The sequence below is a fragment of the Camelus ferus genome, chromosome 1 (assembly GCF_009834535.1).
Source record: "Camelus ferus isolate YT-003-E chromosome 1, BCGSAC_Cfer_1.0, whole genome shotgun sequence".
Taxonomy (NCBI): domain Eukaryota; kingdom Metazoa; phylum Chordata; class Mammalia; order Artiodactyla; family Camelidae; genus Camelus; species Camelus ferus.
Window position 1 is genome coordinate 100,292,318 of NC_045696.1, and position 72,089 is coordinate 100,364,406.

At 36.8% G+C, this 72,089-nt stretch overlaps 1 long non-coding RNA gene across 2 annotated transcripts; it reads left to right on the forward strand.

The window, feature by feature from the left end:
• Positions 1-8,327: 8,327 nt before the first annotated feature.
• Positions 8,328-34,022, forward strand: LOC116665848. 2 transcript variants are annotated; one of them, XR_004322584.1, is made up of 4 exons: positions 8,328-8,713; positions 11,034-11,099; positions 12,360-12,480; positions 33,156-34,022. It is a non-coding gene; the product is annotated as an uncharacterized LOC116665848 (long non-coding RNA). The 2 variants fall into 2 exon arrangements; XR_004322583.1 differs by lacking the exon at positions 11,034-11,099 and having other exon boundaries at positions 8,334-8,713.
• Positions 34,023-72,089: the final 38,067 nt, after the last annotated feature.

A 72,089-nucleotide genomic window follows, 5' to 3' on the forward strand; every position in this document is an offset into this window, starting at 1 on the left:
TCTCTCAATTTGTGTGTAAATGCAATTTTTTATTTGGCTATAACATATCAGACTTTTGCTCTGTTCCAGTTCAATTATCTCTGATAATAGGAGTCCCAGAATTTCCAAATGCAGTTTTGTGAGGTCAGTCCTCAACAATCTTCAACAAAGCTAGAACATTAAAATTACTAAAATGTCCATAAAATGTTTAGAAAAGTTTGGAAACGAATTTTAAAAAGTATAAAGATTCATTTCAATTTAATATTTCTTATATTATTGGGCTTATGCATAATATAATTTGTACTGTATGTACTGTATGTATGTAAAAGCATTCTATGATCATACTGTGAATAAACTTGGATGATCATTGTTAGCAGGTGACATAGCCCAGTAAGTATGGGACACAAGAAAGGTTTTCCAAATTCAAGGTCCTTCGAAATAAAACAAGCATTAATCCTAGGCTAGTTAGCTGTTTTTCCTTATTATTATGAAAACCCTGGTTTTTAAGGTATATCCAAATTAAACTACTTTTTATTCCTTTAACTTTTGATATCTTTCAGCTGTTAAAATGAGTGTTGTCATAGAAAGTTTGGCAGCAGAAATCTTTGAGTCTGGCACATCTGAAATTAATCAGTGTTGAGGAAGCGTTAAGAGGAAAAACTGCAGTTGTTTAAATTTGCATCTTTGGGTCATTTGGATTTCTTCCCCCAAAGTCGTTAAAATTGCCTGAGTATTGCAGTATAGTGGATTAGAATTCCATAAAAATCAATGTTTATTGGCCCTCGATTCAAAAGGCCACGAGCAGCCCTCATGCTGCACCCCCTTTATTCTTGGTGTATTGAGTACATTGTTGGTAAGGATTATGCTGCGGTTTTGAAGGCACCTGTTCATAAGCCAAGGCATTGTGCATTGATGCTCATAATCTTTCATATCCACTTGAAGTGAATTAGGGATTATCCAGGGAATAATGTTAATATAATTAAAATGAAGATACGTGAGGTCAGAAAATATTTAGAGGAAGTGGTGAGTTTATTGTAACTGCACACAAAACGTATTCTGCTCTTTCGTTAGCCAAGTCAAAGGAAGAAACACAATGGGTTATCTATACCAAGGTCTCTTTATATTGCCACAAAGGCATTTCTCACTTCCTGGCTACTCATCTTTTTTTTTTTTTTTCCTATTCCTCTGTTAGACCTCCACTTAGTGATTCAGTCTTACTTGCTTTCAACTCAGCTCTAATCCTGTCTGTGCTCAAGGGCCCCAAGTAGGTCAAGTAACAAGTTAACAACAATGCTTGTTTTGCTTTGACTTTTTCCTTTCAGATTTGTTAACCAAGTTTTATTCTGAGCCTATGGGGAAACCATACACTTCATTATTTAGAACTGATTTGTCTTGTTCTTTTTGTCTGAACGTCTTCCTAGGTATCTTGATTCTCATTGCTGTTACTCTGAGACTGGGGACTAGAGGTCAGTATGTGCTTCACAAATATACCAATTAGCTTTTGCCACACAAAAAACTACATAACAAACCACACCCAAAGCATAGTGCCTCAAAATTACAATAATTGAATTTCATGGATCTATGAGTTGCCCGGGCTCAGCTTAATGGGGTTTTCTCTGCTACAAATCTCTCGTTTCCCTCCCAGTGGGCTAACCCCAGCAGGCTTCCCTCATGGCAATGATGGAGATAAGGACCAGTGGAGACACAGAAGACCTCTTGGGACTGGCACATCACCACTTCCACATTATTCTTTTGCTAAAGCAAGTCATGTTGCTGAAAGTAACCTGAAGAATAAATACACCTGGAACCTTTAGGAAGAGAACATGGCAGAGAATGTTGAAGCAGGAAGGGTTGTTGAAAGGAATAAACTGTTATTTAAATATATTAAAATGTATTATCACAATTTCAAAAATTAATTAATGTACAATTGACCCTTGAACAATGCAGGAGTTAGGGGCCTTGACCCCTATGCAGTTGAAAATCTTAGTAAGACTTTATAGTCAGCCCTCTGTATCCCCTGCTCCACATCCAAGGATTATAATATGCATACTTAAGTTTTCACACTCTACTTAGAATTAATATTTCACCATATCTAGTCAAATGTAAAAACCTTACCACCATATCTTTCTTTTCCTTTAGTTGTAATATTTATTAACTCTCTGTTCACTGAACAACCCATCAATGTTATAATTTTTACTTTCAACCATTTAAAAAACTTGAAGAACCATTTAAAGTAACTTAAATGAAAAGTAGTCTGTTTATTTATGTAATATTTACCATTCGTGTTGCTCTTCCTTTATTCCCAAGTTCCATGTTTCCGTCTGGTATCATTTCCCTTTCACCTGAAAATCTTCCTTTTGAAATTCTTTTATAGCAAATTTTCTGGAAACAAATTCTCTTAGTTTTCATTAATTTGAGAATGTCTTTATTTCACCTTAATTTGTGAATGAAAGTTATTTTTACTGGATAGAGAATTATAGGTTGACAGTTTTTTCCTTATAGTACAATATTTTTTTGCTCCACTACCTTCTTTATGATGACAAATCTAATCATTTGAATATTTATTCTCCTAGATATAATGAATTATTTTGTCTCTAATTGCTTTCAAGATTTTTTATCTCTAATTTTCATCAGTTTGATTATGATATGTATAGGCATGGAATTCTTTGAGTTTATCCTATTAGGGGTTTGCTGAACTTCTTGAATCTGCAAATTTATGTTTATACCCAAATTTGAAAAGTTTTCAGGTATTATTTCTTCAATGATATTTTTCTGTACAATAGTCTTTTTTCTTTCTGTAACTTCAATAACACAAATGTTAGACCTGACATTTTCCTCAGGTTCTTGACACCCTGTTCATTTTTTCTTTCATTTTTTTCTTTTTATTGTTCAAACTGGATAATTTCTACTGATCTACCTCCAAATTCATTAACTCTTTCTTCTATTGTCTTCATTCTGCTATTGAGCTCATCTAGTAATTTCTTTTTAATTTTGGTGATTGTATTTTTCAGTTCTAAAATTTCCATGTTTCTCCTTTATAACTTCTATTTCTTTAATGACATTTTCTATCCCTCCATTTGTTCCAAGATGTTTGTTGTTACTTCTTTAAGCATAATAGCTTCTTTAAAATCTTTGATAATTAAGCTTCTGGTTCATATTAGGTTGATGTTTGTGGATTTCCTTTCCCTCGGTAATTTGTCAGATCTTTCTGATTCTTTTACATGTTGAATAATTTGGAGTAGGATGCTGGACATTGTGAATATGGTTATGAGGTTTGCGGTCTTGATTAGACCCTATGGAGAATGCTTTGTTGTTGTTTTGTTTTGTTTTAGTAAGCAATTGACTCAGTTAGGTGCTGGCTGCAATTTCTGACATGACTTATGTGGACTGTGGTTCAATTGTCAGTATACTTTTCAAAGTCTTTGCAATGTTATTCAGCTCTCTCATGCATGTGTGCCACTTGGGGGCCAGTCTGTGGCCTGACTGTAGTCTACCTCATATTTCAGTTTTCAGAGTTACTGGTATACTGTTCAGGGGCACATCTACTGCTCAGCTCACGGCTGAGTCAAAGGGTTCATATAAAATATTTTGAGGTCCTTTTCTTGAGCTCTTCTCTATACTGTCTCCCCTAGACTGTCTGGCTGCCACGGTCCCTCCTTCCTGTTCCTCTGCTAGTCTTTTTACCCTGTCTGCATGTCCTGAGTTTGCCTCTGCTTAGATACAAGTGGCAGAAGGATAGAAAGAAAAAAATGGAGATTTTCTTTCATGGCCTTTGGATCATATGGTCTCTCTGGTTGGAGAGCAGGGTTCTCCTGCCTTCAGGTACCCACCTAGATGCCACTGCCGCCACTACCACAGGGTTGTAGCTTCTTGAGTGGGGCTTGCTGGAAGCAAAGCTGAGAGAGAAAGAAGAGGTTAGAGAACTTCCCTCCACTCTCTCTCTGTCTTCTAGAGGCCACACTTCCAATCCTAAGAACAAAAAAAGAGCAATTTCTCTTGGAGCTCTTTTTGTCCATGCCTAGTACACTATTCTGGGATTTGTGCTAACTCAAAGCTAAGGAGCTTTGTATGGAAAAAGAATAAAACAAGGAAACTTCCCACTGATTGCTCGTACTTTGAGCACTGGTTTTCTTCTCAAGCCACCTGCTACCATTTTACTTAGAGTTCTTTATGGCCACTCCATGCCTTCTGCCAATGGCTTTTGGTTCCAGAGTGGAGTTGCTTTACTTCATCTTCACTGGAACATGAGCCCTCACTTAAGTTTTGTAAACTTCAGTTACTTCATCTTCAAAGTGAGTGTGACTAATACCTACCCTTTCTAATTCCTAAGATATTTATAGGAATAAAATGAAATGGCATCTAAAGAAGTGTTTTGTAAATGTAAACTATGTTACGACTGTGAACATGGTGATATATTGCTCTTTGAATACTTATATATAACTGGAAGACAACTGTTTCCACTTCAACTTTATTATTTTTGGCAATTCCCCAAATATACACTGTCACATTAATAAAAAGTTGGGCCCCCATGTTAAACAAAGCCAAACAGATTTCCACACTGTAGGACTTCTTGAAAGCTCTGATAGGTTAATGTACATTTTGAACTTCCAAGAGATAAATGAATAGATTTAGGTACTTGTCCATGAGCTATTTTCTTTGCTATGGGTCTTCTAAACATAAATAAATGCAGAACTATATATTATAAGCACATTCTAGAAAACTCTTCCCTATGGCATCTTTAACATGAATAAGAGTGTTATAAGCTTTGGCAAAACCTTTGTTCCCCCTTTTAATCATCTGTCAAGCTGAGAGCCTTGCTCGCAGACATATGGCTGTAGAAGGAAAAATATCTTGGGGGAATATGAGGCTTTAAAGAAACACACAGATGCAAAACAAAATAATGTACATTTGGATATCTTTTCGAAGTTTCACTCCAGTAAAAGTGTTTTGTGGCCTCATTTTCAAACCACAGTCTATCAGTGTGAGAGTAGTTGGAAGATACTCTTTGAATCTGGTATTACCATGAAAATCTGGGCTGTGTATTTGTACTATTTCTTATACTAGTCTTCAGAAAAGTGTTATTGAATCCTGACGTATTTATACCTCCTGGTTCTTTCAGTTAAAATTTTTAGAATTTAGGAACATAACATAATAATAAGTCTTATGTATGTAACCTCATTGTCCTTGTGGACTCCTATTTTCTTCCTATCTGTAATGGTCGAAGTCGGACATAATTCAAAATTATTTTTACATCTTTGTGTAAATAAGTTTATATAAACAAAAAGTGCCAGCAGAATCTATATTCATTAAAAGAGAAAATGAAGACAATATAACTTTCAACAATGAGGAGTTTGACATCTTGAAGGTAATGTATGGATGTTAACTTATAAATCAGTTCAGAACTCAAATTCACTACTAAGAAAAATAATTCTAGGAAAGGGTCACTGAATTCTCAATCTATTTTTCTGTATGTATACTTTAAAAGGTCAAAAGTAGAGTGATTTACATTCACAAATGTCCTGAACTTTGATCAAGAATCAACTTCTTAAAAGATAATCATAATCTGCCTTTTATCACCTTATAATCCAATTCTAATTATGGCCCTAGTTCACCACTACTTCTCCCTGGGGAAATTTATGAGCCCCATATGCTTGTCTTCTGTGCCACGCGGACAGTCTTGGGGTCTTGCATCCATGCAGTTTGAGAGCACAGACTACTATTACTTACAAGCTTACAAGCCTAGGTTAAATAAAGTATAGAGAGCAGTAATTCGAGCTTACCCACAGAAACAGCAAAGTCACATTTGGGGTCAAGTCTGGATATATCTAACATCCGACCAACATCTGGCTTATGTTATTGAGAGATCAACTGTACTCACTAAAAAATAACATTTTATGGACACTATCTTACAGCAGTCTCCAAACACTCCTCTGGTTTATTTTTATTTAAACAATTTACATAGTTCATCTGGTTTTTTTTAGCAGGGGCTAAAACTTGTGTGAAAAGCTGCAGTACAAAAGGCCAATATACTCCATGTCCATGCAGAAGAATTTCATTTCTAGATAGTAAGTTTGGATGTCTTATTTGTTTCACCATCAGGTCATCTGGAATGTCAGTTCATGGGCAGATGTGAACTTTGGCTGCCTACAAGCCATTCAAACTTCTCATCTCCTTCCACTGTCTTGGTTGGAAAGTGGAAATATTCAATTTTTCAACCTTCCCTGGGTGGAACACCATATCATCCCTAGACTATGGGCCCCTGGATTAAAAAATAAAATCTATGTTTTGGAAAAATGGAATTTTAAAAGTTTGTGGAGGTGCCTTGGATTCCTGGTAAATTGTACCTCCATGCATTGTGGAACAAAATACATGGAGTTTTAGACTCTCAGGATTAAAGTCAGCAAGAAAAGTTTGTATCTTCTTTGGATAGTCAATATAGCATTTTTTTTTTTTTTACAGAATCTCTGTATATCTGTTCTTAACAATATCATTTAGTTTTAATTTGGAACTGTTTTTCAAAAGCTAACCATGTATGATAAAAGACACAAGCGGTTTTAGAAAGCACCTGCATCGGAGAGCGAGCTGAATCTGCTGGCATCCTGATCTTGGACTTCCAGTCTCCAGAACTGTGAGAAATACATTTTCATTGTTTATAAGCCACCTGGTGAACAGTATTTTGTTATAGCAGCCCTTTGTGAGTTTTTTTTTTGTTTTTTTGTTTTTTTGTTTTTTTTTTTGCATAGAGTATCTCTGAGTGATTCTATCTTCTGTCAACTTCTGAAGGAAGGAAGGGAAGGGTAGGGGATGAGGAACAGACATACAAAGGGAAGTGGAACTTTGGATGTTTAGCACTAGCATGTGTATCACTTGCTCCTAGAGGCCTCTGTTGCTGAAGAAGGAACTGTGCTGGGTTCTTCTGAAGCCATGTGTAGCTGCAGTCAGAGTACAGCAAAGATGTATATATACAGCATAAGCTCATTAAAACAACAAAATAGTTTAATCAAAATTCACTAAGGTTTATTAGTTGAAATAAATTGGTAACTGAGGCAGTGATAATAAATGAAAAAAGCAACTAAATTGTTTTCTTTAAAATTTGCTAACTAGGTGTTCATGTTTAATTCGGTGCTTGGTAGTGATGACTTCAGTTAGTTAATTTAATAGCATTTTTGGCAACAAAGAAGAAAAACATTTAGTGAGGTATAATTAATATACAGTGAAATGCGTAGCTTTTAAATGTAAAATTTGTAGAGTCTGGATATTTGCATACACCTATATAATCTGCACCCGATCAAGATATAAAGTGTTTTCATCACCCTAAAAACTCTTCCTAGTTGACTGCTGAATACTGCAAGTAACTGAATCCTATTGCAGTGTATATACACCACAACTTGTTTATCTAGTCACGGCTGATGGACATTTAATTCTGTTCAGTTTCTGGCTACTATGAATAAAGCTGCTATAAATATTCTTGAAAATACACTGTTTTGTGGACATATATATTTCATGTTTCTTGGGTAAATATCTGGGGATGTAATTTCTGGATCATAAAACAGGTATATGTTCAATTTATGAGAAACTGACCAATTTTCAAGTTAATTTTACCAATTTATACTCCAGCAGTGTATGAGAGTGCCAGGTGTTCCACATCCTTGTCAGCGTTTGGTGATGTCAGTCTTTTTGATTTTAGCCATTTTAGTGGGTGTGTAATATAACTCGTTGTGACTTTAATCTGCATTTCCCCAGTGACTAAAGTTGTTGAACCATTTCATGTGTTCACTGGCCATCTGTATTTCTTCCTTTTGTAGTGCCTGCACAATTCTTTTGCCTATTTTATAATTACGTTATTTTTCTTTATTGAACCGCTAGAGTTGATTGTATATATAATAAATATGTTCTCAGTCCATGACTTTCCTATTCAATTTCTCAGTAGTTTCTTTTAATGAGCAGAAATTTAAAATGTTAATGAAGTCCACTATATCAATTTTACTACTTTAATAGTTGACAGATAAAAGTGGTTCATTTCTAATAGCTTAGAATAGTTTATTCTAGATCCTGCTAGGGAATCTTTACCTAGCCCAAGTTTCTGAAGATATTCTCTTATGCTTTCTTCTAGAAACTCTATAACCATAGTTTTTATGTTTAGGTCTATTATTCATCTCAAGCTGATTTTCTGTATGATATGAGGTATGAATTGAGGCTCTTTTTTCTTCCCCCTGGACAATACTGATTCTCTTTTTAACAACCAATTTTTTTAAAAAGAGAATTTCTGGGTTGTCTATGACCTTTGCCTACTGTAATGCTAATGGGATTACTCACTGAAGGTGGGTCACGGGGGAGTGCACAGCCATCCTGGAGGCTCCGCGGCCACTCAGCACCAGCCAGTTAATGCACTGCCCAAAGGCTGGCCCAGTATTGTTCAATATTATCATCTCTTTTGTTATTTTTAAAGAAGCAGAAATCCAAATATAAGTACAATTTTTTTATTATTAATTTGTTGGCAATTAATTTTCTCACTCTATAGGCCAACATTGAATGAACTTAGATGTAGATTGTGAAGGCAGTTGCCATACTCCTGCCTAGACCTTGCAATGACTGTTGACTGGAGGAGATTGTCTCGACTTCACGATGGTTGCAAAGAAGAAATGACTCAGCAATCATAAGGTGGACTTTGCAAACAAAACTCATTTAGTATCTCTTGGATACAAGGCCACAGACACACAGGCCCTGACTAGAGGTAATCTGTCAAGTAAACAGTCCTCCAACTGATTTGTCTAGTGCAAGAGAATTGTTTGTCTTGTTGGTTTTGTTTCAGAGGGCACTTTGCCAGAGTGAATAGTTTCTCATTCCCTATTTACATTGTTTCTTCTTAAATAAATGAAATCATAGAATCATTGGTGGTGGCTCAGAAATCACCAAAAATACCTGAAGCCCTCTTTAAATCATGAAACTAGAAATTAATTTATATATTTAGTAATCAAATATCAATTACTAATTGAATACCTCATCTGTACCAGGTACGTGCTAAGCCTAGGAATTTAGCAGCTAAAAACCAAAACCAAACAATAAAACAGGACCCTATGTTCACAGAGTTTAAATTCAGGTGTCATTAAGCCAGGAGAACTATAGCTACTTTGATTAAGATAACCAAGTGGTACTCCACATCTCCACTTAGATCTCCTGTGGGCATCTCAAACCTATCACATCCAAAACTGAGTTCTTGATTTCCTGCTAAATCGGGCCCTGCTCTAGTCTTCCGCATCTCAATATAATGATAATTTTACTCTGCTGTTTCCTCAGACAAAATCTATTGTGTGATCCTTGACTTCTCTCTCTCTCACATCCTGTTGTCCAACACATCTGCAAATACTTTTGACTTTACCTTCAAAATATGTTCCCAAAACATTCACTTACTACAATACAACATAGGTAGTCTAAGCTGCTGTCATCTCTTGCCGAGATTACTGACTGTAGTAGTCTTCCAAATGGTCTCTCATGTGACCATCGTTGTCTCTTACAGTCTTTTCACCAAATAGCAGTTAGAGTGCTCCTTCTAAGTCAGGTCATATCACTCCTCTGTTCAAAAGTCTTCATGGCTTCCATTGCAGATACAATAAAACCGGAAGTCTGCAAGAGGCCATCAATGCCCTACATGACTATGACATTGCTCCTCACTCCCACTACTCTGCTCACATCCTACTGCTCTCCACCTTGCTTTGTGAGATCTGTCTGCTGGTCCTTTCCTTGTCCTGGGTTATGCCCAGCTCACTCTATTCTGACTGTCTTCCAGTGTACTGTTCTGCTGCCTGGAATTCGCTTCCTCAGAAATTTACATGGCTTGTTCCTTCATTTTCAAGTCCTTGCTACCCTGTTGGTTTGTCAGATAAGCCTTCCCTGATTACCATGAACTAGTAATCACTCTCTGACATGGATTTACTTGTTAATTTCCTAGCCTTCATTGAAATACAACCCATGAAAGTATGAACTTGTTTGTTTTGTTTACTGATAGACTTAGAGCATTTAGAATAGCCCTTGGCATATAATGGACACTCCATAAATTTCTATTGAATAAAAAAAATAGATGATCATATTACAGTACTTCAGATAGGGGAAGCTCGGTACACTGGTGAACACATAGGAAATGTCAAGAGAAGCTTTCAAGAGAAGTGGTGTCTAAGCTGAGCTCTGAAGAATGATGAATTAAACAATTAAGGTCAGCAGGAAGGGGGTAAATGAAGCGGAATGAAGAAAAATAGTTCAAGGGAAGCTTAAGGCTTGATAAGGGCAGTCACTTTGACCATATAAGCCATGTAGGTTTTGGCCTTTACCTTAAGAGAATGGGAAACGACTGAAGTATTTTAGTAAATGACAATGGTCAGCATTACAATTTTTAAAGATCAACAGGCCTACAGAAATGAATTAGTTGAAGGGGGTTTTAAAAAATGGAGAAGCACAGCCCAGTAAGAAGACATGACAGTGATCTAGGAAACATATCATGGTATCCTTCATTGTGAGTATGAAAAGAAATTCAGCAGATTACAGACACATGAGCAAGCTGAATAAAACATAAATGCATAATTGATTGGACACAGGGAGAAGAATGAGAGAGGAGCCAACACCTGCAACCAGATTTCTGTCCTGGGCAATTCAGTGAATAGTAGTTCTAGCTACTACTGTCAAGAGATAAAAGCAAGTTTGTGTTCAGAGGAAGATGATGAGCTCATTTGGATATGTTGAACTTGTAGTTTTAGGGCAGTTAGATGTATAAACCTAAGTTCAGGAGAGGGGCTTTGCCTAGAAAGTGGTGAGTGTGGGAATCTTCAGTATAAAGATGGTATTTACCACCACTGGGGTTAGGTGAGACCTCCCCTGCCACCCTGCTTCCCACCCCCAGGAAGACTGTTAGAGCATAAGATAAAGCAGTCATCATGGGTTCAGAGCTAATAACAGACGCCAAGGAATTGTGGGATGGGGGTCAAGTTTGTCAATGACGGACCAGCTCAGGGGAGGGCCCCATGTTTGTAGTTATTTTAGGAGGTTCTGCCCTTCCCATGCAGGTTGGCCTTGGAACCTCAGCTGGAAAGTAAGAGAGAAGGAAGAGTTTGCTAGAGGTGTGATAAAAGGTATCCTGAATTTTGAAATATATTTGTGTATTAGTTCTTTTATAGTAATGACATTTTTGGAAATTAATTTGATTATTGGAAAGTTGTGTTTTTACTTAAACTGAAAGAGGAAAATGATTCAAACTCAAAATGCTTTTATTTTCCTCTTCCTCAATTTTAATAGTAAATGCTACACATATGTCTTCCTCCATCCATGATGTTTATCTTGTTGACTAAAGCTGTCAATAACAGCAGACAGCTCTGAAGATTGGTTAAAAAAAACACAGAACACATGAACCATGTTTAATTAAATTCTGTTGGTTGAAAGGACATGAATTTTTCATTTATGCATAGCTCTGAATTGCTTTTATCAAAATCACCAGTTTTTTAAAATCAAAATCACTGCCGATGACAATAACCACATCCACTCCCAAGAGGAAAACAGTGCTCTGGGCTTCCAGGGATCACCGTGTCTTTTCTACTGTTATAAAACAGAGCCCTTCCAAGCTCTCTCATGCTTTTAAATAGTAAACATCTTTGGTATAAAAGCAGACATAATATAAATATTTATAATTCACAATAGTCATGATTCTTAAAAATAATCATGATTGTGTGAGAATCTAGAAACTTACTAAACTGCATGCTGTGTAGGAGCCAACTTTAGAGTAAAAAACAGACACACGGTGCTGGGTGATTATGACACTGAAGGGGCCACAAATTGTGGACATTTTCCCACTTGTTTTACAAGATTACTTTTCAAATACTGCCTTAAAACTTCTTTCTCCTGTCTATGACTGAAGTATATTAAGTGATCTCTTCCCTAAAAATACCTTTTGAGCCATGTTTATAGCTTAATACAATAATATCACGCCTTAATTGTGTTAAATTCCTATTTATTCTGGGCATATGACTTTTCCGTCTCATCTTGTATCACCTTTCTGTCCCCTTGACCTTCTATAATCTTCATTTTATGCAGCATCTTTATGCTTCTGACTGCTTAGAACTTTGCTTCTTTCAAGGGAAGCTTTGACTCCAAGTTTCCAGCACAAGTTAAGTCAGAGTACTTTTAAAAAAACCTAAGATCTTTGTTAAATGTTATTCCTGGAGCAGCTTTTACATTCAGTTCAGCACCAGCACTTTGGAAATAGTGCTGAAAGAAAAGACAGAGATTCCAAAATATTAGGCCCGGCACGGAGGGAGGATATCAGTTGTATTGACTCCGACTCTTAGAACCTCCATAAAACATCAGAGTTTAACCTTCTCTTCCAACTCCCCTCCCAGATTGAGAGAAGATCTACTTGATGGACCAGAGTAACATTTGCTGTGGAGCTGGAGTTTGTTTGGAGACTTTTCAACCAAGCTGCTAAGGAGAGGAAAGCATACAAGCAAGGCCACTGCCACGGTAAGAATTTCAGGGTGACTTTGTGAAAATATCTGACTGCACAAACCAGAGCACTGAGGTGGGATAAAGGAAACCTGTATCCTAACATGATCTCTGCTCAACCAATAACTAACTGCATGATCTCTGCCAAGCCCTTCCCTTCTCCTGGCCAAGCTTCTTATCTCTGACATGCTGAATGGAATTAGAACTCTGGTAGCCTACAGATGTTGTTTATTTGATTCGCATGGCCCCACCCTCCTTCTTTCCTTCTTTCTTTTTCCTCTTCCTCCTTCCCTCCCTCTCTCCCCACTCTCTTCCTTCCTTTTTTCTTTTCTTTCTTGTCTTAATTAAATTAAGGCAGAGGTTTAAGCAATCTAAACATTTTTGGTCTTTTAACCAAAGAGTATTGAGCATTTAAAAACTCCGTAAAACAACAACGAGATACTGCTACACACCTAGGCCAAAATCTGGAATACTGACAACACCAAATACTGGCAAAGAAATAGAGCAACAGGAACTCTCATTCACTTCTGATAGGAATGCAAAATGGTACAGCCACTTCAGAAGACAGTTTGGCTGTTTCTTACAAAGCTAAACACACAATTAATATATGATCCAGCAATTGTGCTGTTTGATTGTTACACAAATGAACTGAAAACTTACATCTATACAAAAAACTGCACGTGGATGTTTATAGTAGCTTTATTCATAACTGCCAAAGCCTGGAAGCAACCAAGATGTCCTTCAGTGGGTGAATTGATAAATAAACTGTGGTACATCCAGACAAAGGAATGTTATTCAGTGTTAAATAAGAAATGAGCTATCAAGCCATGAAAAGACACAGAGGAAGCTTAAATGCTTGTTACTAGTGAAAGAAGTCAATCTGAAGACGGGCTGTGTGATTCTAACCATATGACATTCTGGAAAAGGTAAAACTATGAGAGGTGAGACAGTAAAAAGACTGATGGCTGTCAGGGGTTGTGGGGAGGGAGGGCTGAACAGGTGAAGCACAGAGGACTTTTAGGGCAGTTATAATACTGTGTCTATAATGATATGTCATACACTAGTCCAAACCCATAGACTGCACACCACCAAGGGTGGACCTTAATATAAACCATGGACCCTAGGGGATAATGACGGATTAATGTAGGTTTATCAGTTATAACCGTACCACCCTGGTGGGCACCATGTTGATGGGAGGAGGCTATGCAGGTGTGGGGACAGGAAGTTTACAGAGAATCTCTGTACTTTCTACTCAGTTTCTGCTCAGTTTTGCTGTGAATCTAAAATTACTCTAAAAAAATTGAGTTGATTAATTTTTTAAAAAATTGTTGATGAATATTTGGAATGGAGAAGCCATCTGACACATTGTACATAACAGGGCCTTTGGAATCAGACATTTGCCTCTTTACATGTGTAGGGGCAGGAGGTTTATGGGAACTCTCAGGACCTTTTGTTCAGTTTTTCTGTGAACCTAAAACTGCTCTAAAAATTGTCTATTAAAAATAAATAAAAATAAATAAAACCAAAATAAACTAGATTATTTTATATATAAATCTCTGTCTCTAGCTTCTCATGAGAAGTTAGAAAAGCTGGTAATATAGAGCCTGGGTCCTCACATGGCAAACCAGCTGGAACTTGGTGGTGCTGCCCTTTTCCATGGGGTGCACACGCCCCTGGTGGCCACAGTCCCCACTGGGTCCCTTTATGCACTCATGCCCCTGACCTCAGCAAGTACTTTGGTTTGTGACCTAAGGAATTTTAGGTTTGTGATCTCTGTGACGCTTTCCTTTCATCTCTAGAAGTCTGTAATTCTCACTGGGAACACCAGTAATTACACCTCACTTATATTGCCATTTCAGCAGCCTGGCAAATAAGCTGGAAAACCTTAGTACAAGACCAGACTTAATTAACATAACCAGACATTTTTTCTTCTCCAGGTTTTCCTTGTGGGTGGCAGATCTTCTGTACCATGTATGTTTCACATCTTCCTTTGAAGACACTGACTTTCCCTTTAACTATCAGATCCTCATAACCAGAGGAAAAAAAAAATTGGCCTCCTAGCCTCTTTTAGAATGGATTCTTATTCTGAACTTTTATAGTCTGCAACTTTAAAACTCACAATACCATAGCTTGAAAATTTAACCAACTCCAGCTCTGATAACTTTTAAAATGATCTCCGAATCATTTAGGGAAATAGTAAAGATCAATAGGCTTTTTCTCTATTCTTATTCCTATTTCCTATCTATTTTTGAAGGTGGGGAGTTTTTCTGTGAACATTTTTCAAATACATCTTAAGGACGAAGTCTGCATGGCCATGATGTCAAGTTGGTCTCTTGTGGTAGGATTAGCACTTAGGGCCATGAATCTTGTGTGAATTTCTAGTTCAGTAAATATGTCTGAGGTGCACACCCTCTAAATAGCCTATTTTGGCTTGTTTCTGAGAGGTAATACTTTGAAGCTCTGTAAAAATTGTCCATTTGCCCTTCTTTCAGTGTTTCTCTTTATAAATTGCGTACTTACTTTGTGCTATCTGCCTACAATCAATTCTCTCTCACCTTTACCATTCAGTCCTTTGATGATCTTTGAAATAGATGTGTCTTCTTCAAAGCTAACAGGACCTGAATTTTGCTATTATTTCTAATTTGTTGCCTTGTTTCCATCCCTGCCAATGTATACTCTTCCTGAATAAGATTCTTGATTACTGTTGCTAAATCCTCATTATTGTTCTGACATCAGTAATTGTCTTAGGTAACAAATTTACATTAAAGTTGATTAATTTTATGATAGAGTTTGGAGTTTATTCATAACAGCCATATCTTCCAAGACTTTGTCATTTTCTACTGCTTACTCATTTTGTGGGGAAAAGACTTGATTCTCATTTTATTCTCATTTATGTATGCTATAACTGACTTTAATTTTTTAGTTATGGGAAGTCAGTTCTAAAATGAACTACTCTGACCCCTGACATGCCCCACTCTGCTCAAGTTCTCTAGTATTTCATTAGAAAGACTGTTTAAGGGGCTGTTCCAGAACACCTTCCAGATCAGCTTGACAAGTTTTCCAGCAGCTCATCTAAATGGTTCCATATCCAAAGAAATGAATCAACTAAATTAATGACTTTTACATCAAGCACTTACTAATGGAAAAGAGGCCCACTTACTTGGATGTTATAAACAAAGAGGGAAGTGCCATTAACTATGATCTTCTCATTGTCATAAATTTATTACAGCATAGCTTAATTTTAGGGTGCAGGCATTCTTTCCCTTGGGACAAGTGTTGATTTCTTTAGCTGCTGGTAGTGGCTCCCCCTCAGTGTGGCTCAGGAACACAGGGTTACCTTTTCATGTCTCAAAGAGATAGCAGAGTAGGTTTGGGTCTCTGAGCAACATCTAATCAGGGACAATGTAATACCATCTATAGCAAAGCAGCCCTGGTCCATATTGCTCTCACAAGAAGTCTACCCATCAAAAGAAAATCAACTTTTCACCAGTCTCTCACCCCTAACAGAAAAATACATGTTTTTTCATTGCCTTATTTCTTGATAAGGTACAAATCTAATTATATTGGCTCATAGCTTTACCTTGTAGAGGGAGCCATGTTTAATAAATCTTAACCAAATCTCCTAACCAGTACAAAGATATCTTTGATTTGTGGTGTATTTTAAGAGAAAAATATGCTCAAATAATTTTAATAACTTTGAAAGGCAGTATCATGGAGTGGTAAGAGCTCAGACTCTGGAACTAGACACTTCTGATTTGAATATTGGCTTCATCTTTGGTTTTAAGATGAGTGCAATCACCACATGCGTAATCTTGAGTAAGGAACCTATCCTTTGTGTTCCTCAGCTTCCAAGCTTGTAAAACATGGATAAATAATACATTCATATTTCATAGTTTTGCTGCAATGATTAAATGTGTCAATTCATGTGAAACGATTTAGAAGAGTGCCTTAGAATTAATTTTAAAAAATGAATTCTCTATTTCAAATCACTTCATGGTTTGGCTTACATTCCTTTCTGTTTTCTTGGATTGTGCCCTTTTATATAGTTAATAACACCCAATAATATTTTGAATTTATCTATAGGTGATATTCTCTGTTGCCTCAGAAGACTTGCTTGGCTCCTTTCTTGGACTGGAACATAATTAAATAATTAGAATCTTTACTTTCCCATCTTTGCTTGCAGCTAGTTTTTGACTTACTAAAACCTGCTGGATGTTGAAGAGGACACATATAGCATACATGGTATCTTTAGGGCCAAGAGTGAGTGGAGCTTGTTAAGCCCAAGGAAGGCTATATAGAGTGACTGGCTGGAGCTACATTTCCTGCCACTTCAAGAACCCACAGGAAAAAGATACAATTTCCAGAATAGGCTCTCAAGGACAAACACTTAGACCTAGAAATGAAGGTCTTAGATTCATTTCTCTGCCTTTTCTTGCAAATGGCTCCCACCATGTTTTATTTTGGAAGGCAGATTTTTTTATGGTGAATAGAAGGGACTGAAGTGGGAGGCAGTTGAAATTATGTTCAGTTATGGATGTGGATTTTTATAATAAACCCTCAGTGAAATTTATGCTCCTGTAAGTTGGTCTTCAGAAGATGAATTTGTTGCTTTTTTAAAAATTGAAGTATACTCAGTTACAATGTGTCAATCTCTGGTGTACAGCATAATGTCCCAGTCATACATATACTTATATATATTTGTTTTCATTTTATTTTTCATTAAAGGTTATTACAAGATACTGAATATAGTTCCCTGGGCTATACAGAATAATTTTTAATCTATTTTTATATACAGTAGTTAATATTTGCAAATCTCAACCCCCTAAACTTATCCCTTCCCACCCCTTTTCCCCCTGGTAACCATAAGATTGTTTACTATGTCTGCCAGTCTGTTTCCATTTTGTAGATGAGTTTATTAGTGTCATCTTTTCTTTTTTTAGATTCCACATGAGTGATATCGTATGGTATTTTTCTTTCTCTTTCTGGCTTACTTCACTCAGAATGGTGATCTCTAGGTCCATCCACGTTGGTCATGGCAAATGGCATTATTTTATTCTTTTTTTATGGCTGAATAGTATAAATTCATTGTATAAATATACCACAGCTTCTTTATCTAGTTATCTGTCAATGGGCATTTAGGTTGTTTCCATGAACTGGCTATTGTATACAGTGGTGCTATGAACATTGGGGTGCATGTGTCTTTTTGAATTACATTCTTCTCCAGATATATGCCCAGGAGTGGGATTGTTAGATCATATGGTAAGTCTATTTTTAGTTTTTTGAGGAATCTCCATACTGTTTTCCAAAATGGTTGCACCAAACTATATTTCCAACAGTATAGGAGAGTCCCCTTTTCTCCACATCCTCTCCAGCATTTATCATTTGTGGACTTTTCACTGATGGCCATTTTCACTGATGTAAAGTGATACCTCATTGTAATTTTGATTTTTATTTCTCTAATAATTAGTGATAATGAATTTCTTGAGTTTCTTAAAATTTCCCAAGCTAGTCTGGACTCCTTGTTTTCTACTCTGAAGACTCTAGGAAAGTCATACCACTGAGCAGTGATCCTAATAATGGGCTGTATTTTATAAAACTTAAAAATCCATGTGAAAGGGCGTGACAAATTCTAATATCTATGGTGATAATTATGGTTACTGTTTATGAATCAACCACCATTTCTAAAGCTTCCACTCTACCAAAATAGGTGCTAGGTAAGGAAATTTGCCTAGATTATTTCTCATCTATACTCTCAAACTTGCAAAACAGGAATGATAATACTATTTTACAGGTGAGGAAATTGAGGCTGATAGAGACGAAAACAACTTAACCCCAATTTACTTGTAATTATTTTAAAATGATTAAAGAATATTATTTGTATGCACATTGCATGAAGGTGATCACTGTTGGGCCACTTACTCATTCTGATCATCATCTGAACACACACAAAACATTGTCTTAATATTGTCATTTTAAAAAAGATAGTGAAATTCTTCAATGGCTTTTGTTTTTTAAAAAATCATCTTCCCAAGATCCTCCCATTTTCTTTTTACCTAATCCAGCTTGATCCCATCCTATGACTCAGCAGTTATTTCTATCCTGCCCAACTGTTTGACTTACACAAGCTCAGCCCAGAGGTCCACTTGAATTCCTAGCAGAGCCAGGGTTATTTCTCTCTGGAAGCTTTGACTATAAAACTCACAAGCGCTTTTTATTCTTCTCTTAATTCATGGAAAGTTTCCGGTATTCTTTAGCTCATCATAATCTCCCAGAGACCTAATGGGTTTTGTAAATTTTTAAAAAAATTTTTACAAAATCATCTTGAAATGTCCCTGTAAGTATTGACCAGGCTCAGTGAAATAACTAACTGACTTGTCATGATGTTGCTCATGTTTCTATAATGGTTGCCTCCCCCACAAGACTGCAGTGTAGTCTAAAGTTGGGAACTCTTTTCAAGGCAGCACTGATTCATGGGAGGAGGCGTTCAAGTATGATGTGGTCATGTTAGGGAGGCTGGGGCAGTTGTGCGTGCTGCTTTTCAGAATTCTAAGAGCTCAGTGTGTATTTTAAAACCTGTGCCATAGGAGTATAATTTTCTGATTTCTTTTATAAACATCCAAGACACTATATTATGGCTTTTAGTCCATAGGAGGGCAATGTTGAGCTGCAGGAAAATCCTTGCAGTTTTTTGCAAAAGAATATATAGAACTGATTAATTTAAAAATTAATGAATTGAAACAAATTAACTAATTTAAACATACTACAAGATGACAGTTATTTAATAATATCCCCACGTTGAATACTGCCTGGTTTCATGTTTGTCATACTGGTATTTAATTTATAAACTGATGTAAATTATTCTTGTCACTCAAAGCCAAACTACTGCTGTCCCTTTGGAAAAGGCTGTCTTCTGCTTTGTGCAGGTTTTCTTTATTTTAGATGATGGAAATGATTACATTCTTTACAAATAGAATGATTTTTTTATTTTTATTTTTATGCATGGTCTGCTGCTGATGGCTCTGCTTAAAAAGATGTAAATTCTTATGGTTCAAATTGCTTTGATACATTTCCCTGGGTCAGAATTTGAGGTTACCTTTAAATGCCACCATACAGCTCTCACAGCAAAGAGTTAACCAAATGTAATGTATAAAGTGAGTTATAAGAAAAGGACAAGATAAAATTAAATTTCAGCCAAATTTTAAGCTATGAAATTTGGTCATATATCAGAGTTATTTTCATGAAAAGAGTCATGGACCAATACAGTACTCTGTCATTTCAACCTATATTGAAAGCAAGTCTATTTTGAATTTTTGAAGCAAGCACTGTAAACAGAATTTAAATATAATTATGTGTTTGTGGAAGAAAGTGACAAATTTTGTGTTGCTGTGAAGCCTTATCAGACTCTCCTAGATTGGAAAAGCAATTTCTGTCTCCTCTGAATGCCTCCGTGTCCCATATGTCAGAGCAGAGTGATACGGGTCTGGTTGTTGCTGACCTAAAGTACCATTTTGGTGCGGAAGGATGGTGCATCTTGTCTGTGGTTTAGCTCCTGAGTCCAAGGAAGCAATTAATAGAAGCAACAAACTACTGGGCAGTAACAATAAAAGCCAACATTTATTAATTGCTTACTATATGCCAAACACTTACCCAAATACTGTTACGAATTTATTTAACCCTCACTACAATGCTATAAGCTCTATTATTGACATCATTTACAGGATAAGGAAACTGAGCTGTAGAGTGACTACACAAAGTACTCAAGGTCACAAGCTTCCCAAGAGACAAGAGTCAAGCACCCTCCAGGGCCCTTGCCCCTTGTTACCACTTTGGGGTTAAAAGTAGAGTGGATCAGAGATTAGAAGAGATGTTTCAGAGTAAAGCGAGAGAGTATATAAGAACACTAGGAAATATTCTAGATATTTCCTCAATATCTTTCACTTAGTACCGTGCCTCTGGTAGATGTGAGTGGATGGGGATAGGCAAGGGTGCCAATGAGGAACATCATTGTGAGAATTACTCCTTCAATCTACCTGCATGTCTTAACATTCATGAAGGCAGACTTTTGTTCTTTTTATATTATAATAATATGATAAATGGATTATAATCTCCTAGAGGGTGGAAATTGCATCTTATTTTCTGTGTCTTTCATTACACCTAATTCAATAGCATGGATATGTGGAAATGATACGTTTGGAAAAATAAATAATTGATAACCAAAAAATAGTTATTTAGGGTTAAAAGGCAGATATCTGTAAAGTCAAATGCAAAAATCACTGCACACAACTTTGGTCCATATTTTAGGTATGAGTAGTATCTTTGGGGGTTGTATTTTGTTTATTTACAACCAGGAAGAATAGTTTGGGTCTGAACTACTGTTTGGACGATTCACTTCAACCTTCTCAGAGAAGGTGGATTTTAGATAATGGTCAGTAGGTGTGATTTTCTTTCTAGTTATTTACTTTATAAAAGATCTCTGATTTTCCATTCTGAACTTTACAATGATATAATTTGAACCCCATGCATTTTACTAAATAGACTTTGTTGGCATATATGTAGAGAGCCCTATTTGACTAAGTGTTTTTAATTTAACAGTTCTTAACTAGAAGTAAGAAGCAATGTATAATTCCTGTGAAATTCTAGTCAAACACTGAATGCTCAGCTTAGATAGGGCATATATCTACTCATCTTATGAGATTTAGACCTCTATATAAACCAGCATTTTTCAAGAAATTACACACAGAGAATAGTTTAGCATAGCAAAGAAACCGTTCAGGGAGGGGAACATTGGTGCACTCCTGGTGTGTGTGTGTGTGTGTGTGTGTGTGTGTGTGTGTGTGTGTGTTTGTGTGTGTGTGCACATGCACACGATAGTTGAAAGGAAAATAAATGTAGAATAAAATGCAAAGTAAGGAATATAGATTTTATAGAAAGAGGATAAGTGAAGAGAAAAATTCTGAGACTTATCAGTGAAGGCAAAGGGAAGGAGAACAGGATGGATTGAAGCAATTTGCACAGTAATCTCCCCATTTCCTTGCTCATCCTCGGCCCATTAATGCAGAGTTCTAATTGAAAAAGTGCAGCAATAGAGCCTATAGGTCATTTCAATGACTCTGCAGCTGTGTGAACATACAGTGGGGGTAATGCTGTCACAGGGCTGTAGGGTTGTGTTTCTACATCCCATCCCATCCCACCCATCACTGGGCACCCACACTTCCCTAGAAACCTCCCATCTCCAGTTTCCTGCTGGGACATGGAGAAATTTGGGGGAAAAGGACCAACATTCAAGAGAGGGAGAGAGAGAAAGAAAAAGAAGGCAGAGGGAAAAATAAAGGAAAGGTGGTGAGAACATCATTTTAAGGTTACTAGGTTGAAATTTGAATTTGGTTACATGAGAACAACTAGGGATTAAAAAGTATGAATAAAATCTTAACTTCACAATATTAAATAATTTCCACTTCTGGCCTCCACACTGCTTATATGTTTATGCAAATCAGTTAATAATAACTGGAGTCATAATAATAAATGGAGTCATTTCCATCATCTAACTTGTTCCGAGAGGCATGGACTGAAGCTCATTCCTGTAGGTGGAAATCAGTAAATTTCTTGTTCAAATTTTTGTCCTTTTTTTCTTTTTTCTTTTAGGAATCATTTTCAAAATTGAAGTATAGTTAGTTTCAGGTGTACAGCAAAGTGATTCAGTTATATATATATATATGTGTATATACATTTACATACACACATATATTTATTTTCAGATTATTTTCCATTATAGGTTACTACAAGATATTGAATATAGTTTCCTATGCTATATAGCATATTCTTTTGTTTATCTATTTTATATACAGTAGTGTATCTGTAAATCCCAAACTCCTAACTTATCCCTCTGTCCCCACCTCTCCTTTGGTAACCATAAGTTCGTTTTCTATGTCTGTCTATTTCTGTTTTGTAAATACATTCATTTTCAATCCAAGACCACTCAAAGCTGAAAGGATGGGCTCAACTGAAGGCGTGAGAGTAACAGACATAATTTTATCTATTGTAGTTTTACTAATTTTAGTCTAACTTCTGATAGCTCAGGATTTCAGAGTTTTCAAGGCTATCTGAAACAACTACCAGTGTCATTGTGAACACCAAAAAATATCACCAGAGTGAAGGCTCATACCCTGTCTTCCCGAGGGAAGCCTTCCTTGGTTGACACAGTGGCCCTCTAAGGTAGCAGGTCAGGAAAAATTCCTAGAAGCTAATTCAGGGAGTGAAAGACCAAATCTAGGCTCAGCTATCTCACAATTAAAAGATAGGAATATTTTAAAAGTGGCTATAATCTTTCTTTCCATCTAAATAAAATATTTATTTTAGAATGGTTTTTAAGTTAATGAAAAGTTTCTACATCCCATCCCATCCCATCCCACCCAGCACTGGGCACCCACGCTTCCCTAGAAACCTCTCATCCTCCAGTTCTCACATACACGGTACCCAGTTTTCCCTACTGTTAGTGTATTATTATTGCAGATGAACCAATATGGATATATTATTATAAACTGAACTCCATGGCTTTATTTGGATTTTATTAATTTTCCTCTAATGTTCTTTTTCTGTCCCCAGATCTCATCCAGAAGAGCAGATGACATTTAGTCTTTGTGTCTTGTTAGCTTCCCTGGGGCTGTGGAAGTTTCTCAGACTTTCCTGGCTTTTTTATGACTTACTTTGACAGTTTTGAGGGATACTGGTCAGGCATTCTGTAGAACATTTGGGTTTGTCTGGTGTTTTTCTCAGGTTAGGTGGGTTATGTTTTGGGAGGAAGACAACAGACGTGAAGTACCATTCTCAACATTGTGTATTAGGGTACATTCTATCAGAACGACCTATCCTCCATGATGTTGATCTTGACCACCCAGAAGAGGTAGTATTTGCCAGGCTTCTCCACTGTGAAGTGACTTGTTCCCCCTGCTCTGCTTCCCATACTGCACTATCTGGAAACAAATCACTAGGCATAGCCAGTAATTAAAGGGTGAGATGTTAAGCTTTACTCCTTGAGGGGGGAATACCTACATAATTACGAATTTTTCTGTAGAAATTTGTCTTGTATCCCCCATTTATTTATGTACTCAATCATTTATCTCACTATGGACTCATGAAAATTTATTTTATACTTTGAGTGATGATGAAATATTATGGGTTTTTTTGGTGCTCCAATTGTCCCAACTTTGACCATTTAGAGCTCTTTCAATTGTGTCCTATGTCCTTTGGCCATATTGCCACCATTGTTTTGTCTTTTGTGCACGTTCTTTTTTTTTTTTTTTAAACACCTACTATGGTATAATTCATTTGGTTGTTTCTATGTCTTGACTATTGTAAATAGTGCTGCTGTAAACACTGGGGTGCATGTGCCTTTTGAGTTATATTTTTCTCTCGATATATGCCCAGGAGTAGGATTGCTGGATTATATGGTAAGTTTATTTTTAGTTTTTTAAGGAACCTCCATACTGTCTTTCATAGTGGCTGCACCAATTTACATTCCCACCAACAGTGTAGGGAGGTTCCTTTTTCTCTACATCCTGTCCAGCATTTACTGTTTATCGACTTTTTAATGATGGCCGTTCTGACTGCTGTAAGGTGATATCTCACTGTAGTTTTGATTTGGATTTCTCTAACAATTAGTGATGTTGAGCATCTTTTCATGTATTTGTTGGCTATTTGGAGGTCTTCTTTGCAGAGATGTCTATTTAGGTCTTTGCCCATTTTTTGATTGGGTTGCTTTTGTTTTGATATTAAGCTGTATGAGCTGTTTATATATTTTGGAAATTAGTCCCTTGTTGGTTGCATCATTTGCAAATATTTTCACTCATTCTGCAGGGTGTCTTTTCATTTTGTTGATGGTATCCTTAGCTGTGCAAACCTTTAAAGTTTAATTAGGTCCCATTTGTTTATCTTTAGTTTTATTCTAGGAGCTGGTTCAAAAAATATTGCTGTGATTTATGTCAAAGAGTGTTCTGCCTATGTTTTCCTCTAAGAGTTTTATACTATCTGGTCTTAACATTTAGGTCTTTAATCCATTTTCAGTTTATTTTTGTATATGGTGTTAGAGAATGTTCTAATTTTAGTCTTTTACAGGAAGCTGTCCAGTTTTCTCAGCTCAATTTATTGAAGAGACTGTTTCTTCTCCATTGTATAGTCTTGCCCCCTTTGTTGTAGATTAATTGGCCATAAGTGTGTGGGTTTATCTCTGGACTTTTTATCCTGTTCCATTGATCTATGTGTCTGTTTTTGTGGCAGTACTGTATTGTTTTGATTACCGTAGCTTTGTAGTATAGTCTGAAGTCAAGAAGCATGATTCCCCCAGCTCCGTTCTCCTTATTCAGGACTGTTTTGGCTATTTGGGTTTTTTTGTGTTTCTGTACACATTTTTACTTTTTTTTGTTCCAGCTCTGTGAAAAATGTCATTGGTAATTTGATAGGGAGTGCACTGAATCTGTATATTGCCTTGGGTGATATGGCCATTTTAACAATATTGATTCTTCCAATCCAAGAGCATGGTATATCTTCCTATGTGTTTATGTCATCTTCAGTTTCTTTCATCAGTGTCTTATAATTTTTGGAGTACAGGTCCCTTGCCTCCTTGGGTAGGTTTATTCCTAGGTATTTTATTCTTTTCTGTGCAATGGTAAATGAGATTTTTCCTTAATTTCTTTTTCTGCTATTTTGTTTTTAGTGTATAGAAATTCAACTGATTTCTGTATATTAATTTTGTATCCTGCACCTTTACCAAATTCATTGATGAGTTCTAGTAGTTGTCTGGTCGCTTCTTTAGGGTTTTCTCTATGTCATGTATCATGTCATCTGCAAACAGTGACATTTCACTTCTTCTTTTCCAATTCAGATTCCTTTTATTTCTTTTTCTTTTCTGGTTGCTGTGTCTAAGACTTCTAAAACTGTTGAATAAAAGTGGTGAGAGTGGGCATCCTTTTCTTGTTCCTGATCTTAGAGAAAATGCCTTTTCACCATTGAGTATGATGTTAGCTGTGGGTTTGTCACATATGGCCTTTATTATGTTGAGGTATGTTCCATCTATGCCCACTTTCTGGAGAGTTTTTATCATTAATGGATGTTGAATTTTATCAGAAGTTTTTTCTGCGTCTATTGAGATGATCATATGGTTTTTATTCTTCAGTTTGTTAATGTGGTGTATCACACTGATTGATTTGTGGATACTGAAAAATCCTTGCATCCCTGTGATAAATCCCACTTGTACGATCCTTTAATGCGTTGTTGGAGTCAATCTGCTAGTATTTTGTTGAGGAGTTTCAGTTTCACTATATTCAAAAGTGATATTGGCCTGTAGTTTTCTTTTTTGTGTGTGATATCTTTGGTTTAGGTATCAGGGTGATGGTGGCCTCATAGAATGAGTTCAGAAGTGTTCCTTCCTCTGCAATTTTTTGGAATAGTTTCAGAAGGACAGGTGTTAACTCTTCTCTAAATGGTAGAATTCACCTGTGAAGCCGTCTGGTCCTGGACTTTTGTTTGTTGGGAGTTTTTTAATTACTGATTCAATTTCAGTCCTGGTAATTGGTCTGTTCAGATTTTCTATTTCTTCCTGGTTCAGTCTAACAAATTGTACCTTTCTAAGAAATTGTCCATTTCTTCTAGGTTGTCCTTTTTGTTGGTGTATGGTGCTAATAGTAGCCTCTTATGATCCCTTTATTTCTGTGGTGTCAGTTGTAACTTCTCCTTGTTCACTTATGATTTTTATTAATTTGGGCCCTCTTCCTTTCTTTCTTGATGAGTATGACTAAAGGTTTATCAGTTTTTTTTGTCTTTTCAAAGAACAGCTTTTAGTTTCATTGACATTTTATCTTTTCTTTTCTTTTCTTTTTTTTTTTTTAGTCTCTATTTCATTTACTTCTGCTCTAACCTGTATGATTTCTTTTCTTCTACTAACTTTGGGTTTTGTTTGTTTTTCTTTCTCTAGTTGCTTTAGCTGTAGGTTAGGTTATTTATTTGAGATTTTTCTTGTTTCCTGAGATAAGCTTGTATCTATAAACTTCCCTCTTGGAACTGCTTTTGCTGCATCCCATAGGTTTTGGATCATTGTGTTTTCATTTGTTTTAAAGTATTTTTTTAATTTCCTCTTTGCTTTCTTCAACGAGCCACTGGTTGTTTAGTAGCATATCGCTTAGCCTCCACATGTTGCGACCCTGGAACATGCCCTGCCAAGTGTGGGTCCTTGGCTTTGCTCAGGAAAGAATTCAAGAGTGAGCTACAGTTGAGTAAAGGTAGATTTATTTAGAGAGCCACACAGTGCATAGAGTGTAGGCTGTTTCAGAAGGCAAGAGAAAGGGCACGAGGTGTGGGGGATGGGTGCTCAGGTTAGAGTAAAAGTAGATACACACTTCACAGACAGGGTGTGGGCCATCTCCAAAGATGAGGGAGCAAAAAGCTTGGCCAGGAGGTGCAATGCTGCCAGTTTTTAATGGGCTCCATAGCTTCATATGCTAACAAGTGGGAGGACCATTTTAACTACCATGGGGAAGGGGCTGGGATTCTCAGGAATTTGGTCATTGCCCACTCTTTGACCTTTTATAGTTAGTTTTGGAATTGTCATGGCACCTGTGGGAGTGTCATTTATCATGCTAATATATTACAATGAGCATATAATGAAGCTCAAGGTCTACTAGAAGTCAAATCTCCCACTATCTTGAGCCTCAAGGCCCACTGGGATTAAATCTTCCACCATTTTGATGTTAATTGCTGTGACATTCCTTGAATGGCTGTGCCCTGCCCTCTTCCCTCCTGTCTCATTACCATCCCGCTGTAGTTCCCTCTTTATGTTTCCAGTTGAAGAAGATCTTTTTTTTTTTTTGCTAGGATCCAGTCTTTTTTTTTTTTTCCCCCAATGGTTGTTTAGCAGTCAGTTGTGGTTCTATTGTAGTCATGAGGAGAGGTGAGCTTGTGGTCCTACTACTCCACCATCTTGACTGGAAATCTCCATGTTCTTATTTCTGGCACTTCAAGATGCTGCAGACTTACTTTGCCCTAGTCCTACAATCAGCCATTTCCTCATGAAGAAATTGGAAGACTATTAGAAATAAGATTTGAGCACAGGGTGTGCAATCATTTTTTCAAAAGTCACTTTTTATTTGTACATGGTGGATTATTTTCCATTGGAAATTGGTGGAGAAAATGGCTCCTTATTCTGCCCCTAAATGAAGGACTGTGAGACACCTGCATATTGAATGATTATATATTTTCACATTAGTCAGTTATAAACAGTGGGTATTCTCAAAGATCTTTGTTCCCATTTTCCATCTTGAAGACAGCTAGAAAGTATGCCATTATCCCTTGTGGACATTAAGAATAGCTCCTATGGATTTCAGGTTAATTTTTATTAAAAATTACTCTGGCACAAGTTAATTGGTTTTATTATTTAATAAATAAATAAATTCTAGAGTTCGTCAGAGACCATCTAATCAGAATTCTTTTTATAAGCCAAGTTATAAATTGTGTGACATGTTTTATTAGAATACAATTTAACCTCTGTGTTTTCTAATGGGTAGGCAAAGGAAAGCGATAAGTAGAAAATGTCATTGTATTGATTTAGACAGTACCTGAGATAGAAGAGAGTAAGCAAAAGTAAATTGTAATAAAGTAAAACCTGTTTAATCCATGATCTTAATTATTTCTCATGACATAGATGTACGGATACTCATCTCATCAGTTATATTTGGGTAAGCAATAATGTTGGAATCATTATCAACAATTATGTAGGAGTTCTTTAAACTATGACTCAACCCCACGTTTCAAAGCACTCTTTTCTTTCTTCCTTCCCTCCCCTCCCCTCCCCTCCCCTTCCCTTCCCTTCCTTTCCTTTCCTTTCCTTTCCTTTTTTCCTATTCATAGCACCTACCATTCAGGATTGGCTAGGCCAGTGGTTTTCAAAATGTGGACACCAGACTGGTAGCATCAGCATCATCTGGGAACTCACTGGACATGTGGTCTGTGTTTTAACAAAACCTCCAGGTGATTCTGATGTATAGTGAAGACTGGGAAATACGGGACTCCAAGTTACGCTGCAACTCTGAACTTCCATGGCTTAAAACATTAAAAGTTTTTATCTGACTCAAAGTACATGCCTACAACAGGGCAGCCAGGAAGAAGGAAGACTTTTTACAGCATCTGTTTCTGTGGTTGCTACAGCTGGGAAGTGAAATACACACCGACTCTTAAAACCTCTTCTGGGAAGTGACACTTTCTTCTCCTCATAATTCTTCAGTTAAAGGAAGTCTCTTGGCCACTCTTAACTTGAGGTAGTACCATCCTACCAGACACCAAAATGGATGGAAAGAATGATTTATTTAGGAAACATCATGAATATCTACTACAGCAGTAGGTATCACATTTTTTCTAATAAAAATATAATGGGATTTACATATGTAATTTAAAGTTATCTAGTATCCACATTAAAAAGTATGAAGTTAAATTAATATTATTAAAACATTTTATTTAATTCAGTATATCCAAAATATAATCACTTTGACATAGAAAAAGTATAAACTTATTAATGAAATATTTTGCTTCCATTTTTTCCATCCTAAGTCTCAGAGATCTGGTATGTATTTTGCACTCAGAGAATATCTTTGGTTTGAAGTAACCCCATTTTAAGTGCTTAACAAATATATGTGATTAGAAATGCCCATTTGAACAACATTTTGAACACATAAGGATAATATCTACCATGTACTAGGCATTCCACAAATATATGTAAAATGTTGACTGATTATAAATCATAATTATTTTTTAAAATAGTTTTGCTTCTTTATCATATTAATGTGCTTGGGTCTTGGGTTTTCTTCTCAAATTCTTTCCTTCTGTGAATTTCTCTCACTTTTTTAGGCATATCTTAAATTTTAGGGATATCTGGGAAAATTAGATTTCAAAGCTTTCATCGGAAAATCATTACAAGTGTTTAACATTTTCATATCTTTATCTGTTTGCCGTAGGCATATAGTTTTATATCTGTATCTACGATTTCTTGCTATCTTTCCTATATAATATTTTTGTGTGTTTAGGGACCACAGGGCTTTTCAGAACTATGCCAAATTTAAGCTGAGCTTATGAAGTTTAAACATATGGCCTCCATGCAAACTGATGTTAAAATGTGAGGATTAAATGCAGAGGTAATTTTCAGGAGAGAAGGAAATGCTAAGTTCTAGCTCTAAGGCCCAGATTTATGCCTATAACTGCTCAATAAAACGGTATAATATAAAATTGTTCTTTATTGACATGATACCCTCTTTTTTATCTTACATTTTCCAAAATGTAAACAGTCTGCCTACTCTTTGTTTATTTGAGAAAGTTTGACACAACATTAAAAAAAAAAAACCACAAACATACTAAATAAAAAATCCAAGTTCTAAAATGCTATGGTCCACATTTAAGAATTATACTTCCCCAAAAAAGTGTTCATTTACTATGTTCAGCATTGTCTCATAATACCAGTCCAGTGCCAGTGATATGATAACTAAAAACTACTCATGCAGTAACAACTCTTCTTCAGAAAGTCCCTAAAAGACATACTCGCAAAAATCTTCTTTATATTAAAAAAGGTTTAACTTATGAGGTGTGAGACAGGAGGGAAGGGGGCAGGGCACAACTATTAAAAGAATGACACAGCAACTAGCACCAAGATGGTGGAAATTCATCTCCCATTAGACTTTAAGCTTCAATATATGCTCATTAAAATACAATAGCTGCTAAATGGTACTCCCATAAGTGCCATGACAGTTCCAAGGCTGACCATAAAAGGTCAAAGAGAGGGTGATGGCCCAATTCTGGGGAATCCTAGCCCCTTCCCCAAAGTAGTTGAAATAATCCTCCCACTTGTTAGCATATGAATTTACCGAGACCATAAAAATTAACAACCCCCACACTAGTCTTCTTTTTCCTAGTCAACCCCATGCTCTGAGGCTGCCACTCTTCCTTCTGAGTAAGATGGCCCACATTCTGCCTATGGGGTGTGCATCTCCTAGGCCATTCTCTTACCTTTTGAGACAGTGCACACTCTGGAAAATATATCTACTCTTGCTTTAACCACCTCCCCCATCCCCACATCTCATGGGCTCTTTGGCCTTCTGAGATGGCTTATTTGGAGTCTGTCTGTGGAGTGTGTGTCTCTCTGAGTAAATCTAATTTTACTCAATTATGGCTGAGTCTTTAATTCTTTCCTATGCAAAGCCAAGGACCCTCACTGGGTGGGGTGCATACCAGGGACTCATCTGAGACCTGGGACATGGCCATCCTCTTGCACTCCATCTTTTTTCCTGTATCAGTGCTGCCTTTATTTCTGAATTAGTGAAGGAAAAATAAAGGCCCAATGATTTGGTAAACAATGTCTTTTCATTGGTATAGATAAGAGTTTGTTTTTGTTGTTGCTCTGATTTGTGTTTTAAATAAAGGGAAAAATGATCTAAGTGTTCTCCACGAAAATGCAGGTCATGCTTCTCAAACTGCAGTGTGATTGCAGAGCTTCTGGGCTCTGAAATCCATCCCTTCCTTTGTGCTCATCCCACACTTCCCACAGGTTCTTTGCACCCACTGACGGAGCATAGCAGGGATGGACACTGAAGTAAAAAGATTTCTGTGAGTCACAGGACTGCTTCATAGTCTGCTTTGGGTGGAGGACCCTTGATGGATTTGCCAAACTCTCCTTAGGCACTTTCACTCAAGCCTTCTCATCTTTTTCTCTCCCCTTGGTGTCAGGCTTGTTTGTACTTTCAAGGTTCTCCCATGCTTGTCTGGCTACCTTCCTATTTTCTCTCATCCAGAAATTTCCTTGAATAAAATCCTTATATATTAATCCAATCTTGGCATCTGCTTCTTGGAGGACTTGGACTAATATAAGTGCTTTGGAATCCCTTAGATTTGGCTTTTGAATAAGGGCATCCTCCTACCAGAGTGGGGTGGCAGAGTATGAGTAGTGAGAGGAGGGTGCCTTGCGGGTGCTGGCAGCCTTGGCCTGGTGAAGGCTGTTAGGAGTCACAGCAGGATGAGAAAAGCATCGGCAGAGGAGGGAAGCAGTGCTTGCAGGGACTCTGCGTGAGGTGTCAGAATCTAAGGGAGGGAGGAGAGACATTGGGACAAAGGGCAGTGGTAACATTGGGACATCTGTTATATACAGGGGGAACTGAAGCAGAAATAAATTAAGGATAATGAGAGCCATGTCAGAGATGGGAGTTGCAAATACAGAAAATGAGAACATTATATAAAACCTGTGGTTTGGGGTTCAAATGGCGTTCAAACTGATGGTTCTAAAGGTATAAGTGAATATGGTTATAAATGTATGTACATAAACAATCCATGTTCCCCAGCTCTATCTGAGTGTAACAACACCCCAATAATAATAAGCATATCTATCACTCCCATGCTGGTTTCTACAAAGACTATTCATTAAAGAAACTGGAACTCCTTGAGAAAATAAATGGCTGTTTCTGGGATTGGAGAAGGAAAAGCACAAGGTGAGCCTGGAAGATTATTTTGTTCCAGGAAGTAAGGAAGTCTCAAAGAATGATGGTGTTATGTCAGAAGGACGTAGGAGTCAGCTTCCAGAGGTTCCTGTTGACAAAATTTAGGACAGCTTTCAAACAAGATTGATAATAATGTGTTATAATCAATGGAACAAAATTAAGAATCCATGACTCCATACTAACAATAAATATATAAGTAAGTAAGTGAGAAAGGAAAGGTTTTCTTTCATATAATGTCAAGTAATAAGTGCAGAAGATATAATAGAAATCCCAATTAAAAATAATAGAAAAATCACAATTAAACAGCAATCCTAATAATTATTAATTCAGCTAAGAAATACCAATGGATGCTAAAACTATGGGTGAGTTTGATGAAGCAAAGAATAGTTACATCTCAAGGTATTTCCTCACAAGAACTAATTAATGATAAAAGAGCCACCATACAGCGAACAACACAGAAACAAAAACAACTGGCAGGATCCCCTTAACTAAGTGATCAAAGTTAACAATTCCAATACTAAGAAAATTCAAAACCATGTGATAAAAAGATAGCATCTCTTCTACCAAATTCCTCCCCAAAATGCCAAATCTGGCTCTCATCATGAGGCACATCAGAAAAAAAAAAAAAAACAAAAAACAGAACCCCAAATTGCGGTATGTATGAAAACATATAGAACTGATATAATTTTCTTCAGATCAAACAGCTTGAAAGAACACTGAGTAAAGAAGAAAGTTGTCATGGGCATATGCACAAGGACTTGATTTTCCCATTTGCTCTGGAGAAATGAGAACATGCATTTATTAGGTTAGATTTGATGGGCTGGGGCAACCAAGTTTTGCCGGTAGCAGTGCCTACAGATGCCCAGAGATTCTTTACCTGTTCTTTCCCCAATCAAGTTAATATCCAGAATTCCCACGTATTTACAGAAGACTCAAACTCTATCTGACCAAAAATCTTTTAGACTTAAATTTATAAGCTTAAAAATTATTTAGAATTGACTTATGCAATGAAGTAGATTTTTCTTGATTTTCACATTTGTTGTTATTTTTAATGCTAAAATAAAATACATTAGGTAACAGATCTGAAAACAACTAGAAAAGACAGTTTTAAAAAATCTCATACATAAGGCTTTCTCTCATTTTCTCCCAACTTGTCATGGGCATATATTACAAAAGGTTTGGGAAAAGAAGAAAGAGGAAGAAGCAAGGAAATGAGAAGAGAATGATGAAGGGGAAAAGGAAGAGCCAGAAGAAAGGGGACGAAGAGGAGGAGGAGGAGGAGGAGGAGGAGGAGGAGGGGAACACATCTATGAAGATGCTTTGTGTACAAGAATAAAACTGACATTTATTAAGTTTCTATCATGTGCCAGGCACTATTTTAGATGCTTTTTATGTTGTTTAGCAAGTGAGGAAAAAAACTGAGTAATTAGGTATCTTACTCAACAGCTAGTAGATGGTATGTCTGTCTTCCTCCAAAGCTCAAACTTTATCCTAAGTGATGCTAGTAAATAGTTAAATAGCAGTACAACTGATGAAATAAAGGATGGAAATGCTCCACCAGATGTCAGCACCTAGGTGATTTAATGCTTTGATTTCAATATGGTTTCCTCATTTAAAAAATCTGAACAGACATCCAGAGTAGTCTAAAATGTGTTGAATTTTACTGTCTTGGAATATTTTCAGAGTAATGTTGATGTTTTCACTAATTTTCAGTTTGTTTAAGTGCAATTGTGTCCCAAAGCTTCTTAGTAAAACATTACTTTAAAAATCTGAGTCAAATCAAATGTCTCAAAATGACTAATGAATAGTATTAGATTTGTCAAATAAAGTCTCATTAAAAGTTGTGTGACTGAAACGTCCTCTGAATACTTTTGAATTTTCAAAAAGTCAAGGTATTATAAACAGAGTAGAATGCTCAAATATTAAGTGAATGGTTCAGTTTGTTTTGACAAATATATATACATTCACTCAAGGCATGGAACATTTCCATTAACCAAAAAAAGTTTCTTTGTGCTCTTTCCTGTTTGTTTCTACCGAACTTGAAGCCAGAGGTATGTACTGATTGGATTGGTATCCTAATAAGTTAGTTTTGCCTATTGCAGGACTGTATACACATGGAATCTACAGAGTGTTCTTTGTTTCTGGCTTCTTCCACTCAGCACAATATTTTGATATTCATCCATGATGCTGGATGTATCAGTGGTTTGTTCCTTTTTATTGTGAATAGTATTCATTTTTTGAATCTACAACAGTTTGTTTATCCATTCTTCTGTTGATGGACTTTTAGGCTGATGTTAATTATTATGAATAAATCTGACTGAACATTCTTGTTCAAGGATTTTTGTGGACATATGCTTTCAACTCTCTCAGATTGGAATTGCAGGGTCAAATGGAAGATGTGTATCTAACTTTCAAATCAATTGCCAAACAATTTTCCAAAGTGGCTGTGCCATTTACATACTCATACTCCCATCAGCACAAAGTAGGAGAATTCTGGTTGTTTCAAACCCTTTCCAACATTTGTTGTTGTTGGTCTTTTCCATTTAGGCATACTTGTGGTTGTGTATGGTATGCTTCTGGGTACTTTTGTAGGGAATGAAAACATTTTCCTTTACCCTTTTGGGTTCTTTGGCTGGTCTAATAATTAAATTGACATAAACCAGATTAATAGAAAAAACAAATTTATGATGTCTGTTTGAGAGCCCCAAAGACATGAGACCCAAAGACAAGCTGAGTAATTGAGACTCATATGCCATCTTGACCTAAGGAATGGGATAGAGGCCTGGAGCTTTAAAGGGGAGAAGGGTCATTTCCAGGACAATAAAAAGGTGTTTGGTAATTAGATGTTTGCCCTGCCATACAGTTAGGTCATTCAGATTAAAGTTATCTCTAGTAATTGCTCTCTCTCTCTCCGAGCCACGTTCCCTGTCTAAATTCTTTTAGGTAGTAAAAGTGGAGGTAAAAAGTTCTTCCTGAGTCTTCTGGGCCTTAATTGTTTTCAGCTCAAAATAACCTACATGCCAGATTGGCATATTTTGGGAGGCCCGTTCTGAGCCCCTTCACTTTCAACAAAGCTGAGATACAGGTGGTGAGGGATCTGTACTAGTCAGTAGGGCTGCTACAAATATTTCAGATCTCCTTTCCTTCTAAACACATGATGAGATTATATTTATATCAATATTAGATGTACACAGTAAACAAAAGGCCCTCTGCAGATCTATGTTGAACTTGCAGTAAAAGAAATAATCTTTATTATTTCTAAGCTTTGAGATTTCGGTGTCTTTTGTTACTATAGCATAACCTACCCTAACCTGAAAGGCAGAACGTGGTTCTAAATAGTGCTTATCCTACTGGGGTACATTTTAGCTATCAATGAACACAAGATAATGTGAAAGAGAGGTCAGAATGTATTGGAAGGAAGTAATTACTGTTTTGTGAGCACTGTTCATGTGAAAAACAACCTATTAAGTACTTAAGTTGTTCCTTTGAAGACTCTATCGACTTGAAATACAGTTTTATTCAAATGAAACTGAGAATTAGTGTTGATTAACTTGTTCAGGGTTGTAAGAACGAGTGAGTGTGGGTGGCCTTTCTCTTTTACCTGTACTCTTTTCATTGCTCTGTGCTATCTGAAGTCGTGATATATTGTCAGTGACAGTACTGGATGGTATTGTTATGGCTTGAACCATTGCTTGTGTAGATGTAAAAACAAAAATGTGAAAGTAATGAATGCATTTCTTCTTATTCTAAAAGTAGAACAGTTGCTGACAAAATTGGTAAGACAGAACTTCAAAGAGCCTGAGGACACATTTTGTGAGCCAATGTGTATCAGGAAATATAGCTATAAATAAAACTGAATTTTGAAGTGCAAATTAGGAGTCTGTGTACCAATGTGCTATCAATGTTTCACTCTGGGAAGCTCAGAGACAGTTTGCAGCAGTGATAGATCATATAGGAAGAATTGTCATTCAGTTTCCAAAGGTCAAGTGTGTTTGTTACATTGCTGAATGAGAATAACCTTCATTCATCGTTTCAATAATTCTAATTTGCTCAATTAGAACAAATAGGAACAAAATAGCTTTTAGGGCTTGTTATAGAATGGTACTATACATAGCCATATATACAGAGTGCATGTGCAGTTTTCTGCATGGTTATATTTCTAAGCAATATTTTTTATTTAAATATATACGAAAGAGATGAAGAACAAAAATCAGAAAATTTCTCTTTAAATCAGACTCTTGAAATAATAAGATTTGACCATTAATTTCTAGATATTTTTGAAACTTCTTTATATTTTACATTTATTTTAAGGCTGAACAAATTTACAGGGATTGAATAATATGGAATATATTCTCTGGTAAGATGAAAATAAGCTAGAATTCAAAAACAGAAAAATAAACAGACAATTTGTAAACATTTGGGTTAAGCAACCAACTTCCAGATAACCAATGGGTCAAAAACAAAATTAGAATAAAATTTAGAAAATATTTTTGACTAAATAATGAAAATACAGCATGTGAATGTTGAAGGGATATGGCTAAAGCTGATTTTCTTCAGAGGGGAATTTGAGCTTTAGTGCATATATTAGAATATCAGAAAGGTTGAAAATAAAAGATCTAAATTTCCATTTTAAGAAGCTATAAAACACAGTAAGTTGAACCCAAAGAAATAAGAGAATGCAGGAAATAATGAACGAGAATGCACATATATAACAGAGAAAATTGACAAAGCTAAATATGTGTGCTTTGAAAATATTAAAACAAAAAACTAGTAACACTCTAGCAAGACCAATAATAGACAAGAAAAGGGAAAACATAAATTCCCCATCTGAGAAATAATACATGCAACCTCACTACATTATTAAAAATACAATAAGAACACATTACGATGCTTAGCATTACTAGTCAGTAAAGAAATGCAAATCAAAGTCATAATGAGATACCACTTTACAAACACTAAAATGGCTTAAAAAAAAAAAAAGGAAAATAACAAGTGCTGGAGAGAATGCGGAGAAATTGGAAACTTCATATATTCAAAGCTGGTGCAGCTGCCTTGGAAAGTAGTTTGATAGTTCCCCAAAATATTGACCTTAGAATGTTACCATTACCTAGTAATTCTAGTCTTTGTTATGTAGAGAGTTGAGAACACATATGTACACAAAAATTTCTATACAAGTATTCACAGCAATGGCATTCATAACCCAAAAGTGGAAACAACTTAAGTGTCCATCAACTGATGAATGAATAAACAAAATGTGGAGTATCAGTACAATGGAATACTAATAAGCCAGAACAAGAAATAAAATACTGATACATGCTATAACATAAACCGACCTTGAAAACATTACACTAAATGAAAGAAGCCAGAACCAAAACATCACAAAGTATATGATTCCATATATGTGAAATGTCCATAATAGGCAAATCTATAGAAACTGGTTGCCCTGGGCTAGGAGTAGGGAGAATAGAAAGTACTGGTAACAGGTACAGGGTTTCTTTTAGAGCTAGGAAATGTTCTATAATTGACAGTGGTCATGGTTGCACAAACTTGTAAGTGTACCAAAAACCACTGAATTGTACACTTGACAATGGTGAATTTATGGGATGTGAATTGTATCTCGATAACAAAATAGTACATGAATACGTTTATGGTAATATGTTTGAACATTTAAATGAAAGACAAATTCTTGAAAAATACAACCTGCGTAAGGATAAACAGAAAATTTAAATAGTGTATGTTTGTTAAAGAAATTGAACCCACAATAAAGCTTTCCACGTATACAAAAACTTCCCAGACACAGACACAAAGCTTCAAGCCTACACAGTTTCACCAGTGAATTCTTACAAATATTCAGGGATGAAATAATCTGCATAATATTTATCTTTCATAAACAATTACAGAAAATAGAGAAAGAAGGGAAAAAATTTCAAGTTGTGTTATGAGACCAAGATAACCCTGATTTCAAAATCTCAACAACTTTGCAAGAAAAGAAAACCAAGGCCAAATTCTTTCATGAACACAGCTGCCAAAATCCTAAACAAGATAATACAAATGAGGTTTATTCCAGGAATGCAAGATTGGTTAAATGTTGGGACATCAATCAATATACGTCACCACCCTTATCAAATAAAGTAGAAAAATCTTATGATTAACTCCATAAATGCAGGAAAATCCAACATCCATTTATTTAAAAAAGCACTCAGGTAATTAGGAATAGATGGTATCTTCCTTCATCTAATAAAGGATATATAACAGTGTCAACCTACAGCTATCACCCAACATAATGGTAAAACACTGGAGAGTTTCCTCCCGCAATTGGAAAGAATATGAGGATGTCCACTACTAGCTCTTCTATTCAATGTTATATTAAAGCTTTTAGGTAGTGCAATAAGTAAGAAAAAAATTAAAAACATAGTCTTTACAGTAAGGAGAAAGCTCTCATTATTTGTGATATAGTAATCATTTGTGCAAAAATCAAAAAAACTGCTAGAAAAAAATAATGGAATTTAATAAGGTCACTGGTAAATGTATAAAATACATCATATATGTATAAACTAATAACAATTGGGGAATTAAAACATCACTTTTCAATTTACAATAAAACACCATACTCACTGAATGGAAGACTCATTCTTCTTAAGATGTCTTTTCTGCCCACAATCCATGCAATCTTATTCAAAAGTCCAGAATATTTTTTTTGTGGAAATTGGCAAACTGATTCCAAAACATAAAGAAATGCATAAGACCTGAAATATCCAAAGAAATATTTTTAAAATACCAGACCGATCTTTTTAAGCTACAATAATTAAGACAATGCTGTATTGGTGCATGGTATACAAATAGAAGAAAACAGATTGAGAAAAAAATGTACACATGTACAGTAACCTGATTAAAGCAAAATTACAATGGCAGTGTAATAATGAAAGAATCGTCTTTTCTTTATATGCTGCTGAATCAATTGGATATCCACATAGAAAAGCACATCTTAGCCACTATATACACAAAGATTATTTCGAGATTGATTCTAGACCTGAATGTGACAATAAAACAATACGGTTTCTAGAATAAAATATAGGAGAATACGTTTAGGCATAGACAAATATTTCTTATCAGTGTTGCTAACAAGCACTAACTAGAGAAGATTGATAAGCTGATTAACTGGGCTTAATATTTACTAGAGCTAAACGTATTTACACCTATGCCCCAGCATTGCTACTGCTAAGTAGATACCAAGCAAACGAATGCTTATTTCTACCAAAACATGTTTATAGTAGTGTCATTCAAAACAGTAAAAAGTTGGAAACAGCATAAATGTCTATATACAGTAGAATATCTACATAAATTGTGGCATATTCATACAGTGGAATTCTATAATGATGAAATACTACTGGTATTTGTAATAATGCAAATAATGCAAATAATGCAACAAATGAAAAAACATTGAAAGAATAATAAATAACACATGATTCAATTTATCTGAGGTTCAAAGACAAACTCACTATAATGTTCAAGGACAGAATAAGGGTAAGCTTGGTGGGGATTATCACCAGGGTGGGGGAATATCATATCCATGCACAATTATTTACCCTTGTTACCTCAAATTTGCATTATTAAATGATGCAGAAACCATTTTTATAGTTAATTTGGCTTGGTTTAATTTCCCCCAAGAGCTGAGTTAAATAGCATGAATCTATAAGAAGGAAAAATGCTGACAGTCTAATAACTTTTTATGCAGAATGTTTATGTTTTTAAAAGTGAAACTCAGACTTTTGGTTAAGTCTTAATTGATGTTATTGACATGTTTTGATGTCTGTATCTGGTACCATAAGAACTCAGAAACACTAGCTGGCTATCTCTGCCTCCTTGCATTAATTTATTAGAAGTATATCATTCAAAAATTTTATAAAATAGTGTAAAATAACAAGTTCCAAGTCATTCTGCCCCTCTCTGGTTCCTGCTTAGTTTTTACTGTGATTGTGAGCTGATTTTTCAGGCTACCACAGAGCTAGAGAGTAGAACAGAAAGAGGGCAAGTTAAAATGCCACAGAGCTTTACTGATGTTCAGCCACATATCTTGAATAAATTCCCTTCAGATTGCTACAGACCTTTGGTTAATTTCCAGAGTTCTGACAATGTTTGCCAGTCCCGCATTGCTTTAATGGAGGAGAGAATTTGCAGCATTCTCACACCATCATTCTCACTGATTTCATATCTCTAAAATAAATTTTATGAGAGTATAAATTCTCAGTTTCTAACACTGGAGTCAATATGAAGAAGCTAAAAGAGGATGCTGGGACTTTGCATGCTTAAAGCCATCTGGATACTAGTCCTAGGAAAGAGTATCTTAATGGTGTTTTAAAAAAAATCTTAGATCTTCTTCCATTCTCCAGTATCAACCCAGAATGTGTTTTGAAGTCTCTTCTTCATTCACTCTTAGACCAGGATGCTTGCAGCTTGTGTCATTCCTGGACTCAGGTGTGTGTACATGGACCAGGCACCTGCAGTGACCATAAGGGCCCAACAGGGAGACTGGCCTACAAGTGACAGTCATGATTTTTAAAAGAAACTTCAGGTGGACTCCTTTCCAAATTTTGGCACCAACAAGCAGGAATTTCTAGGGTAGGAAATGCACTATATTTTACCTTGTGGGTTAAAATGGAGCCTCTTTTATCTTCCCCTACTCCTGTGTTGTATATCAGCATGTTCAGGTCTGGTAACTTCTTTGAAATATCAAGGTTTTTTTTCCTAAAATTATGAAATCCAAAAACTTCACATGCATATAAAGCTGAAAATTCACTTCATTTCTAGCACTCTAAGATAGGTGTTTATTTTGACAGTGGGAGGCAAAAACTGTATTTACAATTTTATGATTTATCTAAACATGTCATGTACCTGATATGCAAAAATGTTAATAGGGAGTGTTCTTTTTGTATAGTAAGTTCAGGTGTGGCAAAGGTTTAGAATAAATAAAATAATATTCTGAATGATTTGGTTTGAAAAACTGTGTCACAATATTTAATAAATAACATTGCTAATTATATTTTAAGGGCAAAATTTGAACTTCCAAAGACATTCCTTGTTTTTAGCAATAATTTTGATATTTTTCATACAGCCTTAATGAACTGAAGTCATCCAATTTAATCTTGATTAATTGCAACATTCCAAATGCTAAGAATTTGCAACTCTTCTAGAGTCCTTGAAAATGAACTCTGGTATTTCTCATTTGTAATACACTTTAGTTTTGACTACTGCATGGTTAAAGCACCTGTGAACTTCTCTAAGACTAAGGTTGAATTTTTCTAGCAGGTTTTTGTATGTCTGGATTCATTTTCCAGTATTACATCTGGTACATTATTGGAAAGACTGAACACAGGGTAACTTTTACAAATGCTACTAGAATATTTCCCCATTCTGAACCTTATGTATAAGTTCCCCTCCCAAGACTTCTTTAGTCACCTTGAGGCCAACTCAGGATAGGAATCAAGAAAAACAGGCTGCAAGATATTCTTGGCCTAGAAAGTGAAAACCTGAGGATAAACATGAAGTTTCTATCATCACATGCAAGGAAAATACACAGTGCTCACTGAGGCTGCTTTTCCAGACTTTCTCATCTGAACCACAAACTTTTTGGCCTTCTGGTTTATAGTTTAGTACTTTCAGCCAAAGAACAGTATATTTATTTTGAAAGGAGAAAATGTACTTCATTGTGTAGAAAAAAAGAGAGAACTAAAATGGACTCGGTTTTACAACTGTTATAGGTGCTTTTGTGTTTCTTACTCTAAATTGGTCTTGTCTTAGTCCGTTCAGGCTGCTATAAAACATGTAATAGGCTGAGTGGCTTATAAAAAACAGAAATTTATTTGTCACATATCTGGAGGCTGGAAGTCCAAGATGAGGGTACTAGAAGGGTCAGGTTAAGGGCCCTCTTTCTGGTTCACAGTCAGGGCCTTCTCACTGTGCCCTCACATGGTGGAAGGGGCTGGGGATTCTGTGGGGTCTCTTTTATAAGAACACTAATCCTGTTCATGAAGGCTCCAACGTACTGGCTTAAGCACTTCCCAAAGGCCCCACCTTCTAATACTGTTAGAGCAGGCAAATAGCTAGATATGAGCAGAGAAAGGGGGATGCAGGCCAAATGGTAGGAATTGGGCAGAAAGGAGGAGCACAGGCCAAATACAGGAAACCATGTATCATGTAAGCAACAGGGGTGTCTGGACAGAGAAAGAAAAGCAGGAGCCTCTGGGCTGATAAGCAGTCACACATTTTGGGGTGACAAATGGCCTGGAGGCTGACAAAAAAAAAGTGGGAAAAGGCAGGAATCTCCAGTGTCCTAATGTATCCTTTTGCTCATTATGCCCTCATTTCAAAAAAAAAAAAAAAAATCAGCTTTGCAGATTAGAAGTACCCATCATGCTTCGATGCTGTGACACTTCTGATCCAGACTAAATAGGGACAAAAATCCTTCCTCCTTTTGGGAAGGCGGAATTGGGATAAAAATCAGGGAATATGACTCCAAACCCTTCCCTCCCCAATGAATATTCTGCCCATTCATTTTTACACTCTGTGTAACCAACTTGCCAAAGAAACTCAGGGCAGTCACTCACCCAAGCCTGCCTGCTCTCCCCTTGAGAGTGTACTAACTATCCCTTAATAAAACCTCACTTTACTTTCTTAACCCCCACGTCTTGTTTCTGAATTCTTCCTGGGATGGGAAAAGAACCTAGACACCGGCTACATCACCAGAAACAATACCATTATCTTTGGAGGTTAGGATTTCAACATATGAATTTTAGGGGACACAAACCTTCAGACCCTTATAGTTACTTACCTACTGACTAGTAAATTCACCTATTGTATAAAACACTTGGCATCCATGGAAACTATGTTATATTGAGCAAATAAGAATAAACTTTGGTCTCTGGATATCAGCTTAAATAGATGTAATGAATATTTTTCTCACAAATGGGAGCAAATCTTTCAGAGTATAAGCTTCTCTACAATTTTAACATAATTGCAAAGCACTCTTACACAATTTTTATTGACATTTATGCCATTTTGACTGCAAACTTCTATTCTTCAAGTGTGCTAGTAAACTAGCTCTCTGGGAGAAAAAAACAACCAGGAAATCTGATTTGTAGCACTTGTCAGTTTTCAGATTCTAAATGCTCCTACCACTGTTGATTTCAAATACCGATGCAGTTGGGAAGTACACAGATGGCTATCTAGAACCAGTATAAGTGGGCTACAGAACACTATTCTATCAATTCTTACTATCTTTTTCCTGAGCCCAATATTATTACAAACTCTCTCTTCTGTGACTCTCTCAGAAAACTTGGAACTGACCTGAATCTACCACCTTGAAGCTAGACTGGAATGTCTTTTAACCCATACTTCTGTGGAGACCTGGGAACCAGCTAGATCCACTCTGATTTGCAGGATGTAGTTCCTGGCCACACTAACTGGTTTGCAAGAGGAAAGGGGACTATGTGTGTCTATATTCACATCTTGTGGATAAATGTATTTTTATTTCTTTTCATCTAATAAACCCTCCGTAATACAAACCGGTGAAATTTTAATCAACGAAGATAAGGTGTACATTTATTCACATAAGAGGTCAACCATCCCTGGATTAGGTGAACTAGAGTTATCAGATAATGGTGGTAAACCCCCAACTGTAGACTACACACTTGGGGGTTTATTCATTAGTAGTTTCTTAAATGTTGTTAGTGTTCTTATCTACATTTTTTGAACCTGTTTCTAAATTGCTCACAGATTGCAAAAGCACTAATTGGTAATGCTCCTTTTTTTGGTTCATTGCCTCCTATGTTCTCTGGCAATTGTTGGTATTGGTTAAAACGTGAACGTACTAAAAATGTGGTTTTTAACAAATGTAAATTAAGTGTGTTTCCTTAATTTGGGAGCCTATTATAAACTGTTACAACATCAGTGACTCCTGGTATTAAACTAGCCTAGATTAAATTTTACAGCAATTACTGAATTTAAATTTTAGCATAGCAAGCAAATGACTAGATGGCCAGGTGAAAACAATGCCTGTTGAATTGTAACTAAAGAAAACATGTTTCAGAATTGACCACTTCCTCTCTGTTATAAATATGCATAGATATGAATAATTGGGTATATACCTAGAATATGAAATATACCTAGGAGTCAAGTGCACTGGATATAGAATCAGAAGTTATATTTCACTTTTGAATGTTTACAAGGATATAAATCAGTTATCTGCATTAAATGGGTGTAGCTCTTTGTGTGCGTATGTGTGTGTGTTCTTGAGCTGGATTAAGAGGAGCAGCGGTAGAATCAAAGTGAATTAAAAATGTCAGAATAGACCTAACGACCTTCATTTTGTAATTCTTCTTTAGTACCTTTAGATGCTTCTACATTATATGTTAGTGATTCGTGTGAGAGTTGTCTCTTCTGAGTTCAAGTTAGATATGTGAAGCCTGGAGAACCTGGGGAGTTCCTGAAACTGGAGAATTATCAATATACTAGGAAATAGGACTGAGAAGACAGTAATATAAATCCTGAAAGGAGAAAGATAAGGGGATTTGAGTAATTTTCCAAAAGCAATCCTTATGGAAAATTAAAAGATCTTCATTTTAAAAGGAAGAAGCACACAAATATTGGAAATTCTATCCAAAAGTTACAGTGCAGAACACTTTAAGGAATGTTTTAAGGGATCATTTATCCTTTTGAGTCTCTGAATTTTTCTTCAAATAATACCATCTGACTAGCTTTTTAACATTTTTTTTTTTTTTTTGGTATGGATACAATGGAAAAGAAATGTATAATTTTATGTAGTTGGCCATTTCTTGTTCTACCCCAAGTACTTTTGTCGCCGACAGATGCAACCGGTGTTCCAGGTTCTTGTCCCATCCCAGAAAGAATTCAGAGACAAGACTTAGAGGATAGATAGTAAACTCTCAGGGGAGAGCGGGCAGGCTCAGGCGAGCAGCTGCCCTGAAGTACCCAGTTTGGGTACTGTTAGTTACATAAGGTGTAACTTTGGCAAGTTAGTTACATAAGGTGTAAAAATGAATGGGCGGAATATTCACTGGGGAGGGAAGGGTTTGGGGTCGTATTCCCTGATTATCATCCCAACTCCACCTTCCCAAAGGGAGGAGGGATTTTTGTCCTTATTTAGTCTGGATCAGAAGTGTCATGGCGTCGGTGCATGATGGGTACTTCTGATCTGCAAGGCTAATTTTATTGAAATGAGGGCATAATGAGTAAAAGGTTACATTCGGACACTGGAAATTCCTGCCTTTTCTGACCTTTCTTTGTTGGTCTCCAGGCCAAAAGGTGTGGCCCTTATCAGCCCAAAGATTCCAGCTTTTCTTTCTCTGCCCAGGGATCCCTGCTGCTCACATGATGTGTGGTTTCCTGCATTTGGCCTGTGCCCCTCCTTTCTGCCCAATTCCTGCCATTTGGTCTGTGTCCCCCTTTCTCTGCTCATATCTAGCTATCTGCCTGCTCTAACACTTTGACTTGAGAAGGTCATGCATACCTGCTCGTAATCCTTCTCCAGTTACAATGAGTGCCAGGCTGATTACTTCATGCATGTGTCCTGTTTCCCTTCTCTCTTGTCTCTTTAGGTTCCATTGATTTTTCATGCCTTATTGTGCTTTGGTTTGAAAAATGCGTAAGTAAGTTTATTTGTGGAGCTATTACCCTTTCTTTTCCTTCTTTTCTTTGATATCTTTTTTGTTCTTTCTTTTTTTAAAGCTAGAAATCTACCTATTTAGTTTTGCAACAACTTTACGAATATCAATGTAATAAAATCAAGTTAATAGCCTTATGGAGAGTACTGGATCATAAAATGGGGAAGCACTTAGAGCCATTAATTAGCCTGCTTTTGGCTTAAAAAGCATCTCCTGTAACCATTTTGAGTGATGCAGTACAATCAGCAAAGGGCAAGGCAGAATCTTCTGACTGGAAGATTCTAGCTGGCTTCAATGATGATTCTTAACAGGTAGTGGTCCTCAATCTTGGATGCACAACCTGGAATGCTTTTAAAATTCCAATTGCCAGACTTGTGGTTTCTGCTTTGGAAAGCAGAGAGCTGGGAAGAGTGTCCCACATATCCTCACAACAAAAAGAGATGAAAAAACCGTAAGTTTATAGCTTTTCTTGAACTCAACGTATAAAAAGAGACAAGTGTTTGCAGGGATAGACAGAAGCTGAGCATTGCTTAGTTGGGGCAGATGCAGTAAGAAGGAAGAATAAGTAAGGAGAACTCAGCTACAAGAGATGACAGATTGGTGGAAGGTAAGTGAGGGTTGGCAAGACACTGTGGAGCCAGATAAAGGGGACAATCTCATTGCCTTGCACATTGTTCTCCACAGATCCCAGCAGGTCCAGAAAGATTGGTGAGAATTCTGATAACACATTTCTGATGGCACAAGTCTGAAAGGAGGGAAAGGGCCACTAGCTACTGTATGATGGTACAAAATTGTCCCTAGTTTCTTCTCCACTATATGTCTTATAGAAAAAGAGACTTAATCTTTTTTAAGTTACTAATGAAAACACACTGCAGATAGGGGAGGAGAACAGAAAAAAAAAAAAAAGCTATCACTGGGAGAAGAGGTGAGGATAGCTGGGAGGGAAGCAGAAGGATTGGGAAGTCCACACCCCAAAAGCCCAGTGACACAGTGGCTTCCTGAGACTGAATCTAAAGGTCTAAAGTAGAACAAAATAGAACACCACCAGCCCCCATGCCCTCCACCACCAGATCAACAAGGTCAAGGAACAAGTAAGACTGGAATACTGCTAGAAGTGTTGCAAGAACATAAAGACAGACCCAATCTAAGGCATAATATAAAAAGAAGACATAAAGCTGATTGTGGGTAAGATACTGAAAACCCTTCCGGCTGACTAGCTCCCACCCTCAAGCTACTACTAGAGAAATTTAAAGCAATACGGGTCACTAAGGGTAACCATAGCTACAATAAACATTAAACCCAGACTAACCTCTGACTTGATTAAAGTAAACCTAGTGTATGGAAAGAAGTGCTCACGTCCAGGCATAAACCTATACTCAGCCTATACTATCTTTCACAGCCGGCCATTTTTAACAAAACATTATGATGCATAAAAAAGGCAAGAAGAAAAAACACACTGCCAAAAAACAAATAATCAGTGTACTTATTAATTATAACATAGATATCAAAACTATCGACAGAATCTAAAATAAGAATGTGTGCCATTTTAAAAGTTTTAATAAAAAAGTTGAACAGCATGCAAGGTGCTATGTAAACTTTCAGCTGTGAGATGATAAAGAAACAGCAGTGCTAGATATGACACTCAGAGGTGGACAATGTCTTTGGCTCATTAGTAGACTCAACACAGATGAAGACGGAATCAATTAACTTGAAGTTAAGCCAACAGAAATTACGCTAACTGAAACACACAACCAACCAGTGGTGTCAGGGGCTGAAGGTTGGGGGGAGGGATGGCCAGAAAAGAACAGTAGAAGGAAGAATTGTGGACGATTAAACTGGTCTGGATCAGTGACTCTAGCAGTGGAAATGTGATTCCATGCATATGTGAAGACCCACAGAGGAGTATACCACAAGTAGTGAGGTTTTCTCTTTGTAAATTAAAAGTGAAAAATTAAAAGGAAAAAAATCATTCTGATTTCCAGACAATTAAATGAGTATCTCTGCGAATGGGATCTTGGCATTAATCTGATGATTTCAAGATGGATCTAAAATAGAAAACCTCTGCCTGAGTTGCCATTTATCTTGGTGAACTTATTACTTTATATGCATTAGTTCTGAAACTGTACTATCCATTGGAGTCACTGGGGATCTTTATAAAATATTGCTGTCAACCTCTCATCCCAAGGCAGTCTGATTTAATTTGCAAGATATGGTATGGCTATGAGGAATTTCTACAATTCTCCACAAGATCCTAATGTGTAGCAAAGTTTGTGAACCACTGGTCTAGAGCAGTGATTACCAAACTTTCGCCTGCATCAGAATCATCTGAAAGGCTTGTTAAAACACAGATTACTGGGCCCCAGTCCCAGAGATTTTGATTCAGTAGATCTGGGCTAAAGTGTGAGAGTGTGCATTACTAATAAGTTCTCAGATAGCACCACTATTTACAATAGCCACGACATGGAAACAACCTAAACGTCCGTCAACAGATGACTGGATAAAGATGTGGTAGATATAGATATAGATATAGATACATAGATATATATATAGATATAGATTTCTCAGAAGGTAGACTTGCTTACCTAGCTGCATGAGAATTTATTAGTTCACAATTAAAAATACAAGAGTACAAAGGCAGATCAGTATATCAAGGCCAGCAAATTTCTCTGTAGTATGGAAAGTCACAGGAGGCCAACCTATCAGAAGATGGCTTAATGAATGAGAAACATGATGAAAGAGTTCAAGTGATTTTACTAAGTGTCTCTCAGATTCTGATTGGGTGTCTTGTTTCTACTTAGTGCAATGCATCCCTCTTGGGCATAGCTTGTCATGAGTCTGCAGTCAGCCGGCCCTCCCTCATCCAAACAACTGTTATCAAAAAGGTGAGGTCACTTATTACAGAGATTATTGGTGGTTTCCTCCAAAGGCTGGTGTGATTGTGAGCAGCCAAGCATCAAAGGCTCCTCTTCAGTATAAAAAACCCCAGATGAAAATAAATAATGTTGTTAAAGAGCTTGTGATAAGGTCAAGCATCTAGCAGAATAAAGCCAAGAGTAAATGAAAGAGTGCTTACCCTCAGCGTTTAAAAAATTTAATTTTTAATTCATCATGACATAGGTAAAGAAAAGAAAAAAATGACCTGCATATCTCTCTGTATTTGCATATTCTAATGCATCTTTACTTTCTAAATGAAAAGGACGGAGAGAGGACTCTGTTTGATATATAAGTGAACGTTCTTCAACCAGGTTAGTGCTTCTATAATTAAGTATTTACAAAGTAAACGGAGGTTTTCCTTCTTTTGACGGGAAAATCAGTATGAGCATTTCTATGTTTGGGGTCAGAGTGACATGGCCTGAGGGAAATGTCTAAGCCAAAGGCCCAAATTATTTAGAAGAATTGTGGTACTTTAAGAGCATTAGCAGATATTAAGTTTGCGGCCATAAACAATAACCTTGATGACTGATCTGCAGAATTTATTTATGCACACATATTTAATGTGTTTTAGAATCAAATTACATTTTAATTTTATCGTATTTTTCTATCAAAATCAACACAGCCATGAACTGATGCTTGATTACCATAAAATAAACATGTAAACTTCAAAGTATTACTCTTTAAACAGCCAAACAGGGCTTTTGGAGGGACAAAATAAAAGTGTATTACAGTCTCATTAAATCATACTGTGCAAAGAAACTGATAGCCTTCCCTGGTTACATATTGGCCACAAATACTGGCAAAGATTTTTAGCCTGGCTACACAGTATAACTACCAATCCTCCCCCCTCCTCTGCCCCTCCATTCTCTAATTGATTTGGATAATACCTGAGCATTACTGTTTTTTATCATGAAAATGTTCTTTAATGAGAGGGAAAAAAACCTCAGTTAATATTTAAAAGACAGTTAATTACTTTATTTGCAAATGCAAATTGTATTGTAATATGCAAAGGACACCCCTGACTTCCCAGCCACTGTGATTCAGAAACCATTTAGAACTTGTGTGTCCTCCTGGTTCCAACTGGCATATTTATGAATTGGCAAAGACATATATTTATGAATTTTCAAATGCCCAAGGGCTACTATGGTGCACCACACACAGAGTAACAATGAGGCTTCAACATCTGGACCTGGAAAAGACAGCCTGAGGCAACACAGGAAGGATTAGATAAGGTCAGCTGTGCCCATCTATCACCGTCATCCCATTGTAAGTCTCAAGGTTTCTTTTGTTGCAAAGAATTAGTAATATTTGATAATTATTGAAATATGACTATTAATATAAGGGAAAACTTAAGTCCTTAAAATATTTCTTGATTAGTTCTTTAGATTAAGCAGACCCATGGGACTGATTGGTTTGCACACAGTTCTTGGTACATTGAGGATAATGAATTGTCCAGCTTGTGGCTATTTGGAGAAACCATGAAAAGCATTCAGTTCCACAGTCAGGAACTGCTCTGTAAGGACAAGGTGAAGTTTTAGGGCTCAATTCTGTATCATAACATCGCCAATAGGCTAGCATTAAAAAAATGCAGAATTGGAATTGTCACTCAAGGAAGTTCCTTCTCTTCTTTTCCCTATGTTATGACAAAATTCTGTGTTTTTTATTTAGCTGTAAGAACTCTCTGCGAGGCCTATAGAACGAGCACATAACCAGCTGAACAGGAGTCAGCAGTTAACCACAAACAATCTTCCAATACCTTTCACAGTAATGGAATTGCCAATGTTTCCCTGGAGCACATTTTGCAGATGCAAGATTGTTTCAACGGTGTGATCTACAGCATCTGAGTAATAATAACCTGAAGAGAATAATACTTCACAATGCAATGGCAGCCTCCATCTGGTACTCAGTTCCCCAAAGCCTGGCAGAAGCAAGGGAAAAACAGGTGTAGCTCCAATTTAATACGTAACAGCTTGTGGACTAAGAATTCTCTTATTTTCTATTGCAAATACACAGAATGCTTTGTGGCAGGTATCTTTAATCTTACAGCTCAAAGACTGTGGTGTCAGTGTCAGAAGCAGTCACAGAAATATCTTGGGTAGTTGAATGTTTTTTTACAGAGTACAAAGAATTCACAGGAAGGTGATGGATGGGGAGGTACAGCTCAGCGGTAGACCGTGCGCTTAGCATGCAGGAGGTCCTGGATTCAATCCCCAGTGCCTCCATTAAATAAAACAAACAAACAAAGGTGATAGAAAACACAGTGAGTTCTGTGTGTATGTATGTGTATGCCTGTACGTGCAGTGTATAATATAATTCTTGGTTTGAGTGTCAGTACTGCTTTGTGAAAATCCTAGCAGGGAGAGGAACATACCTGAGGATTCCACAGTCACTTTCACCATGGCCACACGGTAGTCAAACAACTGTCATGGGCTCCTGGTGGCAGGGTGGATAAAAGAACTGCAACACATTTGACCTATAGCACATATCCAACTGATACACCAAACCTATGGGTTGCAGAAACACAATACACAAAACAAAAAGCTTGTGACTGTATCAGGGAAGATGGGGCTCGGTCTGAGGCCTTGAGACAGAAATTTCCTGCAAATAACAGCCATAGCTTCAAATGAAAGCATGGAAGTCTTCCCAGATGCCCAGTGTAGAATGGACCACTGTCATGAGATAGTTTTTCTATCCCATTTGCATACAGATATTCTAGCAAAGTCAATACTATCCAAGGATAAATTCAGATATGGGGCCATAGGAAGCTTTTGTAATTTGGGGTCTCTTCCTTAAAAAAAATACACAACTTTTGAAAACTAAAATAGTTCCTTAGTGAACACATTCTCAGACCCTCTCACAGCCTTGGAGGAGCCTGTAAAAACTGAGGGGCTCTGAAATGTAAGCCTCACTGGCTTCATGCTAATTCTAATTCTGGTACCACCACCTTGGAAAATGACTTCCTTCCTGGCTTACAGAATCTTCAGCCAAGTGAAGTACCGAGGTAAAAACTATGCTTTATTTTAATAAACCATGAATATGGTAATATATATTTTTAAATTATTTAAAAATTTTAAAAGTGATTAGTTCCCAGTAGCCTATGGTACTTGGGAGAAAGACAGGAAGCACAAGATACACAGTGGTGAAGCAATAACAAACTAACTTTAGCAATGTTCTTATAGCTATGTGTTTGCAGTCATAAACAGTAAAACTTATATATTGCTACCACATGCACAATGCTGTTGTAAGGTTTTTGTATGTATATATTAATTCATTTTAGCTTTGAATGAACTACTGGCTTCTTCACACTTCTAATATCCCCTATTTTATGTATAACGAAATAAGGGCACAGAGTACTTAGTTGCCCATGGTCAGATGGCTGTTAAGGGGCAGAACATGGGTTTGAACCTAAGTAGTCAGCTTCAGGCTCTATGCATTTAACTACTGTCCTCCATTCTGCCTTTCTCTCTGTGTGCTATATTGGGTCAGTGCAGTGGAAGGGCAGCATTTACCTGTCTGCTATGATAGTTGGGCCATTTCCTTGTATATAATGGTCTTTGCTCTCTCTGTGTGCAATAACATGTTCTGTGTTCTATTGCCAAACACTGAATGCTAGAGGTTGGTGCAGAAGCTTATGAACTAGCCTAGATGAAGAACATAACCTATTACTGAACTAAGGTCTGGTTGCTGGCCACTCCCAAGCCAATATTCGAGAGGCAAATGTTAGTAGAAGGGAAAGTTGCATAAGTTGCTTTAATCAGAAAGCTGGCAATCTGAGAAGACGGACTCATGTCCCGAGACCAACTGTGAAGATTCTGCTCAGTTATGACAATTTTTTAAAGGGAAAAGGGGGAAACAATCTCAGTTAATCATTAAGGTAGGAGGTCAGATTCTCTGACCTTTTTCCATTGAGTGCAGACCTGCTGACTTCTGATCTTCCTTTCAATGCTCTCTTACCCACAAGGTCTGCCTGCATTTTTGAGGTCTACCTGCAGATTTACTAAGGGGAAGCTAGGGTAGAGAGTCAGTCATTCATTAATTCCCCATCCTGACTCCTTTTGATCCAGGAAATGAATCAGCAGGTTAGGCAAGTTATTGTGTATATTCAGTAGAGCAGAAGTCAGGAGTTAGGTTTAATGTTACACAGTGATTGCATTTTTATAATTAAGATTTAAAGGGAACAGAAATATGAAAGTGGGAAAGGGACAAAACTGCTGCTTACAAATCTCCACTTGTCAGATATCATTCCATTTCTATGGGATTAGGGGCAAAGATCCATCTTCTGTAATTTCTTAATGCTGACATAGGACACTGAATTCTTAGACTGGAAAATGATGACATGGGTTTATAGCATCTCTTTACTGACAATTTTAGTTGCCTGCTTAAATATATGGGCAGAGCAAGCTACAATTATTTTTGATGCCCACAAAAATATAGATTATTATGAGCAATAGTGTCAGTCCTGTTCTCTTGAGGCCAGTTCTTAGTATTGAGCTAACCATAGATAGATCCAGTACCACTCAAGATGGAGAAGCTTCTAGCCTGACTACAGTCTGGTCATCATGCTGTTAGCATTTTCCCTCTGATGGCAGTTAAAGTATCCATAAAACAACTCAGAAATGTGCATCTGACACTGAGTCTGTGACTCTATTGTCTTAATCACTGACTGCTTGAGCCTCCTTTTTTGTGACCCAAGGAGGGCTGGGAGACTTCAGCTTTTCTAAAAACAAGAGGCAGGGGACTTAGAAGGGCCCGCAGGGTTCTGCTTGGTTCCAAAACCACCCAGTGTATATGGGTCTTTATTTCCTCATTTGTCAAATGAGGGTTTTGGAAGTACTATTTTTAAGGTCCTTTCCAGGTTCACACACACACACACACTTTTTGCTTGTGGCTGCTAAAGCTCAGTTTGGCATAAATGACCATATTCTAAAAGTACTTTAGGCACTAATAGAGTGACCTGTGCTACCTGAATGAATGTGTACCTACTGACATTTCTTAAGTGCATACTATTTCTGTATAATATTCTAAACTCCTAATTCATTTAATTTTACAATGACCTTATGAGGTAAGTACTATTCTCAACCCTATTTGATGGATAAGGAAACTGAGGCACAGAAAAACTAAATACCTTTCCCTGTACCAGCTGTAAATGAAGGAGCCAGGATTCAAACCCAAGCTGTCTGGCTGTAGAAGCTGCTTTCCTAACATGTACACTACAGTGCCAAAGTGTTTATTCAAATGAGTGGTGTGTTGACAGTGAAAAGGAAGTTGAAAACAGGAACTGATTTTAGAAAGGGACATGTTCTGAATACTGCTGAAAGCTAAGCATGTTTAGTGAAAAGGAAAGCCACACAGGCAAGTGTGTTGGAGATGCTGCAGGAAAACAATGCTTGAAACGTTCAGTGGACAATTCCAGAAGAGGTAGCTGGAAAAGACTAGAAAAGGAATGATAATAATAAGTAGCATGAATAATAATACCTAATCACTATTTAGAACCCATTACCAAGTAGGGTAATACATGCTTTACAGATACTGACTCAACTTCATCCTCCTATATAAACTATAAGGTAGACATTATTATATACCCTGATTTTGTCAGTGAGGAAACGGCTGCAAAGGGAGATTAAGTAATTTGTCCTATCTGCCCAAAGACAGATGAAATAATTTGCCCACTTAGGTAGAAGTTTTTAGTATTAAAAACACATATTGACCATATATCAGTCAGTGCAGTAGATGCCATAGATAAAGATACTAAAGCAAAGACATAAAATTCTAGTCAGAAAAGACAGGCAAATGTATAACTGGATGGCACCTAATACAATCCTGCTTTTTGGATGAGTGAGCCAGATGAGATGACAGCAAGGGGGCAGGGGCAAGACAGACCATATCTTTTAGGGAATCAGCAAGTTAGGTGGAGTGGGCTGCCTAAAGGTGAAGCTAAAAATCCAAGTGGGCTCTAGCTTATGGAAAGGTTGTGAACCAACCGTAGTAACATAAATGATTTTTAAAGACTTCAAAGAGCTATTTAAAGGTTTTGATCAGGTAAAAGCAATATTCAAGGTGAAAAATGATGGTGCTTAAATAAAGGAGGGATCATATGGAAAAAAACAGGAGGAGAGGGGATCAAAAGACACTGAGAAGGTAGTACTGAATGGACTTCAGGATAAATTGAATGTGGGAATAAAATAAAGGAAGGTATAAAAGATGAACTGAGTTCTGATTGGATGGTGATGTTGTTGGCAGATGGCAGGCAGATGGGCAAAGCAGATGAGATGTCTAACATGGATGGGTTTGGATCAGAGGTGTTTGGGGGACACCTAAATGGAAACATCTGGTAAATAGTTGGCCCTTGAGGTGTGGCTACCAGAATGATTAACTGAAGAGTCATCTGTCTAAGGGGAACAGGACTATCACAGAATCTGTACAGAGTGAAAAGAGAACAGATGATGGAAAAAAGACGGTCCCAGTAATTACAAGAGAGCTGGGAGAAAAAGCTGAAAGAAGAAAAGGAGTGAGCAACGATCTCAGGTACAGAGAGAGAAGAAAAATTTGAAAACATAGCCACTGATTCAATGACTAATTTTATATGAAGGCTGAAATGAGATTTATATGAATTGTAAGGTAGGTATATAAATTCTATACAGATATTTAGAGAGAAATGAAGTAAAAGTTATTGTAAGTAATGCACTAGATTACACTATATGATTTGGGGAGACAATCTAATACAACAATTGTTCATAATTCATAACCTCTATCTTCAAGGACATATTAAATAACTTTTGATAGACTGTAAAGAGATAAATACATAAACTACAAAATGGGTAAGATAAATTATTTTGGTTTTTATCAGGTTGACTACATTTAGTTACTAGATAAGCTAACCATCTTCAAATAGTAAGTGTATGTTTTTAATAAGAACAATGTTTATGAACAAACACACCAAAACAGTTCTTCAGTATAAAATATTATGGAATAATGCCTTTGTTTACTCTGCTTGGAGTGTGAATAGTTAAATATCTGTGGTTTGTGGAGATGGTTAAAACCAGATAATGCATCTTTTGGATGTTTTCTGATGTTTCTGTTTATATTGAAGATTTGCCGATTTCTTGGAGAAGTATAAGAAGCACGTTAGTCTGAATGTTTTGTCCTTCATAAAAGACATTTTGGTTATGTCTAAGCTCTAGTGTTTAATGGGAAACGGCAGCTTATTTCTTTCAGTATTTTTCCAATCATTACAAAAAAGCTGACCTATTTAAAAATTTTCTGGTAAGCCCTCCCCCACCCTTTTGCTAAATTGGATTGGATTTGTTTGTGGAAGCAATGATATTGTTAGAATTCAGCCCAATACTCATAAATGGTTTTTGTTAAGTTTGGATAGGAAATCTATTAAGCTTAAAACATGCTTGAAAATATTCCTGAACTATCTGAATGAACCTGCCCATTCTCCTTTACATCTTTAAATTCTTATCCTCCTCTGTAATGTTTAAATGCTTCTGGAATTAGGGAGTTAGTCCTGCTCTTAGGAGAAGTTTGACTGAAAAGGATTTATTTCAAATCCAGGTAAATGACACAGGATTATTATTCACTGTGCATTTAGTGTCTGAACAATATCATCAGGAAACAGCCTGGTTTACAGATTTAGCACAGGTGGGCTAGAGACATTAAAATAAATGTAATTATGTTACCCATAATGGAAGCTCTGGAGAGTTCAAGGCAAAATGATTTGAAAAGTAGCACTAATGATTGTATTAGAATGGTAATTCTTCTCCATGCTTCTATTTTGATAGCTATACAAGAAGAAATTCAAAATCAAAACAAATTGCCTGGTTTTGGCTGCTTCACATTCATCTGGTCTTTTTACCAGCACCCTCCCTTTCCCCTTGAGAGCTGACCTCATCATTATCCCCATTATTGGGACAAACCTAGGGCTTCACTTTCCCTTAACACAGCATGTGCAGGTGACATTGTCTAGGTCATTCTTGTGCTTCTTCTCCAAGAAACAAAGAGCCTGAAATAGCTGGAGATTCACTTCTTCCAAGAGATTTGATTTACTCTTCCTGCAGAAGATGCTCCCTGCTTCCTAGTTTCCAAAACTTCACTGTCCTTCACCTTGGTTCTTCAGATTCTCATTGATTATCTGAAAACTCAATAAACATCCAATACATTTCTCTTTGCCTAATGAACCAGAGTTGTCTTCTGTTACTTGTGTCCAAAGATCCCTAACTGATAAACTATTCTGAATACAGTTAGGACACATGTTCCTTCTACTTTAGGTAACCTATATATAAATCCTGGAACAGTATTCATTTTCTAAATCAAATTAATTACTTCCTGGTGAATCTAAACCATAAAATATCTTGATTCCTTTCTAATCACCTATTAGGTATAAGTTATTGTCTTCCACTAAATGGAGTAAGATATTTTTAATACTGTAAAATTTTTTGGTTCCCATTCAGTTCGGCCATGTCCTTGAGCTTAGGAAGGTGGAGATGACATCTATTCCTCTCATTCCTGGGGGCACAGTACTCTCTTCTATTGAGCCCTGGCATTGGCTGGAATTAGCCAATGGCATACTGTGGGAAATAGTTTCTCATCTAGATCAATTATTTTATTAGACTTCATGAAATACGGATTTTAAGGATTCTGTGTAGCTCTACAGAGCCAGCACAGCCTGACTGTAGGGAAGCCATACTGAGAGAGTAAGTCCTGGAAAGTCCACCATCGACTTGAAAATGGACTAAATCCTTAGTCAAATTTTTGTGGACTACTCTACGATGCTGAAAGAGGTATAATAAACAAAACATCGTCCTCATCTTTTAGTAACTTTATCTAAATTTCAAACATGATGTTACAAAACTAGAGAAAATTTGAAAACAACACAAGATAGTTCATGAATAAGTATCTAAAGGAATATGGAGACCATTGTGGAGTGGATAAAGTCCCACTGTACATTTACACAGAAACATTTATTACCTGGTTAACATTGGATGTGTCACAAAAAAAAACTTTACAACCCTCATTTTAAACTTAAAGCAATAGTTTCATTTATGAATGACAAAAACTTGTGGGAACAAAATCCTTGAGGTCTTTTTTTTTCAGATTTCAGATTTATGGCATGCTGACAATAAAGGAGAAAACAGTTGTGGTTTGTAGTTAGGAGCAGCAGGCCTGCTGAGAAAGTGGGAATTATTAAAAATGATCTTATTGAAAATAATAGCTAACAGTTGTCAGGCATTAATGTTTATAATATTGCCCTTAAATACTACCTGAAAAAAAAATACACATTGAATGACTGTAACTTCTGAAGTTCAGTTTTATACTGGTTGATCCTGAGAACAATCTTATGAGGTTGGTTATAATTATACTCGTTGCATAGATAAGGACTTTAAGGCAGAGCAAATTTAACTATTCCAAAAGTGATTCAATTAGTAACTTAAAAAGTAGTAGTAGAAGTCATACCTAGCTAGGCTTTTATGATCTCAGAAACTGTACTCTTTATTATTGTGCTATGACATACTTTAAGTATGTGAGATTCAAACAGGAACTTGAAGGATGAGTGGAATTTAGGAAGATGAGAAAAGACTTCACAGAGATCTAAATCTACATGCGATATTTCAGTGGCTGGCCCCCTTAGGAAGTACTCTATAAATGCATACTGAATTAAATTAGTGCATAGTTTTACACCCAAAAATGGCACATAATGGGTTCTTAATAACGTGAGATGGAAAAGAAATCATAGATACTTCAGAAATGTGATTTTAAAATATTTTCCATCAAATGTCCTAGATAATGCTAGAGTTTATGAAGAGTTCCTGTTCTCCATTTCTTTTGGACACAAATTCCCTTGAAATTTGGTAAAGTCATGGGATTTGTTTTGACAAATTAAATGTTAGAAAACTCCTAGGAAGAAGTGTTCAAACTCTGGTATTCATATCTCCACACTGTTTTCCCCTTGTCTCCATGATCTTGGAAGCATAAGCTTATAAGAGGTGCCATGAGTTTGAAACAGCCTCTAAAGGTGAGTATCCTTTAAGAGGACAGACACCCTGGAAAGTTCCTTGGACCTAAGCAGACTTCATAGGAGTGAGAAATAAACCATTGGTGGTGGTGGGGTGTCTGGGTAAGCCCATTCCCCTCTGGAGGAGGGGGCAGCAACTATAGGGTGGGTTGTTCTGTTGATTAGGTGGCCAGGTCCTGGCTGTGGGGTGGGCAAGCCTGGCTATGGCAACAAGAGCAAAAACTTCCCCATCCTCGGGGTTGAACGTGTCGGGATGGGTGCCAACCCTGTGGGGTCTCCCATCTGTCTGCAGAATTGAATGTGACCCTACAGTAAGAAGCATCACATCCAAAAGCCAATGGCATGAGAACAGTGGAGCAGAAGACTAGAAAAGGCTGAGTTCTTGGGGAAAGCATGAAGTCACTGAACTACATGAAGAACTATATACCTTCAGGCTTTTGATATGTGTTATGATTTAGTGATTTTATTTCTTAAACTAGTTAGTTGAGTTCTCTGTTACTTGCAACCAAGTGTTCCCTATTTTACAGAACTAAACTCTGAGCTTCTAGTCTCAAAGTTGGGAGTTGGTAAGACATGGAACAGATTAACCAAACATATCTAATGGTTTTAGAAAAATTTCTCTAAAAATTGTCATGATTTGGAACTATGCATAGTTATTACCATTTGAACATGGCTCAGGTAACATGAATAGTTTCTTCCTAACATCTGAGTATGACAAGACCTAGAAATCATTCCTTTAGACAGTTAGTCAAATTTATCAATAACAATGTGTACGAAATGTTAATAATTAGGATGTTTTGGAAGAATGTTGAGTGGCACATAGGTTTGTTTCTCTTCCATTTTGACTTTAGACACAATTCCCAGAAATTTGATAAAATCTTTCCTTTTACCACCACAGTTTTCTGGAATGTGGTGAGGAAGAGATATTTTTAAGTATAATTTTATTATCTCTGTATGAGTCAAGGAAAAGTTATATTGAGAGCTTTTAAATGTTATGAAAAGATCAACTTTATGAAGCCAACCTCATAAAAATGGATAAAATGTGTAATATATAAAATGAAATGTACATAAATCTTCAGTTTTCTCTTCTTGATGTTTTCTGGCATATCAACCTGTGAGAAGTTAAAGCTTCGAATCCGTGAGCAACATTCTGCTCTCCAGAATTACACATCTTCTGAAATTTTTTTTTTAGTTATGAAGTTCATTTATTTGAAAATACAAAGCAATCCATTTGGAAATAAGTTGCAAAGAGTGGTCTTTCTCAAGTGCATTAAGCAAGATGTCTTCAGGATGAGGTAGTTTGTATTTTACAATTAGCACAAACTTATTAGTTCATGGATATTGCAGCAATCAAGGATGAACGAAGAGAAAGTGACTGAAGTCCACTTAAAAATATTCAAGGAATAATGGTACCCATTGTACCTACCAAGGTTAGCAGAAATGGGCAAAATGTTACAGAAATAATTGAAGCTTGGGGGAAAAAGAGATTGTGAAAAGTCAGTATGTCTTCTACCCCAAATAAAGAGGAACAAACTTTTTCTAGTGTATTAGTTTACAACGTAAATAGACAAGCCCTTCTATTAAGTAGACCACAAAAGAAAACTTGTCTATTATGTAGATCACAAAAGAAAACCCTTACTTGACTGATGGTTACATAACACAATTTAAAAAAAGAAAACTTACAAAAAGCTATCAACACGGAGCATGGGAGGAGGAGCACTAGTTACCACAACCATAAAGTTGCAGTTATTCACAAAAGTGAGAAATGTTTGTAAAAGCTGAAAACGTTTTCATAACCAAATTGAGAAAGATATTGTCAAACGGCTCATTGTTGAAGAAATGCTGTGCTGTGCTATTTTTCCGGGGACATTCAAAGTTAATTTTTGTGAGGAAGGAGTGCCAAGATAGCAAAGCAGAAGGATGCTTAGCTCGCCCCCTCCCATGAATACACCAAGAGATACATCTACAGCCCTACTATTTGCTCAGAATACCTGCTGAACTTTGGCAGAACATCTCTTACTTCAAAACACAAGAAGATTCCTCATAAAATGTGGCTGGAGGAAAAAAAAAATGAAGAAAAAGGAAATCAGTGTGGGATCCATCCCACACGGAGGGAGCGGCAAAGGAGGAAAAGCACGTTTACGCTGGAATACCCCCTCTCCCATTGGAGAGGTCAGTGGGGACAGAGGAGGAACCTCTGAGGCTCAGAGGCATACACAGCAGCCATTTGGCCGACAGAACGAAGACAAACCAGCACAAAGGATCCCTGCAATTCCCAGCCCTAGATGTGAGCCAGCAGGGGTGGGCCAGGACTGGTTGCTGAAGCCTGGGGAGAGGGATGGGACAGGCTGCACAGAGGCAGCCCCAGGGGCTAGAGTGTGCTGCAGGCTGTGGCTGGAAGTGTGTGCAGAACAGAACAGCCTAGGAGCCCCATAAAAAAAGCAACGCTGCTAGTGTATGTGGAGGAGAGGGGTGCAACACAGCTGGGCCATTGCTGCTGTCTCCCCAGGCCTGCAGCACTATTGTTGGCATGCTCTTGCAAGCAGAGAGGCGGGGCTCAGCCATAGCCAACATAATCACTGGTGATTGGTTCCCAGTTGGAGACAGGGTTGAAACCTGAATCCATATCCATGGGCCCCACCACTAAATAGGTGTGGCTGAGATTTGTTCACAGCTCCAAGCAGAGAGGGAGTATTTGCTCTGCTGGTGCCTTTGTGGATCTGTGCCTCTAAGACAAACAAACAAGGAGTACAGTTCTGGCACATGGCGGGAGCAGGGGCAGCGTTTTCAGTGGAGCTGTGTGCCATAGGCAGATGCACCCAATCAGAACAGCAGATAGAAAAGAAAGTGAAAACAAATGAAAGCAATATAAGGGACCTATGAGATAATATAAAGCATGCCAATCTACACATAATTGAAGCTCCAGAAGGAGAAGAAAGAAAAAAAGGGATTGTAAATGTATTTGAAGAAACCATGACTGAAAACTTCCCAAACCTAAAGAAGGAATAAGATATCAAGTATAGGAAGCATAGAGGGTCCCAAAGAAGAAGAACCCAAACAGACCTACACCAAGACATAATTAAGATGACCATAGTTAAAGATTAAAAAAAAAAAAAAAAGATTCTAAAGGCAGCAAAAGAAAAACATAGTTAGTTACAAGGGAACCCCCATCAGGCTTTCAGCTGATTTTTCAAAACAAACACTGCAGGCCAGAAGGGAGCAGCAAGATATATTCAAAGTCCTGAATGAAAAAAACCTTCAACCTAGAATACTCTATCCAGCAAAACTATCCTTTAGAATAGAAGGTTAGAAGATTTTCAAAGACAAGCAAAAACTAAAAGAATTCAGCAATATTAAAACCTATCCTAAAAGAAATATTGAAAGGTCTACTCTAAATAGAAAATCATCAGGAGGAAGCTGTAGAAACGAGAAAACCATAATTGGAAATGCAATACTTACAACGAGTTGCAAGAGAATAAACATGAAGATGTAAAAGAGGACATCAAAATCATAAAATGTAGGAGAGAGGAGCAAGAAAATACAGGGTTTTTTTTTTTTTCTTTTTTTCATTCTTTTTAGGATGTATTTGAGCTTATATGGGTACCAGTTTAAAGCAAACATATAGTAATGGGTACTTGAAAAACAAGGTAACTACAAATTAAAAGCATACAATAGAGCCACAAAAAACAAAAAGAAACCAAGGTAATACAAAAGAAAATGATCAAACCACTAAAAGAAAAAGAAAAAGAAAGGAACAAAGAAGAAATACTAAATCAACTGTAAAACTAAGTTCAAAATGATTCAATAATTACCATAAATGTCTACGGACTAAATGCTCCAATAGAAAACACATACAGTGGCAGCTTGGATAATAAAACAAGAGCCTACAATATGCTTCCTACAAAAGACCCACTTTAGGGTGAAGAACACACATAGACTGAAAGTGAGAGATGGAAAAAGATATTTCATGCAAATGGAAATGACAAGAATGCAGGAGTAGCAACACTCATATGAGACAAAATAGACTTTAAAACAAAAACCATAAAGAAAGATAAAGAAGTACACTATATAATGATCAAAGGAGCAATATAGGATGAGGATATTATACTCGTTGACCTATATGCACCCAATATTGGAGCACCTAAATATACAAAGCAAATATTAACAGACATAAAGGAAGAAATTGATGGGAACACAATAATAATAGGAGACTTTAATATCCCATTAGCATCACTGGACAGGTCTTCCAGACAAAAAATCAATACGGCAATGGAAATACTAAATGACACAACAGAACATTTGGACTTGGTTGATATTTTTAGGACATTATATCCCCCAAAACAGAATACACATTCAAATGCTCATGGAACATTCTCTAGGATAAACCACATATTCAGGCACAAAAGAAGCCTCAAGAAATTTAAGAGGACAGAAATTATTTCAAGCATCTTTTCTGACCACAATGGCATGAAACTAGAAATCAATCATCAAAGAGCTAGTTCTTTGAAAGAGTAAACAAAATCTAAAGTCAGCATAAGGAAAGAAATAATAAATATCAGGGAGGAAATAAATAAAATAGAGATTAAAAAATAGAAAAAAAAATCAATCAAATCAAGAGCTGGTTCTTTGAAAGAGTAAACAAAATTGACAAACCTCTGGCCAGCCTCACCAAGAAGAAAAGAGAAAGGACACAAATAAACAAAATAAGAAAAGAAAATGGAGAAATTACAAACAATACCACAGCAATACAAAAAACCATAAGAGAATACTATGAACACCTATATGGAAACAAACTGAACAACTTAGAAGAAATGAACAAATTTCTAGAAACATACAGTCCACCAAGACTGAATCAAGAAGAAACAGACCAATCACTAGAAGTGAAATAGAATCAGCAATAAAAAAAACCTCCCTAAAAACAAAGTCCAGGACCAGATGGCTTCACTGGGGAATTCCACCAAACATACAAAGAACTCATACTGATCCTTCTCAAACTTTTCCAAAAGATTGAAGAGGAGGGAATACTCTCAAAGTTATTCTATGAAGCCACCATCACCATGATACCAAAACCAGACAAAGACACTACCAAAAAAGAAAATTAACACTGATGAACATAGATGCAAAACTCCTCAACAAAATATTAGCAAATAGAATCCAACAACACATAAAAAAGATCATATACCATGATCAAGTTGGATTCATCCCAGGGACAAAAGAATGTTTCAACATACGCAAATCAATCAATGTGATACACCATATCAACAGAAAAAAGGGCAAAAATCACATGATCATCTCAATAGATGCAGAAAAAACATTTGATAAAATTCAACACCCATTTATGATAAAAACTCTTACCAAAGTGGGTATAGAGGGAACATATCCCAATATAATAAAAGCTACCGAATACAAACCCAGAGCCAGCATAATACTCAATGGTGACAAGCTGAAAGCCTTCCTGCTAAAATCTGGAACAAGACAAGAATGCCCACTCTCACCACTTCTATTCAATATAATATTGGAAGTCCTAGCCAGAGAAATCAAGTCAGAAAAAGAAATAAAAGTGATTCAAGTTGGAGGAGAACAGGTAAAACTGTGACTATATGCAGATGACATGATACTATACACAGAAAACTCTAAAAGCTCCACACAGAAACTACTAGAGCTGATAAAAGAATTCAGCAAGGTAGCAGGATACAAGATTAACATACAGAAATCAGTTGCATTTCTTTACAATAACAATGAGATACCAGAAAAAGAAGATAAAGAAACAATCCCTTTTAAAATCACATCCAAAATAATAAAATACTTAGGAATAAGTCTGACCAAGGAGTTGAAAGACTTATACACAGAGAACTATGAAACGCTGATTAAGGAAATTAAAGATGACTTAAAGAAATGGAAAGATATCCAATGCTGTTGGATTGGAAGAATTAACATTGTTAAAATGGTCACACTGCCCAAGGCAATCTACAGATTTAATGTGATCCCTATTAAATTGCCCATGACATTTTTCACAGAAGAAGAACAAATAATCCTAAAATTTATATGCAATCACAAAAGATCCAAAATTGCCAAAGCAATACTGAAGAAAAAGAACAAAGCTAGAGGAGTAACCCTCCCAGGCTTCAAACAATACTGCAGAGCTACAGTAATCAAAACAGCATGGTACTGATACAAAAATAGACATATGGATCAATAGAACAGAATAAAGAGCCCAGAAGTAAACCCACAGACCTATGGTCAATTAATCTTCCATAAAGGAGGCAAGAATAGACAAGGGAGAAAAGAGAGTCTTTTCAGAAAGTGGTGCTGGGAAAACTGGACAGCAGCATGTAAGTCAATGAAGTTAGAACACTCCTTAACACTGTACACAAAAATAAACTCAAAATGGCTTAAAGACTTAAATATAAGACAAGACATTACAAACCTCTTAAGAGAAAACATAGGCAAAAGATTATCTGACATAAATCTTGGCAATGTTCTTCCAGGGCAGTCTACCCAGGCAATAAAAATAAAAGCAAAAATAAACAATTGGGACCTAATTAAACTTATAAGCTTTTGCACAGCAAAGGAAACCATAAGCCAAACAAAATGACAACCTAAGGAATGGTAGAAAATATTTGCAAAATGATGCAAATGACAAATGTTTAATTCCCAGAATATATAAACAGCTCATACAGCTTAATAAGAGAAAAACAAACCCAATCCAAAAACAGGCAGAAGACCTAAATAAGTGATTCTCCAGTGAAGACATACAAATGGCCAACAGGCACAAGAAAGAAAAAAAAAAGCTCAGTATTGCTAATTATCAGAGAAATGCAAATCAAAATAATCATGAGGTATCACCTCACACTAGTCAGAATGACCATAATTAAAAAATCGTCAAACAATAAATGCTAGAGAGGGTGTGAAGAAAAGGGAACCCTCCTACATTGTCAGTGGGAATGTAGTTTGGTGCAGCCATTATGGAACATAGTATGGAGATTCCTCAAAAATCTAAAAATAGACTTACCATATACCTCTCCTGGGCATATATGCCTAACGAACTCTAATTCGAAAAGATACATGCACCCCAATGTTCACAGCAGCACTATTTACAATAGCCAAAACATGGAAACAACCTAAATATCCACTGACAGGTAACTGGATAAAGAAGTTGTGGTATATTTATACAGTGGAATACTACTCAGCCATAAAAAATAATAAAATAATGCCATCTGCCAAGGCCAACATGGACGGACCTGGGGATTGTCATTCTAAGTGAAGTGAGCCAGAAAGAGCAAGAAAAATAGTATATAATATCACTTATATGGAATCTAAAAAAATTTAAAAGATGACACTAATGATCTTATCAACAAAACAGACTGGCAGACATAGTAAACAATCTTACAGTTGGGGGGGCGGAGGGAAGGGAGTGGAAAGGGATAAATCTGGGAGCTTGAGATTTGCAAATGTTAACCACTATATATAAAAAGAGATAAAAAAAAAAAAACCCAAGTTTCTTATGTGTAGCACAAGGAACTATATTCAGTATCTTGTAATAACCTTTAATGAAAAAGAATATGAAAATGAATAATACATGTATGTATAGGTATGACTGGAGTGGGCATCATACAGTACAGCTGAGGTTAACACACTGTAACTGACTATACTTCAATTTAAAAAAATTAATTTTTGTCAAATCTGTCGTGCTTAAAGGGAATATTCCATAAAGAAATGTATACTAGAAGTCTGCCCAACAGTATTTTTTTTCCTAAGACCTTTTTTATTGTTAGGTTTGCGGTATTTAAGGACTCTCTCCCAGTTCTTAACAAATCCTCCATAAAAGAAAAATTCAGGACACAAATAAATCAGGCGAATTGCCATGGGCTCCCTCGGCTGCGCAGTTCCCTGTGTCCGGCTCGCCCCATCCCTCTTGCCGGATCCCAGGCACTGGAGGCCAATACTGCCACTGTCCCCGAAGCCACCTTTCACTCCCAGCTCCCCTGCTGCTCTGACGTGCTCGCAGCACTTCCGGGTCAAGACTCAGTCTCCAGAGTCTTCTGTGAGGCGACCCCTCCCCACCCCAACCCCGCGATTCCCAGAGCACCTCACCGGGATTCGATGCCTGCGGAGGAACTGGGGTGGGGAAAGCGTGGCGATCCTCCTCACAGTTGCCGCACCAGCGCCCTCCCTCCTCAGCTCCACCTCAGCTCTCAGAGGGGCTGCAGGGCCTTGCGGAGCATGCGCGGAGGGCGGCGACCCGATGGGGCGTAGCGTCCTAGCCAAGTGTTCCGAGATCTCCCAGCTTCCCCTGCGGGCTGTCGGCTCTCGCGAGGCTGCTGTGCAGCGCCTGCCTCAGCAAAGCATGGTAACCTGTGGTTCGCCTGCCGCCCGCCGAAGCTGCTTTCCAGGTGGGTGCGCCCACCCTCCAGAGAACGCGCGACCCTGCCCTTTCCACAGTTTGGGGGTAGCGAGCGGCTTCTGGGGAGAACGGAGACTGAACTCTTTTTAGAAGTTATAACTCCAATACCTCAGAATAGTTTTCGGCCATTTGTGGGTTTTTTTTTTAATCTCAACAAGTTGGCTGTATTCTTAACACTCTACAATCAGTTGTTGCAGTGCATTAAAAATGTCCCAATTGAGGAAAATGATGATCGTTTCTCTGATAGCTTGAAATGGAAAATGGGAAAATGTCTTACATAATTCCTATGGCTTTTTCCCTTCATTCTGGTGTAACAACAGACCAAAAGGTATTTGGTTGACTTTTGGCTACAGGTTTACCAGGTTGAGCAATGGTAATGGGTTTCTGCAGAATTCTGCCTGGAATATGGGAATGATAATTGACAGGTGGTAGGCTTTCAAGCTCAAGCTCATGTTAGGGTTGGGTCTGGTTTTTTTTTTTGTTGTTGTTGTTTTTGTTTTTTAGCTTTCAATTTGCAGGAAAACTGAAAGAGGCATTGGATATATTTTGTTACCAAAGCAGTGTGATTGGGCAACAATCACCAAACATGACCTATCGCATTTTCCATCTGGAAATCATCCCTTTCTCTGTCTTACCTGGTTTGGCTGCTAATGCAGAGAAATGAAGACTTCTACAATAAGAGGAAAATGGAAAGAATGTGAAGGCCTTCATAGAAAATAAATGAGACCTTACTCAAAACTGAGAAGGAAGAAATACGAAAAATGCAAAACTGTTGGCCTGGGGTATCCTCAAAGTTAAAAGAAACTCTTTATACGTTGCCCTGCCTCAACAAGAACACAAGTAAAAATGAGTACATGTAATTAAAAAAATACAGTTTATGTATTCAGTCTTTGATTCCAGGCAACACCAATCTCCCCTGGGATGGTAGCACTCTCCAAGGGTTGTTAGTTTGCACAGACAGCAGCTTTAGGAGCTACGATGTGCCAAAGTTGATTACTAAGAGGAGTCGGAATGAGAGAAAATGGAGAGTATGTAATGGGTCCCAGGTGCCTGGCAGGGAGAAAAGTCAATATCTGAGATGAGAGGAGGCTCAGAAAATGAAGGGGCTGATGTATTAGTATGTACTTTCCCTGCTAAGTACTAAGTTCTGTGTTGGCAGGAACCATCTTCTTTATTCACAGAATATTGCCTGAAGCATTTTAGGCATTCGATAAACATTTATCGAAAGAATAAATGGTTATAAGTTTCTTTTAGACAGATCCTGTCTAAAATGCTTTAACTGAGGTTAAATGATGGTGATGGGTTTCAGACATCAACCTATATCCTTATTAAGATTTCTCAATATTTTTTTATGTTCATTTCACACATGTTACTCTCCAGGTGCTTAAGAAGAAATCTTTGCTCAGCCAAAGACACATGGCTTTCCCCATCTCTTCTGGTTTGAGAAAATGATTGAGAAGACAGATTTTTCTCTACGTAACATTGAGGAAAGAGGAGATAATGTCCACATTCTAGCCTGTATCCATTTTGTTGGGAGCTAGTACTGTTGAGGCTACCTCTGTGGAGAGCCACCAGAGTCAATTCAGGTGAGGAAAAGTTGGTGGAGGGTTGAAAGGAGGGTTTGGCCAATTGAGTCTTAGCTTCCTGGAATCTGTTAGCATCTCTCTGGGAATTTCACATTCTCTGACATCTCAATAACTTGTATTTTTATAAAATAGCACAATAAACTTGTGCTATGGTGATACCAAGTCATATTTTACTGTTTGTAGGAAGCAGGAAGGATTTCAAAATTTGGATGCTACAGAGAAAGTTGTATCACCAACTGTTTTTGTAAGCAAAGAAAGATAAAGCTCTTCATGAAAAACTAATGAAGAGATTTCCTTTTCAAATTGTGAGAAAATGAGCTGCATATATTCCTTCCCTAAGGAAAGAAAAAAAGATGACTTCATTTGTATCCTACCTTGTTCCAGAAAGGATTAAGACAGCTTTATAATGACTTTAAAAGGATCTTTTCTACCATGCCCTTAGTGTTAGCTGTTGGAAGCCATTTCTGTCAATATTACCAATGTTCCTTTATTGCAGCCAGATGCCAGGTTTGCAGTGATGGGTAAACTAAAGGAGCTTCCAAAAATGGAAACCTAAAATTCCAAGTTGCTGAGGTTAATGGAGGTAAAATTGAGTTGGGGTCTAAATCGTAGTGTTTTGAATATGAAATTCACATTTCCCATTTTACATTTTTGGATAATACTGCTCAGGCTCTTTTAAATTATCTGGTAACTTATAGCTGAATTAAAAGAAGGAAAAGAAATGCCAAACAGATTAAACAAGTTCTTTGAGTTATAGAGTTGAAGTGGGGACATATCAATGGAATGAAATATTCAAAGACATGTGTGGCTATGACCATAAAAAAAGTATTTTGTCTGGCATATCGGCCAAAACCTATTTATTCTGAGTCTCTCCTGTTTTTTCTTCTTTTGTGAGCAACTAAAGAAACTGTATGTGGGATGTGTGGTATAGGTTGTTCAATAAAGAAAACACTAGATATTTGTTTTAGTTAAAAAGGTAAATTATATGTGTACACTCTGGAAATGATTGAAAGAAAAATTTTCAAGATAACGGGTTCAAATTGTGACATTTAGCTTGGAAACTTTATACTATTCTCCACTATTTTAATACACTAGATTAAAAGATCATCTATTTATTTTTCACCTCTTTCAAAAATACAGTACATTTATAAAACACAAGTGATGGCACCGTAGGATTATATAAATAATTATGTATTATTATAATATTATATTGTTTAATTATAATAAATTATTCAAAATCTTGCCATATAATAAGAGATGGTTACACAAATATTTATAAAATATAAAAATGTTTATAATGAGAAAGCTATGGCCAAAAAGAGCTGGAAAGTGAGATTAAGTGCCTTGCAGAAGCTTGGTACTTTATATTATAAACTGAAGGATGGGTGAATGTGTAAAATGTGGACAGTGAATGAGTGGCATATGAAGAGAATAAGGAAGGAGAAAACACTGGAAAAGGACATGCATCTTTTAGAGGTGACAAATGGACGTGTTTTAGAGGGAGACTTCAAATAAGGAAGTAAGGGGAGAATTTTGAAAACATTGTGCCAGGCTTTATAAATTAGTTATAATTCACATTTTTAGAAATATAGCATGTGGCAGCAAAAGTTAACTCAATTAATACAATGTTTAGAGAAGGTGCATCCAAGTGCAGTATTCAGGATAACTGGATGAAGTGAAGAAGAGAGGCGGGGGAGTAATGAGGATGTGGTGGCAGTGATGACGGTGAAAGAGAAGAAGTATGATAACCTGTGGGGAGGCAGTAAAATCGGACACGGAGCAAAAAAAATGAAAGGGGCATTGTGAGTGGCATCAAAAAAACTGACAGCACTTCATGACAAAATTGATATATCTGAAGAAGTAGGTCCCTCAGAGACTTGACCTTGGGTGTCTTGCCACCTTGTCTGTTGTCTTCAAGGGCTTCTTATAAATGACGTAGAGCACTGAGCATCATCTCTTTGATATAGCAATGATTATTTAGAGCGACAAGGTCAAAGCAACCGTAACAAAATTGACATCAACACTAATAACCACCTTAACTAAAACTTCATTTAAACAAATTTCCTTTTGTTGAGAAAGTTTCATCATGGGGCTTATGTAGAACAGCTATGGAAGTAAATGGTTTTTTTTTTCCCCCATGAAGATGGGTACTTCTGGAACTTTGTTTTTAGAAATGAAGAATATGTGCAGACATATATCTGTTATAGCCAGAGAATCATCTATCACACTTTAGAAAATTACAGACAACACTAAAAATCTTGAGTGTCTCATTTCCCAAGAAACGAAGCATCTGACAAAGGCTGTCTTTTGATTCTCAAAATGAATAATTTCAGAGAATGTTAATACTGAATTTTTAAAAGTTATATTTATTTAGAATAGGAGGGAGTAGAAAATGAATGATTTTGCAAGGGCCTTGATGAATTACAACCACATGCCTATAGATTTCAGCTTTTTAAAAAACTGAAGATGTTGCTTCATTTTAAACATACTGGAAATAATTTGTATTAATATGTCTGTCCTTGCAGTTGAACTAATTCAGTCCTTTTTTGAACTGATAAGTTAATTGGAAACAATGTTAAGTACCTTTTATAACTCTATGCTAACTGATATGTTAAATATATAAATATCTTTACACAAAAGTTGAGGGAAGAGAAGTGAAGTAATACTGAATTTATATAAAAAGGACCGTAATTATTTTATTAAAATATGTATTGGCTTAGAAATTAGCCATTTTATCTCTCTTTGTCCTATAATTGTTAGCTTCCCATTCCTTCTGTCACCTCTAGCTTGCTTTCCAACCCATAGACTCCTGGGAAGGGTAATAGTTTTATTTCAAGGAGGCCACAAATTTGTAGGCACATCAAGCATTGTCTGTATACTAGAGAAATAATATGCCTAATACTTGTTTGCAAGATGGTGTCACAAATGTAGGCAAGGTACGGCTTTCTCCGTAATGGTTGAATTTAAGTGCTTAAAGCTTTACTTTAGGCCCCTCTCTCACCTTCTCTGGGCCCTGCTTTTCCCTCTTCATTGTCCTCGTTCTTTCTTGGTGCAGAAGGAAGATGGCTGCAAGGCACTCCAGCTCACATTGTCTATACAGCCTCTAATTCCAGAAGAGAGCACCTTCAGCAATTGTTCCCGCAAAAGGGGGGGAAAAAGGATTCAGAGAGGCTTCTGACTGGCTTCCCTGCTTTTTCATGGGATAATTACTTATAGGTAGCTGTGCAATCTAGTGCATTGATTTCTTTAAGCCACTTCTTTTTTTTTAACCTAAAAAATGGGGTACAGATAATAGGACCTGCTTCAGTTATGTGCAGAATAATGATCGTTACATCTAATTGTTTCACCATGTTATTCTAATCTTCTGCATCTGTATGGATTTTTATGTCTGTTGGCTTTATGAGGGAATGAGAGAAGTGTGCCAAAATCTGCTCTTTTAGCTTTGTAAATTCCTACTTCATAAGGGATTATCTGATTAGGTTCATACAGTTA